At 33.8% G+C, this 72,089-nt stretch overlaps 3 protein-coding genes across 5 annotated transcripts; 2 read left to right on the top strand and 1 right to left on the bottom strand.

Annotated features, from left to right (window-relative positions):
- Positions 1–49,000: 49,000 nt before the first annotated feature.
- LOC141708531 (putative F-box protein At2g36090) lies at positions 49,001–52,943 on the top strand. 3 transcript variants are annotated; one of them, XM_074512197.1, is made up of 4 exons: positions 49,001–49,289; positions 50,371–50,489; positions 50,582–50,743; positions 51,693–52,943. In XM_074512197.1, the coding sequence occupies exon 4, from the start codon at positions 51,713–51,715 to the stop codon at positions 52,826–52,828; it is 1,116 nt and encodes a 371-aa protein (XP_074368298.1). In that variant the 5' UTR covers positions 49,001–49,289; positions 50,371–50,489; positions 50,582–50,743; positions 51,693–51,712; the 3' UTR covers positions 52,829–52,943. The 3 variants fall into 3 exon arrangements, with proteins under 3 accessions (XP_074368298.1, XP_074368300.1, XP_074368299.1); XM_074512199.1 differs by lacking the exon at positions 50,371–50,489; XM_074512198.1 differs by lacking the exon at positions 49,001–49,289 and having other exon boundaries at positions 49,296–50,489.
- A 327-nt stretch (positions 52,944–53,270) lies between these two features.
- On the bottom strand, positions 53,271–56,251 carry LOC141706326 (uncharacterized). The gene is made up of 7 exons (XM_074509114.1): positions 56,039–56,251; positions 55,315–55,372; positions 54,929–55,234; positions 54,801–54,849; positions 54,628–54,722; positions 54,274–54,398; positions 53,271–53,671 (listed from the first exon to the last, which is right to left on the bottom strand). The coding sequence occupies exons 1-7, from the start codon at positions 56,173–56,175 to the stop codon at positions 53,611–53,613; spliced, it is 831 nt and encodes a 276-aa protein (XP_074365215.1). The 5' UTR covers positions 56,176–56,251; the 3' UTR covers positions 53,271–53,610.
- A 1,183-nt stretch (positions 56,252–57,434) lies between these two features.
- LOC141706325 (uncharacterized) lies at positions 57,435–58,278 on the top strand. Its single transcript, XM_074509113.1, has 2 exons — positions 57,435–57,510; positions 57,662–58,278. Exons 1-2 carry the CDS (start codon positions 57,435–57,437, stop codon positions 58,177–58,179), a joined length of 594 nt encoding a protein of 197 aa, XP_074365214.1. The 3' UTR covers positions 58,180–58,278.
- The last annotated feature ends 13,811 nt before the right edge of the window (positions 58,279–72,089 follow it).

Here is a 72,089-nt window from a genome sequence, read left to right as displayed (position 1 = left end):
TTCTGGCATAGTGTACTCTGCAAATCGTGCATATCTATGCTTTTACTTTGTCAGTTAATCTTGGCCTTTGATCTTGTACTCTTCAAGCTGCTTTTGTAGACTTTTCAAATCAGTGATTGATTTATTTGTTGATTGATAATCTTGGATATTTAACTGGTCTGCACTTTGTACTTTGAGTTTTACTTCGAGATCTCCAGTTTGTTATATAAAGAACTCGACATCTCGATAAGTATAATGACTTATCGAGATCTCTAATTACTCTATAGTTGTTTGACTTATCAAAGTCTCTGAGTTCTTTAGTGAAGAAAAGACTTGTCGATATCTTAGAGATCTCTAGTGATAATTTGACTTATCGATATCTCTGAGTTCTCTACTGAAGAAATGTCTTGTTGATATCTCAGAGATCTCTAGTGTTATTTTGACTTATCGATATCTCTGAGTTCTCTAGTGGAGAAATGACTTATCGATATCTTCAATCTTCATGTCTTCAATTTGGCTTGTCGATATCTCTGAGACTTCTCTATAAGCTTTCATTGACTTCTCGATAAGTCATTCTGGATTTCTCGAATGACTTCTCTATAACACTTAATCTGTGACTTGTAGATTTCTTGACTTAGAATGTTTTTCCCAAAACAGATTTATTCAACTCCAAGCTTCTTCACACTTTCTCTGAGGCATGATCTTCATGATCTTCTTTCAGAGTTTATTCTTAGGCTTGAGACTGTTTACAGAAAAATACTTCAATCTAATCTATTTACACTTTTACAGACTTAAGTGATACAATACAAAATGTAAACTTTAATTATCATACAACTTACTTAGGTCTGTCAATTTCACTTAGTCTTGTTATAGTACAGGCATGTCTTGCACAACAATTCTATTCTTGTGTGGACTTAATTAAATTATCGAACTAGGCCTTATTTTCAGTTTGGTTAAGGTTTCGATTTAAATTTTGAAGTGCTTTGTCTACTGAATTTCTCTTAACCCTGATTGGTAATGTTGCATGTTGCGATTAAAATTTTGTTTAGGGAATATTGTGAAAGTCATGCCTATACAATAACAAGACTGAGTCACATTGACAACCCTAAGATTTAGTTGATTGATAATTTTCTTTATATTTTGTATTGTATTACCTTTAATATGGTTAGAAGATTAGACTGGAGTATTTTTCTGTAAACAGTTCAAGCCTAAGGAATAAACTCTCGAAGAGGATCAAGATAGATCATGCCTCAGAGAAATGATACAGAAGCTTGGAGTTGAATAAATCTGTTTTATGAAAAATGTTCTAAGTTAAGATATCGGCAAGTCACAGATCAAGCAATATAGAGAAGTCATTCGAGAACTCCAGAATGACTTATCGAGAAGACCAAATGGCTTATAGAGAAGTCTCAGAGATATCGACAAGTCAAATGAAGATATGAAGATTGGAGATATCGACAAGTCATTTCTGCATGTAAAGAACTCGGAGATATTGACAAGTCAAAATGAAGATGTAAAAATTTTGGAGATATCGACAAGTCAAATTATCATTAGAGATCTCAGAGATATCGACAAGTCAAAATGTATATAGAGATCTATGAGATATCGACAAGTCAAAATTTATATAGAGATCTCTGCGATATCGACAAGTCAATTCTACATGTGGAGATCTCAGACATATCGACAAGCAATTTAGCATGCAAATATCAAGAGACCTCGACAAGTCAAATATACCTATAGAGAACTCAGAGATCTCGATAAGTCATTATACTTATCAAGATATCACTTCTCGATAGTACAAACTAGAAATGTCGATATGCCTCTCAAATATAGAATGCAAAAAAATGAAGATTCAAGATTATCAGTCCACAAACAATCTATCAACTAGAATGAAAAGTCTACAAAGTAGCTGGAGAGAATACAAGATCAAGGGCCAAGATTAACTAGACAAAGGATGGGCACAGACCTGCAAGATTTTGCACAGATTTACTAATCCAGGAATAGAAATAGAATTAGGTTGCTTTAGAAAAGGGTTTAGTACATTTTAGTGCAAGTTTTGTAAACCTGTGCTAGTGTATAAGGCATGCACCGGTCCTTAGTTTAGAAGTAACAAATAGATTCAACCCTCTTATTCTCTCAAGATAGAAGTTGAGTTCTTTACTTACAAAGAACCCAAAATTCGTAGCAAGACCTAACTTGATTTTAATATAAAATTAAGTGAGTTTTGAAATATTGTGTGTGCTAGTTTATTTCTTCTAACATAATATAACTGCATTTCTTATCAGCTTCGTTCACACAACCAAAAAAACTAAAAAATGATTTAAAATATCTAAGTGGTATCAGAGAAAATCTGAAAGTAAATAGATCAAGATCTTGGAAGAATGAATACACAAAACATAAGCAGTATAAAGATACTAGTCTTTGATAAATACAACTACACATTATGGAAAAAAAGATGATGTTGTTTTGAAGGATGGCCAACCCTTTATACATCCAGATTCTGAAGAACGGACCTTTTACTCCTATGGAAAGGATTGAATAATCTACAGATGGAGACATGGTCTTCCCAGCTCATTATGGTCCTAAAGATCCTTCAAAATACATAAAAATTGAAAAGGAAAAATCCTCTCTTGACAGTGGCCTAAAATTAACTCTGATAGAGTCACTTGATAATGTCATGTACAACAATATTATCAACTATGACACAACCAAGCAAATCTGGGAGAATATTGAGATACCGTGTGAAGGTATAGAGGAAGTTAGGTCAAATCAAAGGAGAATACTGGTGTCTCAGTATGAGGGTTTCATGGCAAAACCAAAGGAGAGTGTTACTAATGTGTTTGAAAGATTCAACAAGCTGATTAATGACTTGCAGCTTCATGACAAGTACTATGAATCTGAGGATGTTAACTTGAAGTTTTTGCTCACCTTCCTGACCATCTTGAACAGAAAATATCAGTCATAAGAGAAGAAAAAGAGTATAGCAAGATAACACTAGAGGTTTTATATAGGATTTTGAATACATATGAACCGGAAATGATTCAAAGAAAATCCTTAAGAACTGGACAAGGGAACATTGTTGATGGAAAAAGTGCACTAGTTGTTAATTATAACAAGTCATCTGATGATGAACTAGAGATCCATATTCCAGATGTCTCAAGTATTGAGCAAAAGAACAAGGAACCAATGAAGCAAGTTATTCTGGAACTTGAAGAAGATGAGGTTCTATACATTGGATGAATTGGACGAGTTAGATCAATCCATGGCTTATCTGGCCAGGAAATTCTCTAATATTAGAGTGAAAAAGCCAAAGTTCTTCAAGAGTAAAGGACATACATCTGACAAGGACAACAGCTGGAAAGGAAAGGGACAATACACTCCTGGTGGCAAAAGTGGCTACAAGACTGGATTTGTTGACAAATCAAAAATAAGGTGCTTCAATTATTATAAATTGGGCCACTTTGCTACTGAATGCAGGAAGCCTAAGAAGGTGAAGAAAGATAAAGCCTATCTTGAGTTGGAGGAAAATTATGAAGCTCACTTGAAGAAGCAACAGGGTAAAGCTTACATTGCAGAAGGAAAGAGTTGGGATGATACTGATGATGATGATAATGAGGAGTTTGGAAATTATAAATTCATGACCATAGAGCAAGGAGAGTCATCCTCATCAAAAATAGAGGTACCCATTCTTACCATTCTTGATTTAAATACAAGTCAATATAAAGAGACTGTTGAAAAGATGAGCATAAAGATGTTCCACATTCATACTAGCATGGTGGTAGCTACTGAGGAGGTTAGTAGGCTGTCAAAAGCTAATGAGAAGCTTGAGAATGAAAAACAAGAATTTGAGCTGTTGCTTGTGGAGCCTGAGACAGTCAAGCAAGAAAATGAATATTTGAAGAACAAGCTGAAGTGTGCTGGTGAAATATAAGCTGTATTGAGGGAAAAGATAGAGAAGAATGAAGTAAAGTTGAAGTCTTTCAGGAATGCTTCTCAGTTAGTTGGTCAGTACCATGAGAAGAACAAGCCATGTGCTAATATAGCCATTGGCCTTGACTATGATATTTTAAACAGTAACAAGAAAATTGAAGGTGATAGAGGTAAATCAGTTACAAATGAAGATGTCCCAGTTATGCTGAGGAAAGTTGATGCACCTTTATTCAAAGCATGTGAAGTTAAATTTTAGTAAAGTTGAGTTGGTTATCAAGCAGAAGCTTGCAGATGTGGACAATGAAAAGAAATGTATAGAAACAACCCTAACTTTTAAAATTGAAAAGATGCCCATGGTCAATCAAGGTTCTAAGACACCTGTCAAGGAAATTAAAACTGAGAATGGAGGAAAGAAAAAGAGGAACATGAATGGGAAGATTGGAGTAAACAAAATCAATAACTTTGCATTTATTACAGATGCTCCTAGGAAACAATGTCAACAGTGTGGCTCTGTGAATCATCTAACTCATCTTTGTAAAAAGGTTGTTAGTAAGCCTGTAGTGGGAGCATGCAAGTATAATGAAGCAAAGACTGAAGATCCGTATGAAGGGTTTCGAACATATAAACGCAACGGAAACAATAATTAAAAACGTGAAAACCCAGAATTTTCGAAACCCACCGCAGCCATGCGAAAAACATATATTTAATTCATAGATCAGATTGTTTACCTTATGAAGCTTTACCAATTGGTTGACTAATAGAGATCCAAAACTTTTTCAATCACTACGCATCCCGTTCTCGCGATCTACGTGCTATCAGTATCCACACGAATGCTTGAACTCAAGGATTGGATGTGTACTAGCACAAACTCATTTCTTCTTGCTCTCTCCATCTTCTCTCCTGGTGGCTAGGGTTTTAGTAAAAGTCTTGCTCACAAAATCAGCCACACAAAAGATATTATATAAAGAATAAAAAAATAATTATAACTCTTAACTAATTAGGAATTATTATTAATTCAAAATTAATATTTGTATAATAATTAAGTCATACTTAATTATTTAACAACTGAATTTCATAATTGATATTAGTAAATCTGAATATCATTATTTATCTAATTAATTAAGTCATACTTAATTAATATTATAAATAATTCGAACTACTTTATTTTAATTTAAATTCAATTTAAATTAAATAATCCTTCAAACATTCTTTGTGTGTGACCCTATAGGTTATTATTACGTTGACAACGAATTTTAAATCTAATATAAAATCGTAAATAATGAGCGGCATCTAGTAATACATCATTACTACCCAAGTAATAATAAGTGAATCGGTGATCGATTAAACCTTTTATGAATAATTTACAATATAATATAATCCCTTTAACCAAATATTATAGATTAAACTAGAGGCATGTATTGTGTCATCCTCATCATAGTTTAATCCAAGTTTTCTTGATCAATGAATAGACTATCATATCAAATCAATATTTGAGCGTGTCCACGCATTTCATAGTCTAGCTCACACAAGAGGCCAATAATATCACTTCTAAAATATGAGGGTTAAATCTCATCTAGATCATTCATATTTCTCATACGATTCATAATATACCCAATGTCCACTTTTATCATTACCCGGTCAAGGATAACTTTTAATGAAATCAATGTATATTAATTCTCGTATAAAAATATGATGACTTCAAGTCTAAGGACCATTACATCATTATCACTATGAGAATTACTTATGACACAACAGACATGTAGAATCTCACATCGGTTCTCTCCAGCACCATGTACATTTACATATGCCTGTGTTTTTTACTTTAGTATCACTATACCTATGATCAATGAGATGTGATCATCAGTCAACAAACACACCAGTCTTAATACATTATTATTGTCCCTTAATAATAATACTCGACTAGGGACCTTTCGGAAAATTGATATTATTCTTATAATCTCATTTCTAAGTCATGTACTTAAAGATATAGAATTTCATATCATATTCCAAGGACATTTATTAATCTAACATTTATATCGCAGTAAATTAAGAATTAATAAATTATAAAGGGAATAATCGATAGAACATAAATATTAATAATCGAAATGTCTTAAACTAAAATATCCTAGTGTTGTCTATAGGGCATAAACACTAACACCATACTCATTATATGACAAGTTTGATTGCATTCCTTGCAACATGAAAGTGATGAAAAGTTGTCGCAAGTTGAGAGTAGACCTCAAAGAAGTTAACATTGGGTTTGCAGCTAAAAAGGAATTTGCAAATCAATCTATGAACATTGTTCTTTCTAAATCATCAAATTCTACTTCTACTAAATTTGTTAATAAGAAGAAAGTACCCAACATTGCTTGGCTAGCTAAATATACTTAATCCTCACTATGTACAGGAAAAAATAAAGTGAGTCATATCGATCATAGACAGTGGATGCTCAAGACATATGGCAGGTGATAAGGCCCTGCTATCACAGTTTGAGGAGATGGTTGGCCCATTAGTGACCTTTGGAGATAAAGCAAAGGATTCACAATGGGATATGGTAATTTGGTTTTTGGAAATATTGTCATTGAAGATGTAGAACTTGTGGTTGGTTTAGAAGTGAATCTCCTGAGTTTCAGTCAATTCATAGATAAAGAATTCAATGTTTCATTTGACAAAGGAGATTGTTCAATAATCAGCAAAAAGACTGGTGAAATTGCTTTGAAAGGAACAAGAAAGGGAATCTTATTTGTTGCAGACTTACACTCAATAAATAAGGATGGAATATGATGCTTCTACACCAAGGCATCTGTTGAGCAAAGCAAGCTATGGCACAAAAGCTCTCTCACCTGAATTACAAGGCAATCAATACCCTGGTTAAAAATGGAGTTAGTGAGGGACATGCCAAACTTGGAGTTTACTCGAAATGAAGTCTGTGAGGCTTGTCAAAAAGGCAGAATGAAGAGATCAAGCCACAAGAGCAAAACTGTGAATTCTATAAGTGCACATTTGCAACTCATTGACATGGACCTATTCGGACCATTTAATGTCTTATCTATTTCTAGAAAGAAATATGCACTTGTGATGGCGGATGACTACTCAAGGTACACATGGGTAGAGTTTATGCATTCTAAGGATGAAACTCCACACATCATAATTGAACACATCAAGAAAATTGAGAAGCAGGCTGAAGATCAGAATTGTGTGAAAAGATTGAGGAGTGACAATGGCACAGAATTCAGAAATACAATTCTGCATGAATTCTGCAAGGATAAGGGCATTGTTCAAGAGTTCTTATCTGCAAGGACACCTCAGCAAAATGGGGTAGTTGAGAGAAAGAATAGAACACTAGTAGAATCTTTTAGAACAATGCTGCAAGATGCCAAGTTGCCGACAAGTTTTTGGGAAAAAGCTATCAACATTGCATGCTATACTCAAAATAGATATCTCATTAACAAAAATCTTGGCAAGTCACTTTACTCAATTTTGTCAAAAAGGAAGCCTACAGTAAAGCATCTGCATGTGTTTGGAAGCAAGTATTTTGTGTGAAATAATATGTGGGAAAATTTGACTTTAAAGTTTTTGAAGCAATTTTTCTGGGATATTCATTGGAAAGAACTGCCTACAGAGTTTATGTGATTAAACAAAAGAAGATTACGGAAAGCTTAAATGTGACTTTTGATAATGATAAGTGTCCATGCTTACAGTGCCTTGATGAAAGTGAAGTTGAAACCCTTAAGTTTGGAAATTTGAACATTGATAGTGATTCTGATGATAAAGATGAAATCAACACAGACAACAGAATGAATGAAGAGTCAACTAAGCAAGTGAATCATGATAATGGAAACTCATCTCAAACACCTGAATTTGATAGCACAAACTCAGTGGGAGAAAGAGAAGAAAGTTTTGCAAGTCATGCCAATGGTGAAGGAAATGCAGAAACTTCAAGTCAACAAAAAACATACCAGAAAGTGGGATAGAAGTCATGCTAGAGATGCAATTATTGGTGATCCAAATGCCGGTATGAGGACTAGGATTGCAACTGCTAATGAATGTCTACATGCATGCTTTCTTTCACAAATTGAGCCCAAGAAAACTAAGGAAGCTCTACTTGATCCTGATTGGATATCTGCTATGCAAGAGGAACTAAATTAGTTTGAAAGAAACAAAGTTTGGAAATTGGTTCCTTTACCAAAGAATAGAAGTATAATTGGAACAAAGTGGGTGTTCAGGAACAAGATAGATGAAAATGGAATTGTAACAAGAAACAAAGCAAGGTTGGTTGCAAAAGGTTACTCACAGGAGGAAGGAATTGATTATGATGAAACTTTTGCTCTAGTTGCAAGAATTGAAAGAATAAGGATATTTCTTGTATTTGCTGCACACTCAAACTTTAAAGTGTATCAAATGGATGTAAAAAGTGCATTCCTTAATGGTGAGTTAAAAGAAGAAGTTTATGGGCAATAGCCACTTGGCTTTAAAGATCCAGAATATCCAAACTTTGTATACAGACTACTCAAGTCTCTATATGGATTAAAGTAAGTACCTAGAGCTTGGTATGACACACTGTCAGAATTTCTGCTTAAGCATGGATTCACTAGATGAACAATTGACAAGACTCTCTTCTACAAGCAGCATGGTGGTGATATGATCTTATTTCAAATCTATGTGGATGATATCATTTTTGGTTCTACTAATGAAAAGGTATGTCAAATATTCTCAAAACTCATGCAAAGTGAATATGAAATGAGCATGATGGGAGAATTAAGTTACTTTCATGGACTTCAAGTCAGTCAAAGAAGTGATGGAATTTTTATCAGTCAAACCAAGTATGTTAAAGATTTATTAAAGAAGTTTATAATGGTTGATCGTTCACCTGCATCTACACCTATGTCTACAGCTACAAAGTTGGATGAAGAAAAGAAAGGTAAAAGTGTAGACATTTCAGGGTATAGAGGAATGATTGGATTTTTGTTGTATTTGACTGCTAATAGACCAGACATTATGTTTGCAACATGTCTGTGCGCAAGATTTCAAGTCAATCCAAAAGAATCACATTTGAAGTTGTTGGATACACGGATGCATATTTTGCTGGATGCAGGGTTGACAGGAAAAGTACTAGTGGAAGCTGTCAATTTCTTGGACAAAGACTTCTATCCTGGTATAGCAAGAAACAATAGTCTATTTCAACTTCCACAGTTGAGGTTGAGTAGATAGCTGCTGGAAGTTGTTGTGCTCAAGTGCTTTGGATTAGAAATCAGTTAATGGACTACGGCCTAGTGTTACACAAAATTCCAATTATGTGTGACAATACTAGTGCTATTTCTATTGTAGCTAATCCAGTTAATCATTCTAGAACGAAACACATTGATGTAAGGTACCATTTTATTAGAGAACATGCTACAAATGGTACCATTAAACTTATTTTTGTTCCAATATAAAAACAATTAGCTGACATTTTTACTAAACATTTGGATAAAGCAACTTTCACTAGACTTGTTGGTGAAATTGAAATTTTAAATTCTTTATCCTAAAGGCAAGAACTCAACTATTGTGTTGCAGTATATTAATTTCTAATAAATAAAAATTAATTTGATTTTATTGGAAATTAACTGGAATATGAGTTATAAATATTTCAGAATTCTCTGTATATTTATTTTTCAAAATTCAAAATTCAACTTGGAATTTTTCAAAATTCTAAGGAAACTGCTCAACTGTTAATTTACATTATCAGTATGTAAAATTAGCATAAGGCAGAATCAAAAGCAAATAAAAGTATATAGAGAACTGAGTTTTCGATAAGTCTAATTGACTTCTCGACAAGTCATTTTGAGACTTCTCGATGGAGTTCTCGATAAGTCTTTTTCTAGACTTCCGAAATAACTTCTAGACAAGCTTCATTATGACTTCTTGATAAGTCATTATAGAGATCTCGATAAGTCACTTTAAGACTTTTCGATATAGTTCTCTACAAGTATAATTCTTAGACTTCTCGATAACTCAGAATAGGAATAATTTAAATCAATAAATTATTTCAATAAAATACTTTTGATATAAAATCATTCTAATTTTATTTGTAATTTATTCAAATAAAAATTGGAAAATTCAGTCCACTTCAAGACAAACTGGGTATTTATTTGAACATCTCGATAAGTCACTATCTAGTTCTCGATAAGAGTCAGGAAAGTGACATATCGATATGTATCTATTCTTACACGTGACTTGTTGATAAGCAAATCCCAAACATTTATTCTACTTCTCGACAAGTCACTTAATTTTTATTATAAATACCCAAACATCTCGACATACACCTCTTTATGCCTTCGAGATCTCTAAGTGACCTAATTTCTGCAAATCTAAACCGTTTTCTCTCATTTCAAACTCTTTCTCTCTAATATTTATAACCCACTCAAACTCAAACACCTAAAATGGCATCAAACACAGTTAGACCTTTTATCCTAAAGGAGGAAACCAACTATCTCGCATTCACATATGTTAACCAAGCTCCTGATAGCTTTAAGAGCTTTGTGAAGTTTCTCTCTGAAAAGTACTTTACAGGTGCTCTAACTGCTAATCCAATCCTATATTTGGATGTTCTATGTGATTTCTGGAATACAGCTATGATGAGAACAACAATAGTGCATGAGAACCAAACTATGTCTATGGTGGTTAATTGCTCCATTCAAGGCCAACGGGTGAAGTTTTCTGAGACTTATGTCAATCTGGCTTTGGGCATCCCTACTGACAATCTGGGGGAGGTTCTAACTCAAGATGAGCTAGCTAAGTTCATGGACTTCATCAACTATAGTGAAAGGATCAACTTGGCAAGACTGAATAAAAAGTACTTAAGGAGGGAATGGTCTTTCCTCTATGACTCAATTGTGAGGGCCTTCACCTGCAGAAAGACAGGGTATGACAATATTCCAAGTGTTGTTCAGAAGCTGGTGTTCTCCATGGCTCACAACAGACACCTCAATGTAGGTCATTTGATAATGGAGGAACTTAGCACCAGGCTCACAATGCCTTTGGCATCAAGAGGTAGGGAAATATTTTTCCTAGATTTATAATGTCTGTTTTAAATCATAAAGTACATGATATTCATTTACTTAATGGTATAAATAGGAAAAAAATAGGCGACTGTAAACAAGTGTCCAAAGTTTTATTTGGCTCACTTATTACTAAAAATAAGGTACATGTAAGTCTTACAATCACTCCATTTATGTTGGAGAGATTCAGGACTTACCATTATCCTATGCCTGACATGAGGTCTACAGTAACAATTAGTATAGTTATGGCTCCTGTACCTGCGGAAGAACAAACACAAGAACACCAACATGGGCCTTACCAAATTGAGACCCTTCCTTCTTTACCACTAGAAGCTAGGAAACCAACCACTTCATCCTCTCAAAAGTGTGAGGTGAGTAGAAATAAGAGAAAACAGGCACCAGTGACAGTTATTAATGAGAGTGGTGATGATCAAACATAAATAGAGTCCATCATGGTCAAGATACTAAAGAAAACAAAGAAAATTGAGTTGACCACTCAATTAGCTACCTCTGCATCCTCCCAAAATGATGTAGTTGAAAAAGAGGGAATCAAACAGACTCTAGGGGCATCCTCTCAACAAGGTGTCTCTATTAAAAAGAGCACTCTCCCTAGTACATCATGTAAAGAGTCTGCACCATCAGTTGAATACATTCAATAGTATGAAAGAAGGAATAAGGATGGCACACACACTGAGAGCACATCTCTTGAAACTCCCTCTATTCAGGGGGAGCTCCCAACACTCAGTTCTGAGATCTCAAATCTCATTTGTAAAATTTCTTCTTCATATAATGAGACACTTGAATTTGATTCTCAAGTGTTGCTAAAATTAAGTGACATGGTTCAAGAAACTATGCTCACCACCCAGGAACCACATTTAGTTGGTGAAAGGCTACACTCTGGGGTAGACCATGATGACACCAACACAAATACATGGGTTTCATCAGTTTTTACTAAAGACCCTACAATAGTTTCTCAAGCACCTTCATGTGCTAAACAATCTTCACAGATTGATAGGTTGAGGGTAGTAATCCTGAGGGGGAGTTATCAATCCTCTCCAATTCAATTGAAGGTTCCTCATGAAGGAACAACTCCCCTCAAAACCCTAGCTGAGATTGCCTTAACAATTGAAACTAGGAGTCCAATTGCCAATGAGCCTATTATAGGGGAGGAAAGTCAATCACATTCAAGTGTCAGCTCTCTACAAGAAGAGCAAGGGTTTAAGGCCAAGATACATGACAGTAACCTGGTCAAATCCCCTCCAATTCAATTGGAGGTTCCCATTAGTGGTGAACAACACACTATCACAACCACAGTTCCTCCCGTGAGTCAAACTGTGGCATCTGTCACAGGTAATGTTCCTGAACCCCAACCATCTACCTCAACTCAAATAGACCCACCATCTACATCAAACCCTTCTCAACAACCCTCACACCTAATCTCCCAGTGACTCCAGGATGCTCAAGCTCAACCAATCACCATGAATGACCTTCTGGTAGATCAACTCTTTGGACTTGCCAACAACACAAAACAACTTCTTACAACAAACATGTCCAATCAGGACTATCAAGCAATCTTGTTGTCTTACAAAACAGATGTTGAAGACCAACATCAGAAAATTGTCAATAAAGTTGAACAAGATGATAATGTGGATGCTTGGTTAGACAAGGACATTATCTTGAGCATGGATGAGGTCTTGGAAAGATTTAGATAAGAATATATCACAATATTGGGAAGCAATGCCAAGGCTCTCAGTCCACAGGAAGTCTATGATGCTGTGACAGAAGTCTACAAAGCTCAACTCAAAGCTTTTCATCTCATGAGTAAAGCACTATAATAGAATCTTGACAGCCATCAAGATAAGATAAGAAGGTTGGTGTAAGACAAGCTTGATGACCTTGTGCCAAATCAAGTAGAGATCAAACATAAATTTCAGAGATTTGCTCATCAAATGGCAAGGTTTGAAATGACTAGTATGGAGCAATACATCAAGAATCTCAAACAATCCTTTGTAGCTTTGCATGAAGTTGTCCAGAATCACATCACTAGTAACAATGACACAAGGGTCAAACTCGATCAACTTCATCAAGCTAGATATGAACCATTTGCTCTTTTAATGCAAGGGATCAAGGAGACAGTGAAAGCTACTTTTGGTACTCCTATCTCTTCAAGTTCCCAACAACCTCCTTCTCCATCAACAAATCTCTAGATTCAATCTCTACAACAGCAAGTTTCAACCCTTCAAGCCTCCAATGACTCACTCACGGCTCAGGTCAGTGCTCTCACTTCTCTAGTGCAGAGTCAACAAAATGACATCAGGACCCTGGTAGACTCCCACAAACATCTTCAAATGCAGAATTCAGTTTCTTTGGGAGCTATCATGGGTGCCTTGAATGTTCCTTCGCCCGCTCTTCCTTAAACTGTGAGGCCAAAAATTCCAACTCCACTACTTCTGTCTACCAACAAGACTAGGGGGGAGATAGAAGTTAGGATTCAACAGTCCAAGGAAGCTGGTAAATCTTCACAATCTAAAGAGGCTGGAAATTCTACTACTCACTCTGGTCAAAGCTTTATGCAATTAAAACTCTCTTAAGATGTTAGTACAGACAGGCTCCAGAAAGCTGCAATAGGACCCTGTTAAGATAAGGAATTCAATGAACTACTGGAAGTTCTAAGAGTATCTCTGGCCAACAACTACATCACTTACAAGAGAGCTTTGACTAACAACATCAATTTCTTAAGAGTGGTAATAGTGAAGGTTGACAACTTTTTGGAGAAGAGAATAGTAGCCAATATCAATGACTGTGGTTTGGACAGATGTCTGCAGGTGTCTCTCTCAAATATTCAATATATGAGAGCATCTGAGCTGGATGTAACAATTGACAGAGTTGATCCAGTAATTCCAGAAGAGACCCAATTTCTCAAAGAACTCAAGAAAGCTCAGATAGCTGCTTTTCCTGAAGCCTATCTACATCCAAGCAAAAGGGTAGCCTACATTTGTCCATAAACTAAACAGTGCAGATACTTCACAGTACCCAAAAACTGTGTAAGGGGAAATACAAGATTAATTATGACATTGGAAACTGATCTAAAGAGGAAGAACTTCAAAACAGCTGAAGATGAGGAGATGATTAGGATGCTAGGAAGATACCTACAGAATGCTGATACCATGTTATAAACTACACAGTTCAACACAAAATATGACAAGGATGATGATGAGCAGAAGAGTGATGAGCAAAAACCTTCTGCCTCAAATTTAAGTCAATCTACCAAAGCAACTGGCAGCAAAGTAGAAGAGAAGAAGAAAGAAGAAAAGATAAGGGATGATAAGAAGAGGGGAGATGAAAGGAGAAAGAAGAAGAGGGAAGATGGTGAAGGAACCAAGAAAAATGTCCTAATAATCCAAATCTCACAAACTCAAATCACTAAGCCTGCAAGCTCAAACACTCAACTACCCTTAATGTAATAACCCCCAAAATTTTCAACTTTTTGTAACCCTTATGAATAGTGTTTTAGCTGAATGAGAAAACTTTTCATGCCACACTATGTAAGGGTTCTGTTATGGATATTCTAAGATTTTATTAGTACTCTACACGGTATATAAGTGTATGTAAAGATCATCAGAATCCAATTCCGAATACTTTGATTTTTCCCGAAAATCCACTAGATAAGGAAAGAATTGAGTATAAGGTAACAGGATAAAAAGGATTTAAATTAAAGGATTATAAGAGAGGATCATAAAAGGAATATAATATATTGAGAAAGGTTAAGGGAACCTAAGTAATAAGATCCCGGGTATGATCCCTCAAACGATAAACGAAAACGAAAGTTAAGCGAACCGTATAACAGATGAGCGGTCATTAGGCAAACAATTAGGAAGTTAATCAAAGAGATTAGTGGGGATGAGGTCACCCAACCAATGAGAAGAGGACAAGGAGGGAAAGATGACATCATAGCATGACATAAGCATGACATGGGAAGGAAGGAAATGTGGTGGAATATTAACCACACAAAATCAAGGTTAAATTGGTAATTAACCAAAAACAAATCAAATATTCAACCAACCAAGCCAAACAAATCATTTCATCAAAACAAAAGAAATCTATTCTCTTCAATAAAAGCTTGCTCTCGGCTTTTTCATTTTCAAGAAGCAAGAAATTTCAAAACTCAAGATCAAGGCTTCCTAAATTGGTAAGATAATTCCCTAATCATCCTTATGCATAGTTATGGCTATATCATGAGTTTAAGCACCCCATTCATTCTCAATCTTCTTCAATAAATCAATGAAGAAGACAATGAATAGTGATTTCAAAGTTTTTAACTTGAATTTTTCTTGTTTGCCTTTAAGATCCAAGCATCCCTAAGACTTCTCAAGGCTTCTTAAGGCTTCCTAGCTACTCCCACCATTTTAAGGAAGTTATATCATCTCCAAACCCTAGATTCCTTTGTATAATAAGATGATTTTGATTGTTATGATGATATAGTAGCTTAATGCTTGTGGTTTAGAGTTTGGGTTGGAGTGGTAGTGAAATGGAATGGTAAATCTTGTTATTTTGGTTAAAAGAACTTAAGTATAGTTAAATTCAAGCTTAAGCATAAGTATAAATGTTAATATTGAATTGATTGGGGCTGTTATGATGTGATAAGGATGGACTTTGGTTGTATGAATGGATTGAGGTTGAATTGTGATGGTTTTTGAATGGTTTAAATTTGGGAAATCGCGTAAACATAGCCGTCGTAATGTTCGATTTACTTTAGACTGCTTTTGTTCATAACATTTGAACCCGAGAATCCCTGCTAGATTATGACCATTGCCATGTTTAGATAGTTCATGTTACGAGCTTCGTTTTGATATGTAGTTCGTTTGATACCGATGTACGGCTTAGGAGAAACGACCGTTTCAAGTAACGGCATTTCGCGAACGAAACTTTTCCCCTCGCCTTACTTTGAAACATAGGTTAAAGACCAAAAAGGGTTAATTAGTGTATGAAACAATTATGGTAAGAGTGTTAGGCAGTTGGTAAGACACTCGCGAAGGAATCGCCTTAAAACTCGTAATGGTTAAATTATTAAAAATGGTGGAGCCGAGGGTACTCGAGTGACTTAAGAGAATCAGTAAGTGCAAAACAAGCGTTAGAGTCTAAGTTAGTTAAAGTATAGATTTACAAGTGACTTTGGTTTAATTCCAACTTACTTGTTGTTTATAGGTTACCAGACTCGTCCCGAGCCTTTTATCACCCCCAGTCGCTCAGGCAAGTTTTCTACCCGTTATACTGTTGTTGTGATGTATATGTGTATATGCATGATCTTGCGATAAATGCATATTTGTTATTAGCAAGTTCTTGCGATATATTGTAGCATGTGATATGGTATATATGCATGCCTGTTTCATATTCTTGGATTATATATCTGTTGGTTAAAATGCTTACAGTTGCATAATACCTATGCTAGAGATAAGCGGTATTGAGTTTACCCTTAGTATAGGGGATCAAAAGGTGAACATATTTCTAAACCGGGAGTCGATGTTCCCGAGTATAATATATATATTTTTATATATATATGGTTATAGTTTTCAAAACTATTAATCGAATAAGGTTTATTCGATAACTTTAACTTTATTTTATTATTGAATATTATTTCAAATATTCATCCGAGGACTTATGACTCCTTTATTTTATTATTAAATATTATTTCGAATATTCATTCGAGGGCTTATGACTCAGTTATATTATTAATGATTATTAATTGAATATTCATTTGAGGATGTATGACTCCGTTATTTTATTTAATGAATATTATTTATAATATTCATTCGAGGTATTATGACTCCGCTTGTTATTTAATAATATTCTTTATTTTATTAAAGAATAATGTTTCGATAATCAAACTTACTTTCGATTATTCAAATAAAGATAGTACTTTCGTATAAGTATATCTTTGGTTATTTAATACTCATTTCAAGTATAAGTCTTACAACTTCTACTTCAATTATTTGTATAAAGATTATTCTTTATGGGAATATTATTTAAATAATAATATTCAGACATTTTCTAAATATATTGGGACTGATTTACTTCATTAAATCAGCATTACTCCAAACACTCTTTAAAGTGTTTTCGAGTCTTCAAAATGATTTTTAAAAGTTAGAGCGGATCCCAAAACTCATTTTTATATTTAAGATCTTCCTTTTAAAAAGGGGATTTAAATACTCACTCAAAACCTGAGGGATCCGGCTCTATGGTGTATTTTATATTCGCAACAAGGTTGCAGTTTTGGTAAATAAATTGATTACTTACCCAACGTTCGGGAAGTAAGTCCATCTATCGAGTCGGCATAAGCAACATGGGCTCAGTGGGCGTCCATGATAGTGTAAGTGGCTCAGTAGGAGTCCATCAAATGCATAAGTGGCTGAGTGGCAGTCCAGCATAAGGTCCTATTGCGACCAGGGTGATGACCAGTGGGGAATTCGTCCATCTACTAGTAGAAAAGGTTACTTATTGGTATCTTTGCCTGATCAGCAAGATATCGGGTTTATGCCACAATTCTTTTTCCCTTCCAAAAATTCATTGGATATTACAAACTCTGTTCATACTTTACATGACAGAGGTTTTCAGGGACTGTATAAGGAAGATGTATATGTGGATATATATATCGGAACTTAATGAAGTATATCATAACTTCATTTCCTTCAATACTACTTCAAAGATTTAATCTATTCAAATCTGTCTTGTAGTCTCATCTATATGATGAATTGTTGAAAGCTCGTTATACTTTGAACAGTGGTAGTTCAAGTAACTTTATAATTGATATAAGTATAGTGAAGTATTTGGTAACTTCATCCCTTGTTTTTACTTATATCTAGTAAGTAATTATCTTACATATGATAAAAGATTCTAGTAAGTATCCATTTAGATACTTGTATTATTGTTATCGCTATATATTATCTTGTGAGCTGTAAGGCTCACTCTTGCTTTATTTCTTCATCACACAACAACAGTTAGGAAGGATGGCCGGACTCAAGCAGACCCAGCGCAAGCGCGTGGGAAGCGTCCCGCGTCTTCCCGTTGATGTTGTAGCTGCTATAGCTGCAGAGGTAGATCTATTGTAGATCAGACCATCTACTTTTGAGAATCAATTTTGTATAATTATAACTTGTGCAGATAATGGAAATTAATTATACACTTATTAAGTAATCATTTTGGGTTGTAATAACTTTTAAATTGTGGATTCAAAGACTTGTACTTATTTCAATTTCATCTCTGAGACTATAACGGGTTGTGGTGTGTGTTAGTGTGGGGTCACAGCATAAGGTTATTTATTAATTAAGTGAAGTGATATTATGGAAAGAAAGACCGTGACGACCCGGATCCCTGACCCTGGATCTGGGGGTGTTACAGAAATGGTATCAGAGCCAAGCGTTATAAACCTCAGAGATGATGCGACGATATAATAACAAACTCACAAAGATAATAAGAACTCTTGCCAAGTTCATGGTCGGACTACTTAAAGTAGTGCTGACAGTTAAAACCCTTACGGGAACCCTTATAAGTATCATGATAGTAACTTAGCTCGTTTAATGTGTAGGCGCCTGAGATAGAGGACCCTGAGATGTTCGAGCGTGAGCATGATGAGGCACTGCTAGATGTTGAGGATCAGGAGGAGCCTGAGATGGAGGAGGATGAGGAGGACCCCTCAGAGGAGTCAGAGACGGAGGTCATTGCTATTTCAGATGAGGAGGACCCCTCAGAGGAGTCAGAGACAGAGGTCATTTCTATTCCAGATGAGGAGGACCCGGATGAGGTCCCAGTAGCTGAGGAGCGTGTCGGACCTATGGTAGTGTATGCTGGTACCCCTTTACCCACACTTCCGGTGGTCAGAGCTCCTACCCCTCCACCACTATCTTGGATCCCTTATGATGACAGCTCAGAGACCCATACTTCCGAGCCTAGGCAGACTGAGGAGGCACCCCCAGCGGCTCCGGATTCACCACCTCTTGACCCTGCCCACAGGTAGTCTTCGTTAGCCCACGGCTATGTTCAGGATGTACTGAGGACCCGATTGGTTGTTGCTGAGGCCCGACTGGATGAGGCCAGGAGGGAGTTGGATGCATAGAGGGCGGGTAGGCGTACCCGATCTTATGAGACTAGGGCTGCTATACCCCGATCCTTGAGGAGGGAGCTGACGGGGATAGAGCTCACGTCCCGAGCGAGACTCAGATCTCTCCAGGGGGACAGGCATGGTAGGATCTCCAGGCGGCAGGCCGACTATATCTTCCGTCGTGTGATGGAAAGGGTATGGGAGCTGACCCGCTCCGGTGTGTGATTCAGGACCGACGATGGGATAGTCTAGTTGTCTAGTTAGCCGAGGCCTTAGTAAGAGCCAATTTTTCGGGATAGTTGACTTGTATATAGCATCCCTTTTTCTGACTAGACAGATAGACTCTTGTGTATCACTTTTGGGACAGATGGCTGTAGCACTGTTGTACTTTTGACCAGATCAAACTATATATTTCTCGCATTATGTATATATTTGTTTCCTTTCGGTTCAGTTCCTTAGTGACGAGGTCACTATTTATATCATTATTATTACTGCACTTCGTATTAGAACTTTCATAAAATAATAGAATTGCGTTATACGTTCTCCCCATTATAAGAGCTGTGCAAGGCACAATGTTGTATATGATTGTGACCTAATGTTGAATTTCCCAATAATTTTTTTTATTATTATCAGAATCATGCCGCCAAGAAAGATTGGAACTAGGGCGAACCCTGGATCTGAGGACCAGGGAAGCCATAATCAGGACAATAGAAACCAGGAACACAGTGAAGAGGAAGATGAGGATTATGTGGAACAGGATGACTCCCTGTATGAAGAGGAAGAGGAAATATATGATGTTGAGGGATTTGAGATAGAGGCTGAAGAAGGAGGAACTGAGGTTGAGCAACCAGTACCAAACCCAGGCATGGATCCCATGGGCCAGTTCATGCAACTCCTAAGGCAGAACTTGGAACGTCAACCCAACCCACCCCCTCAAGGAAATAACAATGCTGTGGAAAACTCTTTCAGGGCTTTTAAGTCCCTTAAGCCCCCTGAGTTCCACGGATCAGCCGACCCAGTTGAGGCAAGGGCATGGTTAAAGGAAATGGAGAAATCCTTTGAGATTCTGAGTACCGATGAGGCACAGAAGACTGTATTTGCTACCTACCTTCTGAAAGGAGAGGCTAACTACTGGTGGGAGGCCAAGAAAAACATGGAGACAGATGCTATTATAACCTGGGAGAGATTCAGTCAGTTGTTTCTGGGAAAGTATTTTCCGAGGTTTATGGAAAACCAGATGGAGCTCAAGTTCTTGGAGCTAAAGCAGAATAATTTATCTGTAGCAGAGTACGAAACGAAATTTACTAAGTTATCAAGGTTTGTGCCGGAATTTGTGAGCACCGAGGAAAAGAAAGCTAGGAGGTTTCAGCAGGGACTGAAACCATGGATTCAGAATAGGGTGGCAATTCTTGAGCTTACGGACTATGCCACTCTGGTGCAAAAGGCAACGATTGTAGAAGCCGGAAGTGAACAGATGCAGAAGGAAAGAGAGAAGAAGGGAATAAAGAGGAAAAGTATGAGCATGGGTGGAGGTTCCGCAGGAAGAAGCTTCCCAACTAGATTTAATAGAGGGGCAGTGTCCCTACCGGGAAAGAACACTGGGTTTAAGCGGCCAATGAGCGTGAGTGTGAGCCAGAGCGGCCAAAATTCAAGAATGTCCTATTACAACCAGTCTCGACCCCCATTGCCAGCCTGTAGCACATGTGGAAGGATGCACACTGGGGAATGTAAAGGAAAGCCAGTAACCTGCTTTAAGTGCGGTCGGGAAGGTCACTATTCAACTAAGTGCCCATCATCAACCCCTGCCGTCATTCCAACCACCACTTTTCATCAGTATGGACGCCCGGGTCATTGGAAGAGGGAATGCCCAATGAACAAACCAGCAACTTCGGGAGCAAGCAGGGCTGCCTCCAATAAGCCACCTACTGCAAGGACTTTCAACATGACAGTCCAGGATGCTATGAAAGATTCAGATGTGATAGCAGGTACCCTTTCTCTAAATTCAGTCAGTGCAAACGTTTTATTTGATTCGGGAGCAACTAAATCTTTTATATCAAGGGACTTTGCGCGTAAATTAAGACTTAAAGCTGAACCCTTGATAGAACCCTTACAAGTAGAAATAGCCAATCATGAAATTATTCCTGTTAACCAGATTCACCCCGCCTGTGAGATAGGCATAGGGGAGCAATATTTTAGTGTTGATCTGATTCCTTTTAAATTAGGGGAGTTTGATATAATTTTGGGAATGGACTGGCTATCTAGCAATGATGCTCAGATAGACTGTAAAGGGAAGAAAGTTAAGCTAAATATCCCAGGGAAGAAAGAAGTTATATTTAGAGGAAAGAGGCAGACGCAGAAATTTTTGACTATGGCCCAGGCCAGAAGGATGCTACGAAAAGGAAATGAGGCCTACCTAGCCTATGTGGTGGACACGCAGAAGGAGGTGCCCAACTTACAAGATATTCCGGTAGTAAACAAATTTGAAGACGTATTCCCACAAGACCTTCCGGGATTACCACCCGATAGAGTGATTGAATTTGCTATTGAGTTGGCCCCAGGGACGGCGCCAGTTTCAAAAGCACCTTACCGAATAGCCCCGTTAGAAATGAAGGAATTAGCTATCCAATTACAGGAACTCTTGGATAAGGGTATGATAAGACCCAGTGTGTCTCCGTGGGGAGCACCAGTTTTATTTGTTAAGAAGAAAGATGGGAGCATGAGGTTGTGCATCGACTATCGAGAGTTGAACAAGCTAACCATAAAGAACAGGTACCCATTACCTAGAATAGACGATCTGTTCGACCAGCTAAAGGATGCTGTTTATTTTTCCAAGATCGACCTGAGAACTGGATATCACCAACTAAAGATTAAACCCGAAGATATTTCCAAGACAGCGTTCCGTACCAGATATGGGCATTATGAGTTCTTGGTAATGTCCTTTGGATTAACCAACGCCCCAGCGGCTTTCATGGATTTAATGAATAGAGTATTTAAGAAGTACTTGGACAAGTGTGTGATAGTTTTTATCGATGATATTTTGATCTACTCAAGGACTGAGGCAGAACATGCAGAGCATTTTAGGATAGCTCTAGGAATACTTAGAGAGGAGCAGTTGTATGCCAAATTCTCGAAGTGTGAATTTTGGCGGAATGAAGTACAGTTTTTAGGACATGTGATCAATAAAGAAGGAGTATTGGTCGACCCCTCCAAGATAGAGGCGGTCTCAAATTGGGAAAGGCCAACCACACCCACAGAGGTAAGGAGTTTCATAGGATTGGCCGGCTACTATCGTAGGTTTGTGCAGGACTTTGCGAAGATCGCAGCCCCTATTCACGACTTACTCGTAAGACAGAGAAGTTTGAATAGACGGAGAAATGCGAGAACAGTTTTCAAGAATTAAAGAAAAGGTTGGTAACGGCCCCGGTGTTGGCATTGCCGGACGAAAAAGGAGATTTTGTGATATATAGTGACGCGTCGCACAAAGGATTAGGGTGTGTGCTTATGCAGCACGGTAAAGTGATTGCGTATGCATCGAGATAACTGAAGGAATACGAGATTAGATATCCTACTCATGACCTTGAGCTCGCGGCAATAGTATTTGCCTTAAAAATTTGGAGGCACTACTTGTATGGAGAGAAGTGCGAGATTTTCACAGACCATAAGAGCCTCAAGTACATATTTACGCAGAAAGAGCTCAACATGCGCCATAGGAGATGGTTAGAACTAATCAAGGACTATGATTGTGAGATTCTCTATCATCCGGGGAAAGCCAATGTGATGGATGACGCCCTTAGTAGAAAGGAAAGACTCAGAATGATAACGACTTCGGAAGAATTGATAAGGGATTTTGAGAGAATGGAAATAGAAGTAAAGGTAACCGGAACCGGAACTGAAAAGCTTTTTGAGATCTCAATACAACCAGAGTTATTGAAAAAGATCAGATTGTGCCAAGAGAAAATAATGAATGAAGGCAGAAAGTCAATGACTGGAGAGGAGATCCATACTGAGAAAGATGATAAAGGGATAATGAGGTACTCCTACCGGATTTGGGTTCCGAATGTTCAAGAGCTTAAAGATGAGATTTTGGATGAAAGCCATAGTTCAAGGTATTCCATTCACCCGGGAAGTACCAAGATGTATAGGGATTTGAAGGAATATTACTGGTGGCCCAACATGAAGAGGGACGTAGCAGAATGGGTAAACAAATGTTTGACTTGCCAAAGGGTAAAGGCAGAGCACCAGAGACCCAGTGGACTTTTACGACCCCTGGAGATTCCCGAATGGAAATGGGAACAGATAGCGATGGATTTTGTTGTAGGCTTGCCAAGGACGAAAGCCAATCATGACGCCATATGGGTAATTATAGACCGACTGACAAAGTCAGCTCATTTCATTCCTATCAATGAGAGATACACAGTCGATAGACTGGTGGACATTTACCTTAAGGAAATAGTGACGCGACATGGAGTCCCAGCGTCCATTGTCTCGGACCGAGACCCCAGGTTCAACTCCAGATTTTGGAGGAGCTTTCAAGAATGTGCGGGGACCAAGTTAAATATGAGTACCGCGTACCATCCCCAGACGGATGGGCAGAGTGAAAGGACCATCCAGACACTAGAGGATATGTTGAGAATCTGTGCAATAGACCTTAAAGGAAGTTGGGATGACCACTTGCCGTTGATCGAGTTTTCTTATAACAATAGCTTTCATGCTAGCATCGGAATGCCGCCTTATGAGGCCCTGTACGGAAGAAGGTGTCGATCTCCCTTATACTGGGATGAAGTAGGAGAGCGGAAGATGTTCGGACCCGAAGTGGTCCAAAGGACCAAAGACATAGTGGATCTTATCAGAGGACGGCTTGTAGCAGCCCAAGACAGACAGAAGAAATATGCAGACCTAGCCCGAAAGGACAAGGAATATGAAGTTGGGGACTTAGTACTGCTAAAGGTATCCCCTTGGAAGGGATTAATGAGGTTCGGAAAGAAAGGAAAACTAAGCCCAAGATACATTGGACCTTTTTAGATATTAAGACGGATTGGAAAGTTAGCTTACGAGCTAGCCTTACCCCCTAACTTGCAACAAGTTCATAATGTGTTCCATGTGTCAATGCTAAGGAAGTATCATCGGGATGCCAGACACATAGTGGAGTACGAGCAGGTGGATATGCAACCAGATCTGACTTACGTGGAGAAGCCAGTAAGGATTATCGATAAGAAGGAGCAGGTGCTTCGGAACAAAGTAATCAAGCTAGTCAGAGTGCTATGGCAGAATCATAATATGGAAGAATCAACTTGGGAACTAGAGAGTGCGATGCTAGAAAAGTACCCCCATTTGTTTTCTATTTGATTCCGGGACTGAATCCTTTTAAGGAGGGGAGACTGTAATAACCCCCAAAATTTTCAACTTTTTGTAACCCTTATGAATAGTGTTTTAGCTGAATGAGAAAACTTTTCATGCCACACTATGTAGGGGTTCTGTTATGGATATTCTGAGATTTTATTAGTACTCTACACGGTATATAAGTGTATGTAAAGATCATCAGAATCCAATTCCGAACACTTTGATTTTTCCCGGAAATCCACTAGATACGGAAATAATTGAGTATAAGGTAACAGGATAAAAAGGATTTAAATTAAAGGATTATAAGAGAGGATCATAAAAGGAATATAATATATTGAGAAAGGTTAAGGGAACCTAAGTAATAAGATCCCGGGTATGATCCCTCAAACGATAAACGAAAACGAAAGTTAAGCGAACCGTATAACAGATGAGCGGTCATTAGGCAAACAATTAGGAAGTTAATCAAAGAGATTAGTGGGGATGAGGTCACCCAACCAATGAGAAGAGGACAAGGAGGGAAAGATGACATCATAGCATGACATAAGCATGACATGGGAAGGAAGGAAATGTGGTGGAATATTAACCACACAAAATCAAGGTTAAATTGGTAATTAACCAAAAACAAATCAAATATTCAACCAACCAAGCCAAACAAATCATTTCATCAAAACAAAAGAAATCTATTCTCTTCAACAAAAGCTTGCTCTCGGCTTTTTCATTTTCAAGAAGCAAGAAATTTTAAAACTCAAGATCAAGGCTTCCTAAATTGGTAAGATAATTCCCTAATCATCCTTATGCATAGTTATGGCTATATCATGAGTTTAAGCACCCCATTCATTCTCAATCTTCTTCAATAAATCAATGAAAAAGACAATGAATAGTGATTTCAAAGTTTTTAACTTGAATTTTTCTTGTTTTCCTTTAAGATCCAAGCATCCCTAAGACTTCTCAAGGCTTCTTAAGGCTTCCTAGCTACTCCCACCATTTCAAGGAAGTTATATCATCTCCAAACCCTAGATTCCTTTGTATAATAAGATGATTTTGATTGTTATGATGATATAGTAGCTTAATGCTTGTGGTTTAGAGTTTGGGTTGGAGTGGTAGTGAAATGGAATGGTGAATCTTGATGTTTTGGTTAAAAGAACTTAAGTATAGTTAAATTCAAGCTTAAGCATAAGTATAAATGTTAATATTGAATTGATTGGGGCTGTTATGATGTGATAAGGATGGACTTTGGTTGTATGAATGGATTGAGGTTGAATTGTGATGGTTTTTGAATGGTTTAAATTTGGGAAATCGCGTAAACATAGTCGTCGTAATGTCTGATTTACTTTAGACTGCTTTTGTTCATAACATTTGGACCCGATAACTCCCTGCTAGATTATTACCATTGCCATGTTTAGATAGTTCATGTTACGAGCTTCGTTTTGATATGTAATTCGTTTGATTCCGATGTACGGTTTAGGAGAAACGACCGTTTCAAGTAATAGCGTTTCGCGAACGAAACTTTTCCCCTCGCCTTACTTTGAAAGATAGGTTAAAGACCAAAAAGGGTTAATTAGTGTATGAAACAATTATGGTCAGAGTGTTAGGCAGTTGGTAAGACACTCGCGAAGGAATCGCCTTAAAACTCGTAATGGTTAAATTATTAAAAATGGTGGAGCCGAGGGTACTCGAGTGACTTAAGAGAATCAGTAAGCGCAAAACAAGCGTTAGAGTCTAAGTTAGTTAAAGTATAGATTTACAAGTGACTTTGGTTTAATTCCAACTTACTTGTTGTTTATAGGTTACCAGACTCGTCCCGAGCCTTTTATCACCCCCAGTCGCTCAGGCAAGTTCTCTACCCGTTATACTGTTGTTGTGATGTATATGTGTATATGCATGATCTTGCGATAAATGCATATTTGTTATTAGCAAGTTCTTGCAATATATTGTAGCATGTGATATGGTATATATGCATGCCTGTTTCATATTCTTGGATTATATATATGTTGGTTAAAATGCTTACAGTTGCATAATACCTATGCTAGAGATAAGCGGTATTGAGTTTACCCTTAGTATAGGGGATCAAAAGGTGAACATATTTCTAAACCGGGAGTCGATGTTCCCGAGTATAATATATATATTTTTATATATATATGGTTATAGTTTTCAAAACTATTAATCGAATAAGGTTTATTCGATAACTTTAACTTTATTTTATTATTGAATATTATTTCAAATATTCATCCGAGGACTTATGACTCCTTTATTTTATTATTTAATATTATTTCGAATATTCATTCGAGAGCTTATGACTCAGTTATATTATTAATGATTATTAATTGAATATTCATTTGAGAATGTATGACTCCGTTATTTTATTTAATGAATATTATTTATAATATTCATTCGAGGTATTATGACTCCGCTTGTTATTTAATAATATTCTTTATTTTATTAAAGAATAATGTTTCGATAATCAAACTTATTTTTGATTATTCAAATAAAGATAGTACTTTCGTATAAGTATATCTTTGGTTATTTAATACTCATTTCAAGTATAAGTCTTACAACTTCTACTTCAATTATTTGTATAAAGATTATTCTTTATGGGAATATTATTTAAATAATAATATTCAGACATTTTCTAAATATATTGGGACTGATTTACTTCATTAAATCAGCATTACTCCAAACACTCTTTAAAGTGTTTTCGAGTCTTCAAAATGATTTTTAAAAGTTAGAGCGGATCCCAAAACTCATTTTTATATTTAAGATCTTCCTTTTAAAAAGGGGATTTAAATACTCGCTCAAAACCTGAGGGATCCGGCTCTATGGTGTATTTTATATTCGCAACAAGGTTGCAGTTTTGGTAAATGAATTGATTACTTACCCAACGTTCGGGAAGTAAGTCCATCTATCGAGTCGGCATAAGCAACATGGGCTCAGTGGGCGTCTATGATAGTGTAAGTGGCTCAGTGGGAGTCCATCAAATGCATAAGTGGCTGAGCGGCAGTCCAGCATAAGGTCCTATTGCGATCAGGGTGATGATCAGTGGGGTATTCGTCCATCTACTAGTAGAAAAGGTTACTTATTGGTATCTTTGCCTGATCAGCAAGATATCGGGTTTATGCCACAATTCTTTTTCTCTTCCAAAAATTCATTGGATGTTACAAACTCTGTTCATACTTTACATGACAGAGGTTTTCAGGGACTGTATAAGGAAGATGTATATGTGGATATATATATCGGAACTTAATGAAGTATATCATAACTTCATTTCCTTCAATACTACTTCAAAGATTTAATCTATTCAAATCTGTCTTGTAGTCTCATCTATATGATAAATTGTTGAAAGCTCGTTATACTTTGAACAGTGGTAGTTCAAGTAACTTTATAATTGATATAAGTATAGTGAAGTATTTGGTAACTTCATCCCTTGTTTTTACTTATATCTAGTAAGTAATTATCTTACACATGATAAAAGATTCTAGTAAGTATCCATTTAGATACTTGTATTATTGTTATCGCTATATATTATCTTGCGAGCTGTAAGGCTCACTCTTGCTTTATTTCTTCATCACACAACAACAGTTAGGAAGGATGGCCGAACTCAAGCAGACCGAGCGCAAGCGCGTGGGAAGCGTCCCGCGTCTTCCCGTTGATGTTGTAGCTGCTATAGCTGCAGAGGTAGATCTATTGTAGATCAGACCATCTACTTTTGAGAATCAATTATGTATAATTATAACTTGTGGCAGATAATGGCAATTAATTGTAAACTTATTAAGTAATCATTTTGGGTTGTAATAACTTTTAAATTGTGGATTCAAAGACTTGTACTTATTTCAATTTCATCTCTGAGACTATAACGGGTTGTGGTGTGTGTTAGTGTGGGGTCACAGTATAAGGTTATTTATTAATTAAGTGAAGTGATATTGTGGAAAGAAAGACCGTGACGACCCGGATCCCTGACCCCGGATCTGGGGGTGTTACACTTAACCTCTAAGCCTAAACTTTTATACAAACCAACTGCAACACCTTACTCAAAATACCAATCATCTGTAGCCAAACCATCTTAAAAAAATCTCAAACCTACCTTCATTTAAGCCACCAATCAAAACTCATTACAAGTCTGTTGGGAGGAAACCAAAGAAGCTGCAATTTGAAAAAGGGGTTATCTGGAATTGATTTGATCAGACTGATTTTCTACCATTAAACTGGTGCATCACAGATGATGACTACTTTCAACAATTAGCTGAAGAAATAGTCAAAGTTTAGGTTGTATCACTGAGAGAAGTCAGGATCTATTATCAGGATGACTCCTTCACTCTACTTGGAAAGGAATTAATGGATACACTCTTGACCACATAAGTTAAGAGGGTGATTAGCTTAATGAAGGATAGGTACACAAGTACAAGGGCATGGAGGGTTGTGATGTGTGTATAGCTGAAAGTAAGAGATGAAAGAAGAGCAAAAACAAAGGCTGAAAAGGAAGAAAGGGATCAGGAAGTATGCAGAAGAAATTGCTATGTTTGAACAAAGATCAATTGAGCTCAAGGCAAAGGGAATGAGTAGAATTTCTAATGACGGACACTTTCTAAACATACCATCTGGAAGATTCTCAAGATTCAGAGTTAATTACTTGAATGGTTATTCATTGGATGATTGGCTCAAGCTTGTGGAAGCTCTACGAGGGACTGAAATCATAGAGGAACTTCCAGTACTTGTAAATCTAAAGGACCTCATTATAAAAGAATTAGGCTATGAGAATTTCATGTAGTGAATGTACTTTTTGAATTCATGTAATCACTCAGTGTATAAAAGCTGTATTTGTTATTCTGTCAGTTTTTATTTAATCATTCCATGTTTTCTTGTAACTTGGGGTTAGTCTTGTTATCAGGCATGAATTTGTGATAAGCAATCTTCTCATAAATTGGGGGAGATTGTTGTGCAAGACATGCTTATACAATAACAAGACTAAGTCACATTGACAACCCTAAGATTTAGTTGATTGATAATTTTCTTTATATTTTATATTGTATTACTTGAGTCTGTAAAATGGTTAGAAGATTAGACTGGACTATTTTTCAGTAAACAGTTCAAGCCTAAGGAATAAACTCTTGGAAGAAGATCAAGATAGATCATGCCTCAGAGAAATTATAAAGAAGCTTGGAGTTGAATAAATCTGGTTTATGAAAAATGTTCTAAGTCAAGATATCGACAAGTCACAGATCAAGCAATATGGAGAAGTCATTCGAGAACTCCAGAATGACTTATCGAGAACTCCAAAATGGCTTATAGAGAAGCCTCAGAGATATCGACAAGTCAAATGAAGATATAAAGATTGAAGATATCGACAAGTCATTTCTGCATGTAGAGAACTCAGAGATTGACAAGTCAAAATGAAGATGTGAAGATTGGAGATATCGACAAGTCAAATTATCATTAGAGATCTCAGAGATATCGACAAGTCAAAATGTATATAGAGATCTGTGAGATATCGACAAGTCAGTTCTACATGTAAAGATCTCAGACATATCGACAAGCCATTTAGCATGCAAATATCAAGAGACCTCGACAAGTCAAATATACATATAGATAACTCAGAGATCTCGATAAGTCATTATACTTATCGAGATGTCACTTCTCTATAGAATAAACTAGAGATCTCGATATGCCTCTCAATTATAGAATGCAAAGAAATGAAGATTCAAGATTATCAGTCAACAAACAATCTATCAACTAGATTGAAAAGTCTACAAAGTAGCTGGAGAGAATACAAGATCAAAAGCCAAGATTAGCTAGACAAAGGATGGTCACAAACCTCCAAAATTCTGCACAGATTTGCTAAGCCAGGAATAGAAATAGAAATAGGTTGTTTTAGATAAGGGTTTAGTATATTTTAGTGTAAGTTTTGTAAACCCGTGCTGCTAGTGTATAAAGCATGCACTGGTCCTTAGTTTAGAAGTAACAAACAGATTTAACACTCTTGTATTCTCTCAAGATAGAAGCTGAGTTCTTTACTTACAAAGAACCCATGATTTGTAGTAAGACCTAACTTGATTTTAATACAAAATTAAGCGAGTTTTGAAATATTGTGTTTGCTGGTTTATTTATGCTAACATAATATAACTGCATTTCTTATATGTTTTGTTCACACAACCAAACATACCAAAAAAGGCTTAAAAATATCTAAAATACATTCACCCCTTCGGTGTTGTATTCAATATCTTACAGGGAAGTAATTCAAATAACATAGTTTTGATCCGAACAAACAGATCATTGTATTGGAGAAGAAAAATATTTTTATATGTATCAAAAATATTATCATATATTTATAGGATCTTTTAGCTTGCTACTTATTTTTAATGCACATCAAGTTGACGACTGAATTCAAATCGAGTTAATGTAATATGGTGTTTTTCATCAATAATGTTGCTCAGTTTAATTTTAATTAAGCTAGGTTGGTAAATAACGTGTTTGGCCAGTAGTTATTATACACGGCCTCCGTCTCAATTCTGAACATGTTTCATAATAATACCTCAATTTCACATCGATAAGATTTGAGGATTTTATTATGTAAATAAGTTAAAATATTTCTAATATTTATTTGTACCAATAAATATGATATTTTGAGGAGGCTTTTTGTTTACCTAAATTAGCTGCATCCGGGACACTAATCTCCGGTTTATTTCGAACTCGGAATCGGGACTTAACCCGATTTTTGAAAAAAATTTAAGATTTAACCCGGGTTGTCACATATGATGTCACAGTTGATTCTCAAAAATTTGATACGTCAAGTTGCCGGATGTGAGGATACAAATGCTATGCTGGTGTTATTATCCCGCAATGGACACAGATTCAGAAATGGGAACACGAAACTAGCCAGTATCTTATCACAATGGGTAGAAACACACGATGCAGACCAATAGAATATTTGTTCGGGCCTGACGAGAACGTCTGAAGTTTAAGTAGGGGGAATTTGTAACACCCTAATCCCACGAAACTTTTGTTCTGTTAATTAGGCAAAATACTACTATTATGTGTATCAACCTTCCTTTTGGAGGTCTGTGCTATACTTGTTATTTACCTAACTTAGCTGCATTTGAAACTAACTTAGCTGCATTTGAAACAATAGATTTTGTTTTGTTTCGGGTTCAGAATAAGGATTTGACCAATATTTAAAAATTAAAAAAATTATTATTACTACATTATTTTATACAAAATTATTTATCGTCTTATATTATATGTGTGATCGTCAAATCCATTGACATCCGTGCATACACGGGAAGTACATTATTTATAGTAATTGCTCTGACCTTGTCACGTTTCAATAATTTATTAAGTTCATGGAATTTGTAAAGGTCCATTCATTCAAAGAATAACTTTTGCATAAAAATTACAAGTAATCATCATTCATATAATAATTGTAGCCTGCTTAATCAAATTGGATCATTCAAGTCATCTAGAAGTTAACCGTAACCTATACTACATTACTAGTTGACAGTTAGGTCTTATGTCAATTTCGTTATTATGACCTTTTTTTTTGTCTAGACTTGTTATTTTTTTAAAAAAAATTGGATAGACCGATAGAAAATAGCTATAAATGTACGTTATTTATATAACTAATTAAAACTAAAAGGTTCACTGTCACTTCTTGATTTTTTTTTTAATTTTTATTTCTTTAGCACAAATGTTTGCCTATGCACCGTCATATTTATGCTCTCTTGAATAATCAATTTTAGCAAAGCCAATCAGCACGAAGGATTTGCAATTAATCCTTCTCTTAACAGTAAGGCAAGTTTATATGTCAACACTCAATTTGAATTATAAAAATAAAATATTCTTACATAGTTACATAATAAGACACAATAATTTCATAATCTTTTTTAGTTTTGGAAAGGATCATTTCATAGTAAAAATATGGCTGGTTGGTCATATATCTGTGTCATTGATCTTTTGTGTGTAAAGATATTGTGTCACGTGAACACCCTTGCAAATTATTAATCCTTAATAATTCACCAAGTTGATAGGTACCTCTTAGCTTTGCCTTTATTCATCATCACTTAACATAAGATTTCTGCCCAATCTGTCCCTTCAACTAATCCACAGTAATTTTGCCATTTCTACAGAATTCAACAGAAAATTAAAAAGGATAAAAAACAAGGATTAAGAGAAATCTGTAATTTTACGGAGAAAAAATTAATATTTGGATGTGATAATCAAGATTATAAAACTAGAAAGAAGTATAGGAAATATAGGAAACTAGATTATAATAATCAAAATGAATATTATAGAAAACAAAATAAAACCTATAGACCTTATAAACCATTTAATCGAAGATTTAAAAGAAGAAAATTTAAAAAATATAGAAATACTCCTGAAAATAGAAAGAGATTTAGATATAAGAGAAAGTTTAGAAAAAGAAATAAAACAAAAATAGCAGATTGTAAATGATGGAATTGTAATGAAAAGGGACATTATGCAAATAAGTGTCCTAAATTACAGCAAAAAGGAGTAAAATACATAGATACCACCGAATTAATAATGAAACTAGAATACATAAGAGAAGATAATAATAACTGGTATGATGAAGAAGTATTCTATATAAGTCAAACAGAACCAGAAGAAATAAATTATATAAATGAAAATGATAGTAATAATGAAAGTTTAACTACTGAATAGAATAAAATGGTAGCTATATATATTGAAGCACAGGTAGAATATAAACCTACGAAATATATAAAACAAAAGATATTTATAGATAGTGGAGCAGATATTTGTTTAGCAAAAGAAGAAGTATTTACTCAACACAAATGGAAGCATACAAAAAATAGAATAATAGTAACAGGATTCAATAACCATAAAAAAGAGATAGATATAATAGCATAAAATGTAAGATTTATATTAGGAAAAATAAGATTTAGGTTACCTATAATATACCAAGAAAATAATATGAAACAACAAATGTTACTAGGAAATAACTTTTTAGATTCTTTTAAAACTCAAATAATAAAACAAGATAGGATAAGTTTGCTAACACCTTGCGAAAAATGGATAGTATTAAAAAGAATAATACCTGTAAAATCAATAGAAATAAGTAATATTAAAGCAGAAAGAAAAATAAATTTAGAACTATTAAAACAAAAATATTTAAAGGCCTTAAAAATAAATTTTGGAGAACATCCAATGAAGTTATGGGAAAAAGAAAAAATATATGCTGAAATAAAACTAATAAACCCTAATGATATAATTAGAAACAGACCAATAAGATATAGTCCAACAGATCAAAAGGAGTTAGGAGTTCAAATAAAAGAATTATTAGACTTAGGACTAATACAAGAAAGTAAAAGTCCGCATAGTAGCCCAGCGTTTTTAGTAAGAAATCATAATGAAGTAAAAAGAGGAAAAGCTAGAATGGTAATAGACTATCGGGAACTAAATAAAAAGACTATATTTGATGGATATTTTTTACCATATAAAAGAAATTTAATCAACCAAACAAGTAATAAAAAATGGTTTAGTAAATTTGATTGTAAAAGTGGATACTGGCAAATAAAATTAACTAAGGAATCTAAATGTTTAACAGCATTTAGCGTTCCACAAGGACATTATGAATGGATAGTACTACCATTTGGATTAAGAACAGCTCCACAAATATTCCAAAGAAGAATGGATAAAATATTTAGAGAAATGAATGATTTTATTCTAGTATATATAGATGATATATTAATATTTAGTGATAATTTAACAGATCATTCAAAACATCTAGATATATTTATTCAGACTATTAGAAAACATGGAATATTATTATCAGAAAAGAAATCAGAAATATTTAAACACAAAATAGAATACTTAGGATATATTATAGACTCTGAAGGAATTCAATTACAAGAACATATATCAACAAAAATAAAGAATTTTAAAGAAATTTTAGAAAATAAAAAAGAAGTACAACAATTCTTAGGAATAGTAAATTACGCTTCAGATTATATAAAAGATTTACCAAAATTAAGAAAACCACTACAAGATTTAATAAAGAAAAATAAAACTTTTGAGTGGAAGGAAGATCATACAAATGCAATAAGAGCATTAAAAACAAAGGTAGAAAATTTACCTAAACTACGATTACCCAACGATAGTGATCAGTTAGAACTATTTACAGATGCTAGTGATATAGGATGGGGAGCAGTATTAGTAGCTTTTGAAAAAGATGATATTGATAAAGAAAACCCTTTAATATGTGGATATGCAGCTGGAACATGGAAACCCAATGAAAAGAATTATCATATTAATGAAAAGGAACTATTAGCTGTAAAATTAGGGATTAAAAGATTTCATTATCATTTACTACCTGTAAAATTTGTTGTTAGAACAGATAATACTCAAGTAAGATCATTTATATTCAATAAAATTGACCCTTTACCAGAATTAAATAAAAGAAGAAATTGGCAAGCATTTTTTAGTTATTATGATTTTATTGTAAAAAACATATCAGGTACTAAAAATATTCTTGCAGACTATCTTAGCAGGGAAAATGGAAAGTATTAGCAGTATTATGATACAGGTGGGAGAAGTAATTCAGAAGATAAAGGAAAAGAATGACCAGATAAACTTTATTAACGAGGAAATCAGCCAACTCACTACTACTTTAGAAGGAAAACTCAGAATATTAAACAACCTACAAAAAACCCCAGAAACCTTTGTATCAAGATTAGCCAATACTCCTACTATCAAAACAATAACCATACCAGAAAATACTATCAACACCATTACCCTAAAAGATCGTGTAACCTTTACCAAAGAATATACCGAGTCCTTTGAAAAAATACAAAAGTACTATGATTATAAAACCAATACTACAATCCTGAGAAATGGGAAATTTGGAAAATACCCAAGGTATATCTGTAGGGAAAACGCAGATTCAACTGTAGTAAAAAACCTATTACTCTTAGGATTTATTGACAAAATAATGGTAGATGAAACCTTATCAAGTATAGCACAACTACCATCAACTATAACACAAAGCCTTCAATCTTACATGAATTCATACGGACCAGGAGGAATTTATGGTATACAGGTTTTTGATGCCTGTACTGACTTAACAGGAAAACCCATATTACTCTGTCAAATATTTAAGTATGGCAGGAATACTACTATAGAAGGTGAAAATACTAGCCTAAAGACGGACATGGCATGTACAATAGAGCAATTTGGCGACTGGTTGTGTAACAAGAGAGCAATCGGCATAGCAACATTGAAGTCTAAACTTGAAGATATGATACGAGGAGGAAAGGCATGTGTCATTGGCACAAGTAAAGGTGGATTAGCAGAAGAAATACTAACCATTTATTATAATAATGATATAATTAGCAGGGATACTACAGCTTTGAACGAAATGCATGCAAGATTATCAGATTTAAAGCACAATCATGCTCAGAAGACAAAGGAAATTTATCAGAATTTATTATCAGGCCAAAGACGGAGACCAGTGGCAACTCTAAAGAATATAGCAACAAAAGAAGAAGGATGTTCTGATCCCTTTGCATAAATATTTGTTAGGCCCTGAAAGGGTGACCTAACCATATAATACAATGTAATACTATTTGATGAAAGTTAGGCCCAATAGAATTTGGTGACCTAACAATGTAATAATAACGATGAATTGATAGGCCCAATGAGAATTGGTGACCTATGGATATTACAAATGATATTTCGGCCCAATGAGAATTGGTGACTGAAAGCATATTACAAATGATATTTCGGCCCAATGAGAATTGGTGACTGAAAGCATATTACAAATGATATTTCGGCCCAATGAGAATTGGTGACTGAGAGCATATTACAAATGATATTTCGGCCCAATAAGAATTGGTGACTGAAAACATATTACAAATGACGCTACGGCCCAAATTATATTGGTGACTGTAAAAAAAAAAAAAAAAAAAAAAAAATAATAATAATAATAATAATTCAGGAAAAAGAAAAAGACAGCAGCAACAAAGAAGAAAGGTTACTAGAAGAAAAAGACAGCAGCAGAAAAGACAAGGACATTTACCAGAAATTTTATCTCTAAAGTCAAAAAGAAGGTGGAATGGCAGACAAATTACAGAAAGTGGATTCAGCTTTTGAAAAAGAGGAAAGAAAAAGAACGGAGGAAATTAAAAGGAATCTTTGAAATAGAAATTAGTAGAATCAACAGAGATTGAAAAACTCTATAAAAGCCATCTTGTAAATCATTAAGAGATATCAAAAATTTTCATCAATGGAAATAGCTGTTTATAAATTTTCTATGAGTAGCTAAACCTTTCTCTCTACAATCTCTATACAAGAAAATATTGTGAGATCGAAGTAAATATTATACTATGTCTATGTTTAGTAATTGTTAAGACAGATATAATATTTTATTAAGTATTTTAGAGGATATCCCAGGCGATCTCAAGGTCAGGCTAAATCCCAAAGCAAGGAAGCGAGAAGGGAAGGAGAGCCAAGACAGGTTGACAGCCATAGGTGATCTAGGATACTTATAAGGTATTATTCTGAATTTATGATTGCTAAATTATGATATTAGTAGAATGTTTATGGAACAGATCACAATATGAGTATTGTTATGAGGTTGTAGACATTTAAATGAAATATGCTGATATTTGGATATAATCATGTATATAATTGTTTATTATATATCTGTGTGCCTTCCCTCTTTAGGGTTATCAGATATAAAAAATGATCCCCGCGAATCTGGTATCAGAGCTAGAAAATAGGTCGGAAAAAATGAACAGTAAATTACTGTAGCAAAATTTCGGAATGAATAGTAACCGACGAATAGTAAAAAATGAATAGTAATTATGAATAGTAAAAATCAAAAATTAAATGAGACCTCCAGCAAAATTACTAAAAAATAAGAATAAAAGTTATAAAGAAACAAAAATCAAAAATTAAATGAGACCTCCAGCAAAATTACTAAAAAATAAGAATAAAAGTTATAAATCTAAAATAATAGCGAATCTATTAATTTATTTTATAGTAGAGAATAAAGAAACAAAACAAATGTGTAAGAAAAATCTATATAGACAATTAATATATTTATATAAATAAAATAAATATTATATGGAAGACTATAAGTTAGAAAGTATTAAACTAATAGCAGATAAAAACTTTACTTTTAATAAAGATATAAATCAACATATTGAAAGTTGTAAAATAAGTATGCAAATAATAAATGAAAAATTAGATATTATAGCTAGGTTACGAACAATGTTGAAAGAGAGAGATGAAAAAATTAGAAGACTGGAAGAAGAAAAACTTTTAATAAAACGAGAAAAATTTATTAAAGAAACTAATTTAGAAATTCAAATAAAAGAATTAAAAGAAGTATTAACTGAACAATATAAATTAATAGATGATTTAAGGTAAAAAATTTAAAAAAATGAATTGGATAGATCCAAATGCAATAACTAGAAATAATAGAAAAATAAAAGAATTGATAAAAAATCAAGAAAAACTAGAAATAGAACTAGATAAATTGCAAGAAAGAAAAAATGAAATTGAATGGACAAGAGAAAATACGGATGAAATAATAAGATGTTATCAACAACTTGGAAATATGATAATAACATTTAGAAATAATAAACTAAGAATTCAAGGACTTAAAAGAATAATTTTATCGAGTAATATAACTGGATAATAATACAGTTTGAAAAAATGTCATTAGAGAAATCAAGTGAAACACAAGATGTATATTATCAAATGGATGAATACGAAGAAGGAACATCACAAACTCTAAGTTTTAAACCAGATATATATAATCAAATCCAAGGAGAAACAGAAGAACTAACAATAAAAAAGATATTCAAAACATCATATTTTGAAAGAAATAAAGAAGTTAGATATATAGCTCAAAAACATGAAAATATAATAGACATAGATACAATAAATGGAAAAGCAAAAATAAATTTAATAACAGATGGTTTGATAAAAAAAGAACTATCTAAATTAAAACAAAAAGAAGCAAATAAACTAAAAAATATTTATTTTGGAGCAATAGAATTTACAATAAAAGCATATTTTCAGAAAAATATTGATACTCCCATACAAATATATGTACTAGACGATAGAATAATAGGAAATATACAAGATTCATTAATAGCAGTAGTAAAAGGAAACTTAATATATCAGAAATTAAAATTTATAATACAACCTGATTTCAGCATATCATTAAGAGATGAAAATAAAGAAAGATCTTTAACATTATATTATAAATTAGATGGAATAAAAATGCAAAAGGGAAGTAAGGTAATTAGTATAGAAACTAAAATAGTATATGCTATGACTGGAAACCATCATGTAAAGAAACAAACGGAATTAGGAATAATAGTACCAAAATTATATAATGATATATTAGAAAAAATTGAACATAAAGAAGAATCTCAAATAACAATCCCAGAAGAATTTACAATAGACTTTAGTAATAGACAAATAATTCCAACACAAAGAATTAAACCAATATTAGAAGGATCTAGATTAAGTTTTAGAAGAGAACACAACCCTATAAATTTAGTTAGATCAATGAGTATGACCAGTAGAAAATTAGATTTAATAAAATTACCGTGTTACGAATCAGATAAATTAAGAATAAAAACAATAATATTTAATGGAATATTTGCCAAAGAAGTTATAACAGAAATAAATACCGGAGCAACAAAAAGTCAAATACATATAACTGAAGTTGACTCAAATAAATGTGAGGAAATAGAACCTCAAATAATAACTGAACCAAATAGCTCGAGAGAAACAATAATAACAAAAAGTATAAAATTGAGATTAAAAATTTTAGACTTAGAATATAATATAAGCCTAGGAGTAATAGAAAATGACGTTAGTTATCAACTATTATTAGGAATGGATTTCTTAAATGAAATAAAATATAATATAACCAATGAAGGAATAGAAATAAATGATCAGAATAAATTAAGATTTATAGACAGAATATGAACCCTGAAAAGGAAATAAATGAAAAGAAAGATGAAATAGAAACTATTAATAGGATAATAAAAGAAACATTAATTATGTCTCAGGAAAAAGAACTACAATACTTAAAAGAAAAAGAAAAACTAGAGGAAGAAATAAAAGAATTAGAGAAAATAAAAGGTAAGAAAAGAAAAATATGGATAATTAAAGGAGAATGGAGAAAACGAGCCTATAAATATGAATAATACTGAAAACCAAATAAAAGATATTTGGAACGAAATATTTATAAAGGAAAGTTTAAACGCTATATTAAAAAAGATGGAAGAAAATCAAGAAATTAGTAGAAAGATAATTAAGGAAGAAATAACAGCGTTATGGAATATATCAGAAATCCCAATCTTTAAACAAATATTAGATAAATTAACCATTATACAAAATAGTTTAGAACAAAATAAAGAAAAGAAAGTAATTAAAGATGAAACAGAAGAACCAGAACTAGTACCTATAACAGTAGTAGGAAGAACTAAAGAACCTATATTAATGGATATAAGCAAAGCAAAACCGAAAATAACTATAGGCGTTAAAAGAACAATAAATGGTTTAGCAGAGCTTCATAAATCAGGAAAATTTTAGGAAAATGTCTATAACAGAACATAGTGCTATAACATTTCTTAAAAAACATGGAAAAGAGTTACTGGAAAAAGAAAGACAAAAATATGAACCTATAAAACAAGAAATAAGAGAAGATGAACTAAAAGAATTAAGAAAAGAAAATGCTAAATTAAAAACTAAAACTAATATAGAATGGTTAAATAAATATAAATTTTATAAAAAAAAATATAAAACCCAAAAGAAAGAATTAAAAGAAACAAAGTTAGAAGTAATAAGTGTATTAAAAGAAATAGATAATTTAAAAAATGAGATTAATCAATTAAAAATAGAATTAAAAGGAAAGGAAATTATTAAGTCTGACGATAGTAATCCAGAAACGAACAAAGAACAAGAAGAGAGCAGTAATACAAGTACATCAGATAGTAATCTAGGAGAAGAAGGATTAAATTACTTAGAGGAATCAGATAATGAGGAAAAGGAAATAGTAATAAAAGAAAATAAAGAAATATTAGAAGCCCTCGGAAAAACCGTAAATGCAATAATAACAAATGAAGAGAAAAGCGATGAAAGTGATATAGAAGAAAGAGAAACTTCACATAATCAAACAAATTATGAAACCGAATCAGATAATATAATGGATAACGATGCATACCCAGAAGAAGAAATAGAAGATCATATAATAACTAAAAATAATATTAAAATACCAGGAAATATACCTATAGGACAACAAAATGAAGTACAAGATTTCATAGGATCAATACACCAAGGAATAAATATAAATGGATATTTTCTAGATTTAGATAATGTCTACGACGATCAAGAAATAAGTAGAAGAATAAAAGACTGGAATTTAGGGATGTATATAGCCTTAATGAATTCAAAAAATATAGAAGATCTGGATTATGTTTTTGAACTAATATCAAAAACAATTATAGGAAAAGCAGCATTTTGGTTAGAAAATATTATTTATGAATTAAAGGGACAAGTAAGAACGTATGCTAGAAGCTGGAAAGATACGTTAAACGCATTTGATATATTATTAAAAAGAGAATTTCTAGGAGAAAGATGGTTTGTAGCTCAAGAAAATATAACAGTAGAAAGAAAATTAGAAATAACAATGTATCTAAATAATATGAAATGTTGTAGGATTAGTAAATTACCAGAATATACTATAAGTTTTACTAAATTCTTTTATGAAGCTAAGTTTTTACCTAATGAAAGCTTAGTATATCAACAACTGTATTATGATCATCTACCTTCACCTTATAATACCGAAATAACTAAAGAATATAATAATCTAGAACCTAAAGAAAATACATTAGGAGAAAGAATTAGATTATTAAGAGCATATTTAACTCGAAAATGTGAAGATCCACAGTTTTTTTGCCATTTCTACTGTTTTTTCTATCACACTATAAGATATATAAAGGACATACCTTAATTTAATCTACATGATATACAGTAATTCTTGCATTCTTTTTCATCACCTTCTTTTATCTCTTTGATTTACAAATGACTACTGACCAACAAAATTATACTTTTTCATGTCCTTTACAATTATTATCATTTCTGATAACACAAATTTTAAAATTAATATAAAATATATTTTTATAATTTTTTTTAATTTTTGTTTTTGAATAAAAAAATATTTAAACTTTTATTCAACATAAAGAATTTTTTTAAAAAATTATAAAAAATACTTTTCATCCATATTAAAATATGTGCTAAATAATAATCGAAAAGGGGGAAGTATGTTTGATGATCTAAAACCACGGTAGTAAATCACCCAATTTTGTACAACAACAATTGAAAAAGTGAAAAAGTGGAATCAACCAATCATAATTTTAAATTAAACCTCTTCGATTTGTAATAAGATCATTGAATTAAAAGAAAAAAAAGAATACTAAAAAGGACCGATAAATAATATTATGTACTAAGAATGTCTTCGACCTATTTTTAACTGTTTCTCAATAAACTCCTAAAATATAAATATTCTTTTAAAATAACTCCAATAAGCTTTTAAACTTTTCTCTACAAATTATATAAATAGCCTCTTAATTATTTAAGTGAAAAAAATGCGTTTTCTCCACGACAATCCTTCTCTAACTCACTCTCTTTTTATATTTTACTTCTCTCAATTGAATGATGCTACATGAAAAGATTAATTTAAGTATATGAATATGGTATATTTATTAGTTTAAATTAGGGGTGTACAGACAAACCGCTCAACCGCATCCAATCGCTCGTAACCGAACCGCATTTGCGGATAATCGCGAAACGCGGGTTGGTTGTAGATTTAAATTTTAAAAACCGCTCATTCGCGGTTTGGATGCGGTTTTAAATTTTTGAAAATCACAAAATCGGAACCGCATCTCGCAACATATATTTATAATAAAATATATTTCCAAAAATGTAGTTGATATCATATAAATTAATAAGTATACATATTTATTAACTAATTTTAGGTTAATGTTAAGACTTCGTTCATAAGATTTACGATCATTATAAAATATATAACGAAACAAATGAAAAATGTAATCAACATGTAAATTTTTTTATCCGTTTCTTTTTTCTTCTCTCTCGCCTCCACATTTTTGTATATTTTAAATATCCTTGCTCCACACGGAGCATTAGTTTATATTTTATTTTTGAATGTAATTTATCACGTAACTTAAACTTCAATTTATTAATATTCCGAATTTATTTTTTGCAAATTATTAATTATTTTAAAATAAGTGGTTGAGCCGCAAACCGATGCGCAATAACCGCAAATTCGCAACCGCAATTGACGCGGTTAACCGCAACCACAAATGTGGTTGCGGATTACAATTTTCTAAAACCACTCTTCACGGTTTGGTTCGACTTTTACCCCAAAACCGATCCGATCCGAACCGCGTACACCCCTAGTTTAAATTGAATGAAAAAGGGTTATGCAACGGCCCGCACTTTCCGGACTATTAATTTTAAATCGAAACTAAAACAAAATACAATTTACTAATTCAAAATCTATATTACAAAGGTGACTATTACAAAAACGCAGCTAATGAAAGCCTAAAAGTCAATCACCTCCAAATCTAAGGCCCTAGAAACTCCAATGTTATCCAACTCGAATCTTATACGAAACCTGAAGTATAAAAGGGGTGAGCTACAAAGCTCAGCAAGTACAAATTGACTAACTATTTTACCGGAAAACAATGGGTGTTTTAATAAAACGATTTTTCTCAAAATATTATTAATTTTGTAAAATATTTTCTAAAATATATCCAACCCAAAGTTTTATATTTTAAAAATTCAGAATTTAAAACAGAACATAGCAGATTTTATAAAAGATCATAACAGAACGAAACGATAATTCTAATAAATACCACAGTCTTGATCTACGACCACATTTTACCAGTATCCGACATTTAATTCTTATTCTTATTCTTTATACCACACTTTGCCAGTGGTCGGCATCAAAATTTAATAATTACGCGCCCTTAATAGATATCTATAGTTGCACACCTGTGCGCCTAATAAAGGTATCTAAGGCTAGTTCCGGAACTATAACGTAAATTACGAACAGGTTCGAAAACGTAGAGACTGAGTTTTAAAAGATTCTCGTATCTTATTTCTTATACAGTTTGAAACAGAATTCTTATATCTTATACGAAATTCGAAAATCAGAGTAGCAAAATTTTTCCGAAAATAAAAATAAGCCAAAAAGTACTTAACTCAAAGCGTGATCAGAACTGACTTTACTCTTTTTGGCCCTCTAAACGATTTTACCTTGAAAAACCCGAAACACGAAAGTTGTAGAGAACGAAAAGAGCTTTCCGAAAAGCCCCGAATCATCAAATTCTGACTTACGATCAATTTTCTACGAATTTTACAAGATTTCTGATTTCTATGGCTTTTTACCCTACGAATTTTATGAATAAAAATGAGGAAGACGAATAGATCTATTTATAACTATACAAAACTCTATATCTTAACCTACAAGTTATCCATATTAGAATCTGATCCAAATTTTAGGCCCATTACTCTAATTCAATTTTTAAATCCTAATCTTAATCAAATTTTAATACTTTTTTCTATTATTCTATTATTAATCGATATCTAAAAATTAGGGATATTACATACTACTCTCCTTAAAAGAATTTGGTCCACAAATTCACAACAATCCTAAAGTTCGTGAAGCATCTACCCCTTGATCTACCAACGGTCAAACTATGGTTCACAAGATCGAATCCTAGGGAATGTACTAGTCTCATACCTAATACACTCCGAAGAACATCCTGCTCTGATACCAATTGTGACAGCCTGCACTTCCGGACTATTAATTTTAAATCGAAACTAAAACAAAATACAATTTAATAAATCAAAATCTCTATTACAAAGGTGACTATTACAAAAGCGCAGCTAACGGAAGGCCAAAAGTCAATCACCTCCAAATCTAAGGCCCTAGAAACTCCAATGTTATCCAACTCGAATCTTATACGAAACCTGAAATATAAAAGAGGTGAGCTACAAAGCTCAGCAAGTACAAATTGACTAACTATTTTACCGGAAAATAATGGGTGTTTTAATAAAACGATTTTTCTCAAAATATTATTAATTTTGTAAAATATTTTCTAAAATAAATCCAACCCAAAATTTTATATTTTAAAAATTCAGAATTTAAAACAGAACATAGCAGATTTTATAAAAGATCAGAACAAAACGAAACGATAATTCTTATAAATACCACAGTCTTGATCTACGACCACACTTTGCCAGTACCCGACATCTAATTCTTATTCTTATTCTTTATACCACACTTTACCAGTGGTCGGCATCAAAATTCAATAATTACGCGCCCTTAATAGGTATCTATAGTTGCACACCTGTGCGCCTAATAAAGGTATCTAAGGCTAGTTCCGGAACTATAGCGTAAATTACGAACAGGTTCGAAAACGTAGAGACTGAGTTTCAAAAGATTCTCGTATCTTATTTCCTATACAGTTCGAAACAGAATTCTTATATCTTATACGAAATTCGAAAATCAGAGTAGCAAAATTTTTCCGAAAATAAAAATAAGCCAAAAAGTACTTAACTCAAAGCCTGATCAGAACTGACTTTACTCTTTTTGACCCTCTAAATGATGTTACCTTGAAAAACCCGAAACAGGAAAGTTGTAGAGAATGAAAAGAGCTTTCCGAAAAGCCCCGAATCATCAAATTCTGACTTACGATAAATTTTCTACGAATTTTACAAGATTTCTGATCTCTATGGCTTTTTACCCTACGAATTTTATGAATAAAAATGAGGAAGACGAATAGATCTATTTATAACTATACAAAACCCTATATCTTAACCTACAAGTTATCCATATTAGAATCTGATCCAAATTTTAGGCCCATTACTCTAATTCAATTTTTAAATGCTAATCTTAATCAAATTTTAATACTTTTTTCTATTATTCTATTATTAATCGATATCTAAAAATTAGGGATATTACATACTACTCTCCTTAAAAGATTTTAGTCCCCAAATTCACAACAATCCTAAAGTTCGTGACGCATCTACCCCTTGATCTACCAACGGTCAAACTATGGTTCACAAGATCGAATCTTAGGGAATGTACTAGTCTCATACCTAATACACTCCGAAGAACAGCCTGCTCTGATACTAATTGTGACAGCCTGCACTTCCAGACTATTAATTTTAAATCGAAACTAAAACAAAATTCAATTTAATAATTCAAAATCTCTATTACAAAGGTGACTATAACAAAAGCGCAGCTAATGGAAGCCCAAAAGTCAATCACCTCCAAATCTAAGGCCCTCGAAACTCCAATGCTATCCAACTCGAATCTTATACGAAATCTAAAATATAAAAGGGGTGAGCTACAAAGTTCAGCAAGTACAAATTGACTAACTATTTTACCGGAAAATAATGGGTGTTTTAATAAAACGATTTTTCTCAAAATAATAATAATTTTGTAAAGTATTTTCTAAAATATATACAACCCAAAGTTTTATATTTTAAAAATTCAGAACTTAAAACAGAACATAACAGATTTTATAACAGATCAGAACAGAACGAAACGATAATTCTTATAAATACCACAGTCTTGATCTACGGCCACACTTTTCCAATAGTCGACATCTAATTCTGATTCTTATTATTTATACCACACTTTGCCAGTGGTCGGTATCTAAAGTTCAATAATTATGCGTTCTTAATAGGTATCTAAAGTTGCACACCTGTGAGTCTAATAAGGGTATCTAAAACTAGTTCCAGAACTATAATGTAAATTACGAACGGGTTCGAAAACGTAGAGACTGGGTTTCAAAAAATTCTCGTAACTTATTTCTTATATAGTTCGAAACAAAATTCTTATATCTTATACGAAATTCGAAAATCAGAGTATCAAAATTTTTCCGAAAATAAAAATAAGCCAAAAAGTACTTACCTCAAAGCCTGACCATATCTAAATTTACTCTTTTTGACCCTCTAAACGATGTTATCTTGAAAAACACGAAAGTTGTAGCAAACGAAAATAGCATTCCGAAAAGCCCAGAATCATCAAATTCTGACTTACGATCAATTTTTTACGAATTTTACAAGATTTCTGATTTTTATGGCCTTTTACCCTACGAATTTTATGAATGAAAATGAGGAAGACGAATAGATCTATTTATAACGATACAAAACCCTATATCTTAATCTACAAGTTATCCATATTAGAATCTGATCCAAATTTTAGGACCATTGCTCTAATTCAATTTTTAAATCCTAGTCTTAATCAAATTTTAATACTTTTTTATATTATTCTATTATTAATCGATATCTAAAAATTACGGGATATTACATACTACTCTCCTTAAAAGAATTTGGTCCCAAAATTCACAACAATCCTAAAGTTCGTGACGCATCTACCCCTTGATCTACCAACCGTCAAACTATGGTCCACAAGATCGAATCCTAGGGAATGTACTAGTCCCATACCTAATACACTCCGAAGAACAGTCTGCTCTGATTTCAACTGTGACAGCCTGCACTTCCGGACTATTAATTTTAAATCGAAACTAAAACAAAATACAATTTACTAATTCAAAATCTTTATTACTAAGGTGACTATTACAAAAGTGCAGCTAACGGAAGCCCAAAAGTCAATCACCTCCAAATCTAAGGCCCTCGAAACTCCAATACTATCCAACTCGAATCTTATACGAAACCTGAAATATAAAAGGGGTGAGCTACAAAGTTCAGCAAGTACAAATTGACTAACTATTTTACCGAAAAACAATGGGTGTTTTAATAAAACGATTTTTCTCAAAACAATAATAATTTTGTAAAATATTTTCTAAAATAAATCCAACCCAAAGTTTTATATTTTAAAAATTCAGAATTTAAAACAGAACATAGCAGATTTTATAACTGACCAGAACAGAACGAAACGATAATTCTTATAAATATCACAGTCTTGATCTACGGCCACACTTTGCCAGTAGCCGGCATCTAATTCTTATTCTTATTATTTATACCACACTTTGCCAGTTGTCGAAATCTAAAGTTCAATAATTACGCGCCCTTAATTGGTATCTAAAGTTGCACACCTGTGCGCCTAATAAGGGTATCTAAGGCTAGTTCCAGAACTATAGCGTAAATTACGAACTGGTTCGAAAACGTAGAGACTAGGTTTCAAAAGATTCTCGTATCTTATTTCTTATACAGTTTAAAACATAATTCTTATATCTTATACGAAATTGGAAATCAGAGTATCAAAATTTTCCCGAAAATAAAAATAAGCCAAAAAGTACTTACCTCAAAGTTTGATCAGATCTAAATTTACTCTTTTAAACCTCTAAATGATGTTGTCTTGAAAAACCCGAAACACGAAAGTTGTAGAGAACGAAAAGAGCTTTCCGAAAAGCCCAGAATCATCAAATTCTGACTTACGATCAATTTTCTACGAATTTACAAGATTTCTGATTTCTATAGTTTTTTATCCTATGAATTTTATGAATAAAAACGAGGAAGACGAATAGATCTATTTATAACGATACAAAACCCTATATCTTAACATACAAGTTATCCATATTAGAATCTGATCCAAATTTTAGGACCATTATTCTAATTCAATTTTTAAATCCTAATTTTAATCAAATTTTAATACTTTTTTCTATTATTATATTATTAATCGATATCTAAAAATTACGGGATATTACATGTTAAGAGCTAATGAAAAAAAAAAGTAGAATTGCTAAATTTTTGAAGAGAAGTTAGGAAATTGTTGGAGACAATTATATAAAAAAAATTCAAATTTTAACTTACAAGACTATAAAGAGGAGTTGTTAAAATCGCTCTTAGTAAATTAATATATTTTTGAAAGGGTCAATTTCCAAGATACAATTAATACCAACGCTATATTTTATTCATAGTTGGACATGAAAAAGATACAAAATGGGGTAGGAGTGGGAGGAAATAAATATTTTATTGATAAATAAATGTTAAGAAACTGGAACTAGCTATTAAGTTTCGGGAAAGAAAATAGGCTATTAATTTTTTAAAGAAGCCTGTACTAGGCTGTTGTAAAATGATACTGGTAGATTCAGATACCCCCTCCTATAGTCCTATGTTTAAAAGTATAGTCTAATTTTATTATTTTATATATTTTTCTCCCTCCACTATCTTTTGTTGTTCATGAATTTAATTTTTATTTAATAATAACCAAATAATTAAGAGTTATATGAGTTGAAGATACTTTTAAAATGAATTTTAAATTCAACAACACTTCTGATATATATTTTTATTGTTATTATACAATTAAATTTAAGAGTGAAGAAAAGAAAGAGAAGAAAAAAAAGATTAAAAATATAGGAAAATAAATATTTTACTCATATAATGAAATATTTTGAAGGTACAACTAAAAAACAAAAAAACTTTGAATTTAAAGAATCATTTGTAACTTCCCCATTCGATTGTAAAGAGTTGAAATAATTGGTATGATTATTAACAATAAACAAACAGCACAGGCAAGTCACAAGTATGTCAGAAGTATCCGATCCCCTGTTATAAATTGTGAATAGTTATTCATGTCGGGTGTTGAAGAGGATCACACGAAGAGTCAAGCTGAGTATTGCAAAAACTAGTACTCCGTATATAATGACAATTGTATAAAAGTTAGGTTACATATTATGTGTATAAAAATCAGATGTGCATTGCTAAACTCGTCCATCAACCAATACTTTAACGTGTCAAAATTTTGTAGTTGTTCCATCTCAATCCTCAGCTCCTCTATATTTTCTATCTTTCCCTTAAACTATTACAAATATTTTCAGGGCTCACTGCAAAATTTTCAAGCTTTGTTCTCTCAGGTCACTACACTTTCTTCCTCTCTCATTTTCTTACTTTGGGTGAATGACTCTTGATTTTTTTCACTTAAAATAGTTGAGTTTGTATATGGTGATCACTTTTTTTGATGTTATAGAATTGTATATGCTTCTTGTTGTTGTCTGATTGCAGTGGTTTTCTTGAGTTTGTGAGTTGTCTGAGCTAATTGGATTGAAGTATTGTATTGTCTTGGATTGTTGACATCTGGTTTGGGTTTAAAGTAAAGAATTGAAATTTGTATTATTATTCGAAACTCTGTGTTGATTCATTTATCCTGATTTTGGTTTGTATACAGTTGTAAATTTAGTTATAATTGAAATGACAAATCTTTATACTGAAGTTGTAATCGATATTACTCCTACTGCAAGAAGTACAAGGGCTCTTTCCTTGTAGATCACCAGTTCTTGCTAAAAAGAATGAATGGAGTTAATATGGTTGTTATTTTCTGTTGGGTGATTCACCAACCCCTGCACCATATTCTCACTTTTTTAGGGAAAAAATTAGATATACATTTAATATTCTAATATAATTATAAGCCAAAACTGGAATTTATCCGTTTTCATATATTGCCTTTGTAATCTCCATGTACTTAGCTTATCTAATGGTCCTTGCTTGGGTAAAAAACTTTTCTTTCTTCCAAACCACATGTTAGATATTTCCAACTGAATTCGGTTCTTGATTATATTTCCACAACTGGATTCGGTTCTAGATTATGGTTTAAGTGCTCATGGACAATATGGTTGGAAACGTGTGAACAAAGGCTAGTTTTAATGCTATTTACGGATAAGCTATTTTTTGGGCTTTTTTCTGGGATATGAAAATAAATTTGAAGGATTGAGTTGCTTGGAAATATTTAAAAATTTGTATAGCATCACTTGTTCCTACTTAAGCACTTTTCTGTTTGCAGTTCTTCCCTTTCATATATTTATTTTATTGTCTTTGATCTGTTAGATATTTCAAACAGTGTCATCTATATTCATCAACGTGACATATTGTTCTTATCTGAATCTCTATTAAATATAGTTCATGTCATATTTTATTTTTAAATTTGTTCTGTTCTGGTAGGTTATTGCTTGATTGTTGAGTTGGCAACTCATTCCTTACTGGCATGATGCCTTGTTATTAAAGTATAAACTTTTGGAACGTTTATTATGCTTGAAGTTGTCTTACATATAATCCTTTTGGTACGTATTAAAAACCAACTGCTAAATTATGAATTACTTGCTCGCCTTTAAATTCATGTCCTATTTTATGCCTCTCCCTTCTGCTTTTACAGTCATTCCGGGTCAAGAGATCGAATTTAAACAATAATTGAGGAAAGAAAAGACCGAGAGGAAGGGAAGTAACTATAGAACAGAGACTCAGAGAGCCTCCATGATTTTAATGCTTTCCCAGTGATTTACTCTGAAGGACAAGGCAGAAACAGAATTGATATGAGGTGATTATCTGCTTCCCTGTTTATTCTCTTAACTATTGATTTTGTACTTTCTCTTTTACACTCATGTATCGGTAAGCTGTTGCTCCCACCCCTCCATAGCGCTGCCACCACAATCCTCACCAGCCCACACCCCTTGCCCAGATGCCTGAAAATTAAATTTTCTTCTGTTGTCCTGGTAAATAAGTTGATATATTATTTCCTAATGAAGTGTTTTTAGACATAGCAACATTAAAAGATCAAGTTAAATTCATCATACTACACCTGCTTTCACATGGAATTTCCAATGCTTGGGAAATCAATACTTGTACAAATTGAACTGGATGAGGTCTCCTTGGTTCTTTTTTTTAGCTTCTTAATCTTACAGAACTTTCACTGACATTCACAATATACCTGATGTTATATGTATCTCGGCCTGTTCAAATTTTCAAATTGTCATTTTTTCTATATCCGTGTACTCTCTGGATGGTTTAGGTGATAGAACCTAGCTATTAGATAAAGCTAAAGATAAATCCATCATAATGTTGTCATATATAACAGGATTCTTGAACTACTATAATAAGATGACCAAGTGATTAGAAAACATTTTTAGTTTCTGAAGATGCCCGAAGCCGATGTATATGTATAAAAATTATGCAGTGTGCTGAAATAATAGCTGTGCTTCCCACTATCTGCAAAAGGGGGTACAAGTTCGCATTTTGACAGGCCAGTTTATGATTGTAGCTGCAGTTCATTGGAGCTGCATGCTCACAATCAGTTTGATGGTGCTATTTTTAAAGTTACTACAGTAAATTACACTTTGTACCCAATTACTGGGTTCAATTATGTTATTCAGCCATAATAAACTTTGGTATCACAATTGAGGAATATATGAATAGGGGAGACATTTTTCTTGGGTAGCATACTTTCGCATTTTTAAGGCAAATCTCTTGTCCTTTGTTTTTTTTTTCAGATAATACACGATCTTTGACAATGTCAGATAAAACGATAGCTTCATTAAATAGCGATCTCTATTATGATATATTGAGGCGTTTGGATGGTGCTAGCTTGGCTAGTGCAGCATGTACTTGTGCATCCTTCTGTTCTATCTCAAAAGAAGAGGTATTGTGGGAAAATGTGTGCTCCAGTCTGTGGCAGTCAACCAACAGGGATGATGTCAAAAGTTTGATAAAATCCATTGGCGGATTCAAAAAATTCTACGCAGATTGTTTCCCCCTTCTTGTAAACAAAGAAGTTCCAGAGTTTCATTGTAACAGTTTTGTTGACTATCCTGATGAACTGACTGAGGCTGAATACTATGGTGACATAGACGAATTTGAGAATGTTTCACCATCTGATTTTGCCTCTATCATAGATATTAGATATAAAGATGAGACAATTTGCTCGAAAGTCCTCTGGGGTATTCCTAATGCAAACGGATTCAATGGATGGTTTTCCAACTGTCCATTTCGAATTGATCTTCTAGCTTATTCAGATAGAAACGATGACGATACTGGTGAAGTTACTCTGTCAGAGACTGATGGTTTGCCACCAGTAATGTCAATGGAAAGGGAGAGGAAAGATGGGAAGCTCTGGCAAGAACTTCGTGCTGGAATCCAACTCAGTTGGATTATGGTGAACAGAAAACTAAAGCAAGCTGCCAATTTATCAAGTTTGATTCCTATTGGTGGGCAAAGGCATTGGCCCACAGACAAGGATTTCTTAATACGCTTTGGATCCGTTCTTCCTTCCAAATATATTCTTCCATGGCAAGTAGTAGAATGCATCCTTTTGATGAAGTTCAGAGTGATATACGGCAATGGTACAGGCGAAGTACAGACAAATTTGAAGTTAACAGAACTGAGCATGCAATTGGGCGACGTGGAGGGTGCTCATGTTAATGGTAGAAACAGTTTACTCATCCTTAAAGAATCCCTGGGCTGCCCTAGGAGCAAGAATTACAGCGAGGTCCTGGAATCTTATCACCTATTCTCAAAAGCACAGAGTGAACTAAAAGAGGAGAAAATGAGAAATGAAAGCATGTTAGATAGACTTTGTATACTGAGTGGGATTACTGCATTTGCCATATTTTGTTATTATATGTTATGAACTGGCAAGGAATGGTCTATTTAAGCTGAAAAATGTAAGCGTGTATATGTCCATGTAATCTTTATTTTTAAAATTCCATTTTGATCTTTTAATAAGAAACCTGCTTATTCGGTTATGTATGTATCTGTGAAATTTCTCTGGTGCGTGCTTCAGTATATAGTTTGAGTTACATGATAGAGGAATTCTTGAAACTCTTAGCTTGTTTCTCTGTTTGATTGGATAAATATATTAACTTCCAGGCTGTTTCTGCTTGCACGTTTAACCTCAACTCAGTTGAGTGTATTTTTGGAGGTTCGTGTTACTCGCATATAAGTTTCTTTAGTCATAACATAACTTTTTATATAATAAGACCAAAGAAGTGTACATCATTCCCTCATATTTCTACCGAGTTTAGTGATCTTCGGTTATTATGAAACATTTGCTACAAATCCTGTGGAACCTCTAGCAAAAGATACTTGCGGATAAGATAAAAAGAAATTACATGAGAATACTCTGTAGTCTGTACTTCAACAAGAATACAAAGCTAGGACTAAACATCGAGGTCAGGTACAACATATTTATCAAAGAATCCTGTGATGAGTTATGACCTCACTAATGTCTAAAGAAATTAATGCTTTACATTCAGATTTTTACTGCAAGTTAATTTCACATCATTAACCAAGTACTGTTCTCCGGAAAAAAAACATAGAGAACCTATGTAGTTGCTCATACTCCAGGGTTGTCAGGAGTTTGAACCATTATTCTCCAATAGTGCAAGAGAGAGCGACTGTAAAATCAACTAATCACTCTTCTGTTGGTGATGTCCTGCAAGCCATGCCCTTGATAACATGCCGGCACTGGAACCTGATAAGAAAAAACTAATTATATGCACCCTAAATTTTTGTCAGTCACTTCTTACTTCAAAGATATATAATAGTAAAGCACACTTGTTAAATATCTGCTTAACCATCCTACAAATTCCCCAACCCAGTCTAAGCAAAATGAAGATAATTTGTAATTGACACTAAACTGCAAGTAGACAATTTCATACACAGCTAAAGAATTTTAATGTCCAGTTAACAACTAATAATTTCGGATGGTATATGAATGCAGCACATTCCCAGCCTCCAGAATACAAAAAACAACTTATGATTACTATAAACAAGCTCTAATGGTAAAATCTCTGTAATGTACAAACAATAAAATCTCGAAGTATTATGACAATATGAACTTTTATCCAAAATAAGATGAATGGTACAGTGCAATAAACTCAAAGTGGTGAACAAAATGATTTTTGATTTATTTACCAAACACGTCAAAATTTAAGAGCAAACCCTAAGAACTGAAAATAATACGTCACTTATTGAGAAGTTAAGAATTCACTTATAATCAATTTAATAGTGAAATTGGAAACAAGATATGTGGTTGAACAGACGAACATTCTAAAATGTTCAAAACATTCATACCAGATTAAATCATCTGAATTTGTATCTACCGAATCAGTACAGCTTGCGATCAGGGAACCAAGATGTGGAGCATCGAATTCCCTATTTTGGTTTCTGCACTTAAATCTCAGTCTTAACGGCAGTATCTGCAAAAAAAATTATCACGGTACATGGTGTGACTATTAATTTATTAAAAAGCAACGATGAGCCTGAGCTCGAAGCTATGTCCTAAACTAATAAATAGTAACATTTAGAATTAATGGACACTGCAAGAACTCTTAAAAGTTGCTAATTACAAACAAGACTATTACTCAATTATATAGGGAATAAGTTTATTTACTTGGTAACAGCCATGGTATAAGTGTCATTAGTTACCTTCTTGTTGTATCTGAAATCTCGCTTGGGAAGAAAATGCACAGGCTGACTGAAAGAAGCGGGAGCTTTGACCAACAGGAACAACTTGGTAGGGCCTAAAAACAACATTTTCACTTAGGTCGTAACAATCCACATGTTAAGCAATCTTTACAAACAAGACCCTAACATATAACCTGCATAAGAATTTGATCCAGCATTTTTTGAGACCAGAGTCCTAATAGCCTGTTCATTCCGTCTAAGACACGTTAGTGTGAATAGTGCAAGTACAATACAACGATAATTTAACACAGAATTCTCCGACCTTTCTAGAAAGGCCTTCTGCTGCTCTGCTTTTCGAAAAATCGCAATCAATTCCTGATGCAACCTTTCCGTGTGAAAAACACAGCTCGTAAACATGTTGAGGCCGCACTGAACTCGATCCAAGAACCAAAATGACTCCCTTAATATCAGGGATCTCACTGATCACCAGCTGTAGAGCACTTTGAATGTTAGACACATTTTTTATCAGCTTTTCGAATTTCTTTATTCCCATTCTCACTTCTCTCTTTTTTCCAGCATGCACTCTTCTCAGAGATGCCTTCATATCCGGTTGCTCCATAATTTCATCCTATAAGTGAAGTTACTTAGGCCATGAAGACAAATTCCAAATGCCATAAAATAAACTTTTCCCACTAAAAATTAACATACCAAATCCTTATACTCTGTATGTAGCGCATCAAATTCAAGACTAATATCCTGCAAAATGCTGCCAGGAGAAAAAGAATGGAAATAAAAGAAACATAGAAACAGCCATCGCGTAGTCACAGTTCAAACTTCAAAACAAATCCCAATTCAAAATTGCTTGGGGAATTGAATCATATATGTGAAGTAATAACTTATCTGGTTAAATCAATTAAACATATGTAGATAATATCATTCCACGGAAATATAACCAAGTGTTAGAAAATGTAAAGTGAAAGAAGAAATTGAAAATTAAATCAGGCTTTGAAATCCAGTAGGGAAATATTAAGCAAAGAGCCTAAAAGTATTCTCGAGAAAGAGCTAAGAATTAAACAACTTCACTATACACTAATTAGTAAATATGAGAGATCATTCTTCATCATAAAAGTCAAAATTCCAATGAAATTTGTATGCCATCGTAAAAGTACATTTAAACAGACACTAAACAGATTGAGCTAGGGAAGTACAACGAGAAACGTAAACTTGACCTAGAAACATCATTTGCTCAATTAAAAAAATGCCTAACAAAACTTAAAACCAATAATCCTAAATCCACACAAAACAAAAATGTAAGCTCAATATATCAATTACTTTATCGAAAACATATCGAGCTCACAATAACATAAATAACAAAAAAAAAATCCAATAAAATGCACACTTCTATACTATATATGAACAAAGGGGGACGTACGAAGGTATCTGCTGATGCATAAAAAGCACGAACCCTACAACATCAATCACAACGTGATAAATGATACATCTGTTAAGAGACTCAGACGCCGTCTCCACATCGGTAAATTCGATTTCCGACCGTCCTTGTCCTTCCATCTCCGGCAAATTTGAAATTGGATTTGGGGGGCTGTTTGTTTGGGCCTTTTTAGCCCACTACAAGTTTTGATTTTCATCCAATAAACAAAAATCAAGTGGTGTGTTTTTTTTTAAAGTGAAAATTATTTTTTATATTTTGCAAAAAGAAAAAGAAAATTATTATATGATTTTTTTGCACTGAAAATTTAATCTACTTGTAATTTTAAATATAAACTCTTTATTTGTTGTTTGTGCATTCTTTGTAATCTGGATCGTAATCATGTTTTTTTTTGCTATCTATGGATAAAAAAAAAATAGTAAGCAAAATCTACGAAAAAGATCATGTTATCCTAATCCTATCAAATTTTTTATTTTTTTTAAAAAAGAAGGAATTATTTAGGTCCAGTTTTGTGGAGTTTTGTGTATTGAGAAGTCTGAACTCTAAAAAGGAAGGAAATTTAAGGTAGGAAGAGTATAATTAAAGTTCCATACTGTATATAACCCAAAAATCAGATTATTAATCCGATACCAAAAATCTAACCCTAAATCTTGTATAAATATGGCTTGTCACAAGTCGTTTAAAGACAAACACATCTTAGATCTCTTGTTCTCAAAATTGCTTTCCACCATTAACATTCAGGTTTCAAGTTGCTTACTGTCCGTGTATATATATCATCATATTCATATGTATGCACCATTAATCATTAACATGCATGCAGTAATCTTACATCAAAAGTGTGATTATCTTAATTAGTTTGTACTTTGCAGTTTGCATGAAGCAAATTGGCCATTACATGTATTATTTGTCTTTCTTTCTCCATCTATTACTCTGTAGTCTGTACTAATCAAATACACTGTTATACACTGTAGAAAAGAACCAGCTAGAAAAAGAACAGGGCCTAGTTTCCCCATCTCATCCTGAACAATTCATCACCATGGCAGAAAAGGTATGTCAATTTTCCTCCATATATTGCCTTGCGGTAAGGTTAGTTTGCAAGATATTTAAATACTCACGCACATATGTTGAGTTTGGAATCCCTGATGTCTGGTTACCAAGGGAAGAGGGATACTAGGCTACAAAACTAGATTGCAAGGGATGTGCGGATTTTATATATTGATAGTTTTGATAATTGTATCAGTATCAAACGAATGCATGCCATTGTGTATCAGTTCTTTGTTATGTTTTATTTTTTTTTGGATCATGATATTTTAATTTTTTGAACTAAAGATAATTTTATTTTTCTGAATATCTTCTGGGGAACGTGTAACAGGTTGTGACAATGGTGTTAAACACGACCAACTTGGAGTGTTCTAGCTGCTACAAAAAGCTCAAAAAAGTCTTCTGCAAATTCCCTCGTTAGTCCCACCTTTCTATTACTCTGTTTTCCTGCTTCTTAACTAGGCCTGTAAAAGATTTTAAACAATTGTCATACTAGTTGTTTTATTTGCGTGAATTTATGGTGAGATATTTGAATATATATGGTATTGATTGGTTTTATGGAAACAGAAATTAGAGACCAGGTGTATGATATAAAAAATTGCAAAGTCACTATCAAGGTCTTGTGCTGCAACCCTGAGAAGATCCGTGACAAGATTTGCTGCAAAGGTGGCAAGGTTATTAAAAGTATTCAGATTGTAGATGATGCTCCCGAGAAGCCTAAGGAAGCTGAAAAACCTAATGAGGCAGAGAAACCTAAAGCCCCTGAGAAGCCCAAAGAAGCAGAAAAGCCCAAGCCACCAACTGAAGAAGCCAATGTCCCGCAGGCTCCTGAACCTGTTCAAGGTTATCCACCTATGTCTATGTATCCAAATGGCGCATGTTGCGGGCCGTGTTCCAGGGGCTATGGTGGGGAGCCATGTTATCAAGGGTACGGACGGCCTGTTCCACCACCCGGTCCATGCTATGGACCAGTTACGCCACCTGGTCCAAGTTACGATTATGGATATGGGCACAGTAGGAGCAAATGTTGTGTGAACACTGATTACTTCAGTGACGAAAATCCACAAGGGTGCATAATCATGTAGACGTTCTGCAATGTCAGTTTTATAGCCCCTGGACTTCTCCAATTAACATTTGTTTTATGTTCTTGTAGTATTATGTTATGGTTGCAGTTATGTGAGTTTTTTTAGAGGCAATGATAAAAAGCTTTATAGTAAGAAAAATGTATATGATTATAATAAGGTCAGTTACCAAATGGTTTGTTGACAATGAAATTATTAAGTTACAGATTTTAAAATTTGATTATGATAGAAGTTCCAATAGTTGTTATCTTGCATTACTTTTTGGTTTTATAATCTCATGCATCCGTCTATGTTAATCTTTACATTATAGGGGGTTGTTTGATTTGAGAAATAGGATGGAATTAGTATGGAATTGAAAGAGTATATGGTTGACCTAAGATTCTTGATATAGGTATTCGATTGACTGGTGTAATGAATAAATTTAATTAATTTTTTAATTTATTATTTTTATTAATTTTAAAAAATTAATTTAACTTTAATTTTATATAATTATGATTTATTGATTTAATTTTGTGTTAAACATCTATTATATATATATATCAAGTTTTGGGGAAACATTTTATTCGTAATTACTATTTTACCCCTGTATTTTATTAAATATTAAAAATTGTTGTTTTGGATGAGAATCGAATCCAAGTCAAGTATTTGTAAATTTTGTATATCAATCACTTGAGTTAGAGACATATTTGTGTAACTATTGATAACATTAAGTATTGAGGTAGAGGTTATTTATTTACACTGTGTGTTACTCTATACTTAATTTGATATTTATTTTAATATATCTATAAAATATAATGATTTTAGGTCTGATTAATTAACTCATTTCTATATGCTAGCTTTATACCAGGGCAAAACAACAAGAGTATATATATTTTAATTGTACAACTTTTTATTTATAGTTAAATTTAGAGTTCATAGACAGTTTTAATAATTTTTTTCATTTTAAACCCAAATTTCTTGTGTAACATAGCCAACTTATTCTAATCAACGAACCGAATCACGATCTTCTAATCATAATGCCTATTTATACTAATTTTATAAAAGAATAATGTAGGATATTCATAAGCATAAAATATACAATATCGACAGACGAACATTCGATAAATAAATAAACTCATCAAATAAATTAATAATCTCGGTAAATAAAAAAAATTATATTCCCGAATGTATTCATTCATCGAGATTTTATTGTACATATGTTTGTGACTGTTCTAGAGATGAGCAAACCCAGAACAAAAACTGAAATCGAAAGCAAGACCGAACAAAACCGAACCAAACCGCACCATTAAAAACCGAACCAATTAATAACCAAACCCAATAAAAACCGATCTGATAATATGGTTACAGTTTGATTTTAATATTTTTTAAACCGAGTACAAACCGACCGAACCAAACCCTTCACAAATTTTCAACACATCTGTAATTCACAATTGATTGATTACCCTCCATTTTCATTACTTTGGTAATTTGATTGATTACTTTTTTATCATTAAAATTGACGTATAATTTATATATGTCTTACAATACAGTCAAATAATCATGTTTATCCCAACATGAGCAAAATGTCAAGGTGATAGGCCGGTACAAAAATAATTTGGTACTTTTTTTAGTCATCTATGGAAGGAGGTCGTAAAGAAATAGATTTGAAACGAAAAGATTTAAAGAAAAAAAATTTTCTCTTTACCAAAATATATGTATATCCATTCACGATCTTATAATAAGAGTAGAGGATCATTCCCTATGAATCGATAATTAGTTAAAAATTATGAATATAAAATTATATTTACGAATAAATAATTTAGAATCAATTTATACCCCCGTAAGCATATAATATGTTACGTCGAGTATGCCGTAAATTGTTTGGGGGAAGTAATTAATACCGCTGATATTTGAACATGGTGAGAAGATAATTTTTTTTTAAAATAACGCACATAACGACCATCGTCCATTTCACAATAATTTTAAAATTTTCATTACTGTTAAAAACTAAAAACATCTCGGTATGAAATGTTTAGCTACCATCATTAATAATAATCATGCTATATTTCAATGATTTGGATCAATTCTTATTGCATAGTTACTTCAAATCATTTATTTTAAAGAGTAAAATGTTCGGTAAAGAAAATTAAAATAATATTTTCCTTTATACTAAAATCACTTTAAATATTACACGTTCTTACATATTTTTTTATAAACATACCCATATTCTTCAGCTACAAATATTTGTAAAATATATATAATAAATATTAAAATATTTAAAAATTAATAGATTGGAATTGCCCGTGCCTTACACGGGTTTGGAAGCTAGTTTACACATAATTGTATAAACAATAAAAAATATATTCAATTTTTCATACCCATATTTCATACACACCTCCCCACTAACAAAAACTCTTAATGATATTATCTTAGTGATATTATGGGTTTGGAGGATTAAATTTGATATGACCAAAACTCAAGCCTCAACCAAACGAGCCTAAATGTTGGCATATGTTAAAGTTTTGGAATCAACAAAACCAATTATTAACATGACAAAAATAAAGTGAAGATTGTGGTAAAATAAGAAACAATTGCAGTTGCTCTGTACAAATTTTAAGCAAATTCCTAGAATCAGTTTGCGCCCTGCTTCCTTCGTAATGATCAGACTTAACTACTCCATATCACAGAAGTAGGCTCCAGAAGCTGTGACAAGGGCACCTATTTCCCAGGAAAGAAACTATCATAAGAAAGATCCCTTGTCCATGTGATCCAAATGTACAACATCAACTACAAGATGTTAATAGCATAAATGGATTATAAATGTTTTATCTACCTGCTACGAATTTCAATATTAGAGGAAAAACCTTATTGCGGAATCTACAATTTTAGAGGAGATTAAAACAAATTTGGGTACAAAAGATGTCAGACGTTGCATGCATCTTAAGGCCAGAGAAGAGTTGTAGAAACTGGTTAATCTCACATGGAGCTTTGTTTGAGTCTTTAAGACTCTTCCCTCTGGTTCCTGTCAAACATAAGGCTCCAAAACAACCAGCCAATCTTCCAAGTGGCCCTCTGGTGGACAAAGACTCTTAATTTGTGTTGTCTTCTTTTTTCATGGGAAGAGTGGAAGGCATATGGGGAAAAGATTGGTTAAACCTTTCTTAGCATTTCCTCAGGTAGACACGGTGGAGTACACGACAACATATTTTTGAAGACCTTGACAGCTGAGAGAGTAAAAATGAGAGGACATCTATTACCAGAAATGGAACTATGAAGAAAAGAACAATTCCTCGCGCAAGTGATCCAAGATATACAGCATTAACTAAAAGAAGATGCGCATAGCAGGAATGGATTATAAATTCTTTATCTACCTGCTACAAACTGCTAAGTTCTTCGACACAATCCATCCAATTCCCAGACGCACAGCCTCTTTCTTAAGTGTTAACCAATTGGCCCTTTATTGGCATGACACCTGGCTTGCTTAAAAGTGCTCATAGAGTACACGACTTTGTGACATGCCTTCTCAAAGAAAACAACCACAGTTTCCACTTCGGCGGGCCTTCTCTAGGTAACTGGGATTTTATTTTTAATTGTGATCCTGATGATAACGTCCACTACATATTGAGTAAAAATTTCACCAATTATCACAAAGGCCGTGAGTTTGGAGAGATTTTTGATATTCTTGGAGACAAGATCCTTAATTCTGAAGGTCACTTTCGGGAAGTTAATCGGAAAACTACCATGTCATTTCTGAAACATGCCCGGTTTTTTTATTATGTTACGAAATAATTTGAGGGAAAAATGGAGAAAGCGCTAATTCCACTACTTAGATCATGCACCGAAGCATGGAATTGAGGTGGATTTGCAAGGACATATTTCACAGAGTAATTTACCTTCTTTTTTCGTGTGAAATAATAGAGAGGACATAAAAGCAGATCAAGTAAATTTAAACCAACAACCAAACAGTAAAAATGAAAATATCTTAGCAAAACAAATTATTTTAATAATGGAATTATCCAATAAAAATGTTATTATTATTACAAAGTCACCAATCTAAAATTGCAACACTAAAAACAGGAGAATCTGAACGAATTCAAAACTTTCAAAAGAATCCAAAACTATGCCTGAGCGCAAAATAAAATAAGTGAAGTGAACATGTCCTTAGAGAGAAAAGAAGAACAAAACTGTATTCGAAGTAAAATCAAAGCTTGCAAAACACTCTGGTCAGTAAGAAAAGATGAGACATCTTCATGTAATCTAACAATCTACCGAAATAAAATATATATGCAACCAACAAAAGTATTACCAATACCAAAAATGAAACTAAATCCAAATTAACAAATTGTATCACAATCTAAATCAATCAAAAGTTGAATAAAATAATAGTTTTACTAACGATCCAATACCATCAAAGATAGAAAAATAGATAACATGTGTGAGAGTCCCGATCAAAGGAAAATGGATCAATAAAAATAATTCAACCAAAATTAACTTTTTTTATACCAAAAAAATTCAATCAAATTGAAACAAAAAAATTACGAGGTAAAAAAATTACGACTCAAAACATTCAAGATTAAAAAAGAGAATTGATTTGGAGATGAAGAGAATGAGCAATAATCGAAACACATGCTTTAAATCGAACATGTGAAAACCACCACGATTGACTTTCTATCAACCTATCTTGGATTGTACTAACCTAGGCCTTTAATCAAACTGTAAAATGGAGTGAATACAGTTCAAACAATCAAATCGAATTCAAACACAAAGGACAAAGAACAATTTATATATTGATAATAAAAACTGTTACAAAACCCTCTCAAAGAATGAACAGATCTTCTTGAGAGCTGCTAGGTTACGCGAACGATAATTATTACGCGAACGATAATTATGTTACGCAACACCTAAAGTGTAAACCTAATATGTGCTTATATATTGCACAATTACACAATCAAATTGATTAATATGATATACAAGAATAAAGAATTCTAATACATATCCAACTGTTGATTGCTACAATTAAGTAAAGTCCCACACGGACACATCTTCTGCAAATCAGATCTTCTACTGGAATCCAGCTTTGACAGATGCTACTCAGTAAATTCTGATTCGTCAAACGCTGATATGACAATAAACTTTGAAATCTTCCAGTCGTAAATTCTGATGGCAAACTCTAATAGTGAATATAGATATCATCAAATCATCAAATCTCCAAATTCAATCTCTATAACAGCAAGTTCCAACTCTACAAGCCTCTAATGACTCACTCACAGCTCAGGTTCAATCTCTCACTTCTCTAGTGGGAGAGTCAACAGAATGACATCAAGACCCTGGTAGACTCCCACAAACATCTTCAAATACAGAACTCAGTTCATTTGGGAGCTATTATGGGTGCCTTAAATATTCCTTTACCTGCTCTTCCTGAAGCTGTGAGGCCAGAAATTTCCAATCCACTACTCCTGCCTACCCACAAGACTAAGGGGGAGATAGAAGCAAGAATTTAACAGTCCAAGAAAGCTGGTAAACCTAAAGAGACTGGAAAATTGACATCAACTCACATTGGTCAAAGCTCTTCACAAGCTCAAATATCTAAAGATATTGGAAAAGACAGACTACAAAAAGTTGCAGAAAGACCCTGTCAAGACAAGGAGTTCAATGAGCTGTTAACAGTCTTAAGGGTGTCTCTTCACAACAACTACATTACCTACAAAAGAGCCCTAGCCAACAACATCAATTTTTTCAGAGTTATGATTGTCAAAGTTAAAAACTTTCTAGAGAAAAGAATAGTTGCAAATGTGAATGATTGTGTCTACAGATCTCTCTCTCAAATTTTCAAACCATGAGAGCATCTGAGCTGGATGTAATTATTGACAGAGTTAATCCAGTAATTTCAGAGGACACCCAACTGCTAAATGAACTCAAGAAGACTCAGATAGCTGCTTTTCCTGAAGCCTATCTCTATCCAAGTAAGGGGGTGACCTACAACTGTTCAACAACCAAAAAGTGCAAGTTCTTCACAGTTCCAAAGAATTGTGTGAGAGGAAATTTGAGACTGATAATGGCTCTTGAAATTGAGCTAAATTCTAATAAAAATAAGAAAATTGAAGATGAGGAGATGATCAGAATCTTGGGAATATATCTTCAAAATGCTGATACCATGTTGCCAAACTCACAATTCAACTTGAAAGATGACAAGGATAATGATGAGCACAAACCTTCTGGCTCAAATCCAAGTCACTCTTCTAAAGCAACTGGTAGCAAGTAGAAGATAAGAAGAAAGATGAGAAGAAGAGGGATGATATGAAAAGGGGAGGTGAAAGAAGAAGAAAGAAGAAGGAAGATGTTGATGGCTCAAGGAAAAATGTCCTACCGATCCAAATCCAATATGCTCAAAGCTCTAAGCCTACAAACTCAAACACTCAACCAATTTTAACCTCTAAACCAAAACTTATGTTCAAAAAGACTGCAAATACTTTACTAAAAATACCAATCACTTCCATCCAAATCACCCTAAAGAAAAATCTCAAATCTACCTTCATTTAAGCCACCTATCAAAACTCATTTCAAAACTGTTGGGAGAAAGCCAAAGAAACTGCAAGTTGAAGAGAGGGCCATCTAGAATTGCTTTGATCAGACTGATTTTCTACCATTAAATTGGTGCATCACAGATGATGACTATTTCCAACAATTAGTTGAAGAAATTGTCAGAGTTTGGGTTGTATCATTGAGAGAAGTCAGAATCTATTATCAAGATGGCTCATTCACTCTACTTAACAAGGAACTAATGGACACATTTTCAACCACAAAAATCAAGAAGGTGATTAGGTTAATGAAGGATAAGGACACAAGTACAAAGGCATGGAGGGCTGTGATGTGTGTATGTGGTTAATAATAAGAGAAGAAAGAAGAGCAAAAGAAAAAGCTGAAAGAGGGGAAATGGAGAGAAAATATATTGGAGATATATAAATGTTTGAGCAAAGATCAAATGAACTCAAGGCAAAGGGGATGAGCAAGATATATAAGGATGGACATTTTCTAAACATACAAGCTGGAAGATTCTCTAGATTCAGAGTAAATTACTTGAATAATTATTCATTGGATGATTGGCTCAAGCTTGTGGAAGCTCTAAGGGGGACAAATCATAGAGGAACTTCAAGTTCTTGTAAATCTAAATGACCTCATTAGAAAGAATCAGGCTATGAGAAGTTTATGTGATGAATTATTGAAGTCATGTAATAACTCAGCCTATAAAAGTTGTAATAATTAATCTGTCAATTTGTGTGTATTTATTTATTTATTTTGTAACTTGGGGTTAGTCTTGTTAACAGGCATGAATTTGTGATAAGAAGTCTTCTCACAAATTGGGGGAGATTGTTATGCAAGACATGCATGTACTATAACAAGAGTAAGCCATATTGATAACACTAAGATTTAGTTGTATGATAGTCTAAATCTGTATTTTATATTTATTACTTGAGTCTGTAAAATGATAAAGATCATACTGGAGTATTTTTACGTGAACAGACTCAAGCTTAAGAATAAACTCTAGAAGAATATCAACAAGATCATGCCTCAGAAAAAAGGTGAAGAAGCTTGGAGTTGAATAAATCTGTTTTAGAAAAAATATTCTAAGTCAAGATATCTTTCTAATATTTTGGAACTGATTTATTTTATTAAATCATCCTTACTTCAAACATTTTCAAAAATATTTTCAATTCTTCAAAATGATTTTAAAAGCTAGAGCGGATCCCAAAACTCGTTTTCAAATTTAAGATCTTCCTTTTGAAGGGGATTTAAATACTCGCTCAAAAACCCGAGGGATCCGGCTTCGTGATATGTTTTAATATTCGCAACGAGGTTGTTGATTTGATAAAAGAAGTTTTTGATTACTTGCCTAACATTCGGGAAGTAAGTCCATCAAAATGCGTCGGCATAGGCGACATGAGTTCAAGGGCATTCCATCAAACTGTAAGTGGCTGAGTGGCAGTCCATCAATGCATAAGAGGCCGGGTGACGGTCCAGCATAAAGTCCCAATGCGACCAGGGTGATGACCAGTAAGGAATTCATCCATATACTAGTAGAAAAGTGACTTGATTGATATCTTTGCATGATCAGCAAGGTATCGGGTTTATGCCAAAGCTTTCTTCCTTCCAAAATCATTGGGTATTATAACTCTATTTAGACTTTTCATAACAGAGGTCTTTTAGGAGTGTATGAAAGAGATGTATTGTTAGGAATATGTTGTGTACTTGATGATAACTTAAATAAAATACTAAGTAGATTTTAGTCAAGTGATTTTGTAGCTTTCAACGGATGATCATTTCAACATCCGTTGGAAGAGTAGCTTATGTACAATAAGATTAGTAGCACATTTCTGCATACTTGAATGGCTTAGTGAACTAGATGTTGTAGATTGTTCAAGTTATGTTAACTACTAGATTGATATGCAAGATAGGATGGATAATTATAAATATTAGATGCCTTGTAATCTTGTGTAAATGAAGTGAAGTTAACTATCAAGAAGACAGTCTCAACGAATGATTTATAAAGCTTCAATGGATGATCAACATAAGTCTCGACGGATGATCAAACAGAGTTCCAACAGATGATCAATCTGAGTTTTAACGGATGATCAAACAAAGTTCCAACGGATGATTATCTGAGTTTCAACGGATGATCAAATTCAAAAGAGCAGTTGATAGTGACTTAACAGTCACTTGCGTTGATTGTATGCAAATAGAATATGGCAGCCTAATTCAGGTTTTAGAGAACAAAGAAGCATTTCCATTTCCATGCTAGACTGAAGATATTCAAATATGCTGGAAAGAGAAGTGTAGCAGCATGAAGTTAGACTAGATATAATTTGTCTTATTATCTTGTCTTTTTATCATGTAACTTGGTGATATATAAACCAAGAGTTGCAAGTTGAATAGAATTCAAGTAAGCAAGCAACTTTCCAAAGAAATAGATAAGGCATAATTTGTAAAGAATTTCTCTGGATTTTTTAGATTCAACTTATAAGCAGCTGTGTACAATTCTGTAACACAGAGTTCTCTACTAAATATATATCTCTGGTGGAAAAGTTCAATCCACCAGAAAGTTTTTTTAAGTACTTGTACTTAATTACTTTGTGTCTTGATTTTCATACTTTTTTCATTCCACACTATTGCTAAATCAAACACAGCTATATATGTATTTATTGAAGAACTGTTCTTTTAAATTGAAAAGTAGCCAGAATTACATTGAACCCCCTTCTGTAATTCTTGTTTAGATTGTTCGGGAATAACAATTGGTATCAGAGCAAGCTCTTGAAGAATAAAGAGTTTAAAGATCATAACAACTAACAAGATGAGCAGAAAAGATGTTAGAATAAAAATTCCATATCTGGACAAAGATAACTATCACCATTGGAAGTGAAGATGCACCTGCATCTCCTATCTCAAGATGAAGTATATGTGGACTGCATTGAGAAAGGTCCACATGTCCCTATGAGAGCTGCTACAGGAAATGAACCATCAGTCCCAAAGCCTAGAGCAGAATGGTCTGATCCTGATATTGAACAAGTTCATAAGGATAAAAAGGCCATGAACATTTTGTTTAATGGTGTTGATGGTGACATGTTTGATAACATCATAAACTGCAAGACTGCTAAGAATCTCCAAGACACAATTCAAGTTATATGTGATGGAACTGAGCAGGTAAGGGAAAACAAAATACAACTCTTGATTCAACAATATGAGCATTTCCATAGTGAAGAAAGTGAGTCACTCACTGATACTTTTGGTAGATTTCAAAAATTACTGAATGCTCTAAAACTGCATGGAAGGATCTATCAAACAAAAGAGTCAAACCTCAAATTCCTTATATCTCTGCCAAAAGAATGGAAGCCTATGACAGCCTCATTGAGAAATTCTCAAGATTACAAGGAATTCACCTTGGATAGACTGTATGGGATTCTAAAGACCTATGAGCTTGAAATTGAGTTAGATGAGAAGCTGGAGAAAGGAAGAAAGAAGGGAGGATCCATTGCATTGGTTGCTGAGCAAGAAAAGGAGAAGGAGACAAAGGTTGAAGCTGTTGAATCTGCACCAAACCATAGAGTTTGTGAAGGCAAGGGAAAAAGGCTAGTGGCTGAACATAAAGGCAATCTTAGTCAAGATGACATGGATGACATAGATGAGCATCTTGCTTTTCTATCCAGGAGATTTGCCAAGCTCAAATTCAAGAAGAATTTTGAAGCAACCAAGTCAAACAGAAATATGGTTGATAAGTCCAAAATCAAATGTTTCAAGTGTGGCTTGGTAGGTCATTTTGCTAATGAATGCAGAAAGTCTGCTTCTGGTAAAAAAACGTTTAAGCCTGTTGATTATAAACATAAATATTTTTAGTTGCTCAAACAAAAGCAAAGGGCTTTCATTACATAAGAAAATGACTGGGCTGCAGATGGATTAGAAGAGAATAAAGATACAAGCTATATCAATCTAGCACTTATGGCCAAATCAGATGAAACAGAGGTCAGTTCATCCAGTAATTAGGTAATCACCACTAAGCTAACACATTTATCTAAAGCTGAGTGTAATGATGCTATAAATGACATGTCCACTAAATTATACCATTCGCGTGTCAGACTCAAGTCTCTCACTAAAGAAAACACTCATCTTAAAGAGAACAATTTGTTTTTAAGTGAAAGAAACAATGTGTTAGAGACTCAATTTGTGGAGTTTGAAAAATTAAAGATAGAATGCAAGATTGTTAAAGATGAACTAACTGAATCCTTAAAGAAAGAAGAGATTTTAAGAAAGCAACTTGAACGAGAACATGAAGTAATTAAGGCATGGAAATCATCTAGAGATGTCCATGCTCAAATTACTAAAGTTCAAGGTATAGAATCTTTCTGTGATGAAGCCTGGAAAAAGAGCAAGGAGAAACTAGATTCTAATTTGGTAGAAGGACTTTCAACGGATGTGGATTCGACAGATGATGAATGTTATCCATCGAAAGACCAAAAGGACTATCCGTCAAAAGACAAGGAATCACATCTGTTGACTGAAAGAAAGCCAGTTAGCAAAGCCAAGCTAGCTAAGTTTAATAAGAAATATGAATCAGTTTCTAAGAACTTTGTTCCAGGAGAAACAAGTCAAGTGAACAAGAACAAAAGAGTCAATGTAGAGCATCTGTCTATCAAGAAATTGAATGATCGTTTGGAGAAAATTGAAGTAAAAATAGAATCTAAAAGGAAAAATAATAAAAATGGGAAAGTAGGAATTAATAAACATAACAACTACACACCTGATAGATATGCACCAAGAAAAATCTGTATTAAGTGTATTTGTGTTAATCACCTGTCTGTTAATTGCAAACTTGTTATGCCTGCTCCTATGTCTGCACCACCTTCATTTCCCAGCACGCCTACAATGCCTGTGAATGTTATGCCTGCACATAATTTGAATGCACAATTTGCTAATATGCCATTTGTACAAAATCCTTACTATCCTACATTTAGTATGCCATAAATGCCATTTAGCATGCCTTACTGGAATAACATGTTTGCATAAAATATGCCTTTCCATGTTAATCAGCCTGTGCATGATAATTCTGCAATGATGAATGGTTTTAAGGGTTCCATTCAATTGGCTAAGGATGAATCTCAAATGCCTAAGTCAAATGAAGACAAGCCTAAGAAACCTAAGAAAAAGGCTAACAAAACAGGACCCAAGGAAACATGGGTACCAAACTCAACTTAATTTAATTTTGTTGTGTGCAGGGAAACAGAAAGAATCTTTGGTATTTGGATAGTGGGTGCTCAAGGCACATGACTGGAGATTTTACCCTGCTCACTGAGTTCAAGGAGAGAGTTGGCCCAAGTATTAATTTTGGAGATGACACCAAGGGTTATACAGTGGGATTTGGCTTAATTTCAAAAGACAATGTCATCATTGAGGAAGTTGCCCTAGTGGATGGACTCAAGCACAATTTGTTGAGTATCAACCAGCTTTGTGACAAGGACAACTCAGTAACTTTCAATTCTGAAGCCTGTGTTGTGACCAACAAAAGAAGCAACAAAGTGGTTCTTACTAGAGTGAGAAAAGGGAATGTGTACTTAGCTGATTTCAACTCATCATATGCAGAATCTGTCACTTGCCTATTTAGCAAGGCAAGTCAAGATGAAAGTTGGCTATGGCACACAAAACTGTCCCACCTTAACTTCAAGACTATGAATGAGCTGGTCAGGAAAGGCTTGGTGAGAGGTATTCCTCAAGTGGAATTCTCAAAGGATGGACTGTGCGATGCATGTCAGAAAGGAAAGCAGATCAAGGCATCATTCAGAAAGAAGCTTGATTTAACAATTGAAGAACCTCTACAATTATTGCACATGGACTTATTTGGACCAGTCAACATATTATCGATCTCAAAGAAAAGATATTGTCTAGTAATTGTGGATGATTTCTCAAAGTTCTCTTGGATATATTTTCTCAAGTCCAAAGATGAAGCTAGTGAAATCATCATCAATCACATAAGACAAGTCAACAACCGTCCTGATTTCAAAGTAAGAAGAATCAGGAGTGATAATGGAACTGAGTTCAAGAATTCTGTGATGAGACTATTTTGTTAAAAGAATGGGATCATGCATGAGTTTTCTGCAGCAAGGACCCCACAACAAAATGGAGTAGTGGAAAGAAAGAATAGATCTCTTATTGAAGCTGCAAGAACAATGCTTGAAGAGTCAAAGCTACCAACATATTTCTGGGTTGAGTCTGTAAATACTGCATGCTATACTCAGAATATTTCTTTGATTAATCAATTGTTCAAGAAAAAGAAGCGAACTCTAAATTTTCTTCATGTCTTTGGCTGCAAATGCTATATCTTGAGAAATCAAACTGATCAAAATGGGAAGTTTGATGCTAAAGCAGATGAAGGAATTTTTGTTGGATATGCTGTTGGTAAAGCATATAGAGTCTACAATCTAAGAACCAACATTGTTGTGGAATCAATACATGTTGTGTTTGATGATAAAAAGATTGAAGGTCTGCAAGATGGAGATTACCATGAGAGCCTCAAATTTGACAATGTGGAGATGGTTAGTGATGACAGTGATGATGAAAGTGATCAAGAAACAGTATTAAAGAATAATACAGAAAAATCTCCTACCAATGAAGCAGAAAATTCAACATATGTCGAGTTGCAAAATGCTTCATCCGTCGGGAGACAATCTGCTTTATCCGTCGGGAGACAACCAGCTTCATCCGTCGGTACTCAAGATTCACCATCCTTTGGGTCATCAAAAGAAGCTGGAAATCAGAATAGATCACTTACAGAAACCTCCCCTTTCTCAAATCAAAGATCCATTAACTCAGGGGGAGTTTCTAACAATCAAAACTCAATCACACATCAAGACAACAATGAGGCTTCTTCATCTAGAGCGAATCTACCTCAACAAAGAAAATGGACAAAGGATCACCCCTTTGAGCTCATCATTGGTAATGTATCTTATAGAGTTCAAATAAGGAGAGCAACTCAAGAAGAATGTCTATACAACAGCTTTCTTTCTAAGGAAGAACCAAAGAAGGTAGAAGAAGCTTTGTTGGATCCTGATTGGATTTTAGCTATGCAGGAGGAGCTAAACCAATTTGAGAGAAATAAGGTATGGAAGCTGGTGCCCAAGCCTAAATGAAAGAATCCAATAGACACCAAATGGGTATTCAGAAATAAGATGGATGAAAGTGGTATAGTAGTCAGGAACAAAGCCAGATTGGTTGCTAAGGGCTATTGTCAGCAAGAAGGAATAGATTTTAATGAAACATTTGCTCTTGTTGCAAGACTTGAAGCCATCAGAATCTTCTTAGCCTATGCAGCCCATGCCAATTTCAAGGTCTATCAAATGGATGTCAAATGTGCCTTTATGAATGGAGACTTGGAGGAGGAAGTCTATGTCAGT

Source organism: Apium graveolens, chromosome 2, assembly GCF_009905375.1.
Source record: "Apium graveolens cultivar Ventura chromosome 2, ASM990537v1, whole genome shotgun sequence".
Taxonomy (NCBI): domain Eukaryota; kingdom Viridiplantae; phylum Streptophyta; class Magnoliopsida; order Apiales; family Apiaceae; genus Apium; species Apium graveolens.
Note: the sequence above shows the minus strand (reverse complement) of the source record. Positions and strands in the feature narration are given on the sequence as shown.

Bases quoted from the DNA above. Each gene is read 5' to 3' on its own strand.
- LOC141706326 (XM_074509114.1), bottom strand. From the start codon at position 56,175: ATGGAAGGACAAGGACGGTCGGAAATCGAATTTACCGATGTGGAGACG. The intron at 54,850-54,928 runs GTCGGAGAATTC...CGGAATGAACAG, and splicing joins CAGAAGGCCTTTCTAGAAAG to GCTATTAGGACTCTGGTCTC. The intron at 54,399-54,627 runs GTAACTAATGAC...TTTTTTTTGCAG, and splicing joins ATTTCAGATACAACAAGAAG to ATACTGCCGTTAAGACTGAG.
- LOC141708531 (XM_074512199.1), top strand. From the start codon at position 51,713: ATGTCAGATAAAACGATAGCTTCATTAAATAGCGATCTCTATTATGAT.
- LOC141706325 (XM_074509113.1), top strand. From the start codon at position 57,435: ATGGTGTTAAACACGACCAACTTGGAGTGTTCTAGCTGCTACAAAAAG. The intron at 57,511-57,661 runs GTTAGTCCCACC...TTATGGAAACAG, and splicing joins AGTCTTCTGCAAATTCCCTC to AAATTAGAGACCAGGTGTAT.